Here is a 72,089-nt window from a genome sequence, read left to right as displayed (position 1 = left end):
GCTCATAGCTTTATTCCACATTGACTTATTATTTCTTTGGTTAAACGGGCCAGATGGGGGCGGGGTCACACCTTGATGCCTCCAAAAAGGACAGCGAGTCTGCTTCCCGAAAAAAAAAAAAGAAAAAAAAAGAAAAAGAGGAGCTGCCAGGGAGCAGCCTGTGGCTCAGCACAAGCCTCGGTGATAAAGTGGCATTTCCCGCATACAAAGGAGGCATCGGGCCTAATCCGCCAAGCAAGCCACACCCCCTTCTTTCTTCCCAGCAAGGGAGCACAATGAGCGTGGACCTTGTCTTAATCCAAAAAGGTGGGCTATCACACAATCATCTGCTAATACATGCTGATCAAAGCCCATTCAATGCTAATCAGGACAACAGATCAGCATTATGATCTAATTAGGGACACCCCGTGTGCCGCCGGGGTGGAATGCCGCGGCATTGTCCGCGCGACAGAGGATGACATTAAAATGGTGGAGCGCAACAAAGGGCTGGCTGTAATGCTGCGCTATAATCCCGTTCTGGCAAAATAGCAGACAGTAGACATTTAAATGAGAATGAAGGGAATCTGTACTATAGAATCGGAAAATTTGACATATTTCAATTCAATTTAAAAAAAAAACAACTATTAATCTAAACACAATATTCTGATTATTCTTGTGTTTGCGGAATATGAATTAAGCAGAGAAATCCACTCGTTTTTATTCATCTCAGGGGGCGGCCATTTTGTCTTGTACAGCCACACTTGCAGTCACCTGAAAATGACATCACAGTGCAAAAGGGCTCAGTTTGAAAATGTCACATGACCACACCCAGAACAAAGGTCAGCCGTGATTGGTTGTTACCCAGAGCAGCGATGATGTCATTCTCAGGTGACAAAAAGTTGACAAAATGGCTGCCCCCTGAGGTGGATAAATGCAAGTTCTGCTTAATCCATCTTCCACAAAGACAATATTAATCAGAATACTGTGCAGATCTGTCAAAATTTAATCGATTAATCGACAAGTAATCGATTATCAAATTAATCAACAACTATTGTAATAATTGAGTAATCGTTAGGGGCCTTTTTTTTTAAATTTAAAATTGTCCTAATTCTCTGATTTCAGCATATCAACAGTAATTGTTCAGCGATTTCAAAATTAAATCAATTAATCGACAAGTAATCGATTATAAAATTAATCAACAACTATTTTTATGATTGAGTAATCACTAGGGGCCTTTTTTTTATTTTATTTAAAATTGTCCTAATTCTCTGATTTCAGCATATCAACAGTAATTGTTCAGCGATTTCAAAATTAAATCGATTAATCGACAAGTAATCGATTATAAAATTAATCAACAACTATTTTTATGATTGAGTAATCACTAGGGGCCTTTTTTTTTTTTATTTAAAATTGTCCTAATTCTCTGATTTCAGCATATCAACAGTAATTGTTCAGCGATTTCAAAATTAAATCGATTAATCGACAAGTAATCGATTATCAAATTAATCAACAACTATTTTTATGATTGAGTAATCACTAGGGGCCTTTTTTTTAAATTGTCCTAATTCTCTGATTTCAGCATATCGACAGTAATTGTTCACCGATTTCTGTAGTCCTTCATGATTACGGATTACCTTCTGTGTTTAGTCAAAATAAGACATTTGAAAACATCTGTTTTTTACTTTGGAGAACAATGAGCGACTACATTACAACATCAATCCCCGCCCCCTTTTTTAATCGCTATAGAAGTACAAAATAAACACCGGTAATCAATAAATAAAACAGTCATTGGGGGGGGTGGGGGTATGCTTTTGTAATACACTTTAATCCATCCATCCATCCATCCATCCATCCATCCATCCATTTTCTTGCTAAATTAAAATGAATCAGATTAGTCAATTAATTGACTGAATAATCGATAGATTAATCAATTCTAAAAATATTTGATAGTGACAGCACAATACTGTGTTTAGACTACGAGTGGGGGCACATAGAACATACTGCATTATTATAAAGACAATTTTTGATTTGACATTGTTATTTGACGTTGCTTGCGAATTCCTTGCAAATGTTCCACGTTGGATTTCTTTCTCTTGTTTCGCAGCCCACTGGCAGAAAGATGCCTTTCCGGACACGAATAGATGATGAAGAGGTTGGAGGTGAGCCACAGTGGAGCACAGTCTCGCAGCACGACATTTGCTCCATCGGCTATGAAACCTTCAGCGACCCCGCGAGATACGTGCTGTAACTCCTTTGTGGCTTTGGCAGCGCACGCTCATGCCTAATTAGGCATGAGCTATTAAGCAATCTTTAAATCAATTACCCACTTGCCTTTTCGGAAGATGTCGTTCCCCTTTGGGAGGCGGCATCGGTCACGCCTTGTCTGCGCGGTTTTATCCCCTTTTGCAAGTCCAGAAAATGTGGGTGGCCGCGGCTCTTTGAAAGCAGCACAATACAGCTCCTACATTTGGCTAAATCAGTAGATAAAAAAAAAAAAAAAGGCTCCTGGGAGGGGCTAATCCCATCAAAATGGACTCCTTTTATGAAAACAATAATAGCCAGTATCCACTAATGACGGTGGTATTTTATACATGGAATGCAAGGTGAGCAAAACTCACAAGTGTGACATAAAAAAAAAAAAAAAAAAAAAAAAAAAAAAAAATCCTTTCCACCTGTAACTAAAAAAACATGTCATTTTTTTGGAGTGAGCACTGTTTAGATACTCCCTTTTGCAAGCAAAATAAAAGCCAGATGTGCAGGTAGGCGCCTCGTGCGGCTACATGCAGGAAACGTTGGACCGAAGGCGGCCGTGTCGACAGCTATCGCTTTGCAACTTGACTTTCCCTTTCAGGCAGCGTACAAAGAAAGGTTTAACCCTTTATACGGGACTAAACGTACCAGATTTGCACTGTGTTGAATTTGGCACAACATCAGTAAGGTGCTGCGAGTGTGTGGAAAAAAAACAAAAACAAAAAAAAACAGTCAGCCATCGTTGGAACTAAACGCAACAATTGGGGTTACCACTGTAAAGGCTTTACAAATTGTTCATAAATCAAATGTGAGCTCACTATTTGGCACGTTCAAACTACTGCCTCACTTTATAGTTATCTATTATCAATGAATAGTCTTTTGTGGGGCTGATTTATTTATTTATGTATTTATTTATTTTAATAATGTATATGCATTTATTTGAACAAAACCATCCCAAAGATTTTTTTTTTGGGGGGGGGGGGGGGGTGGGGGGGCCCTCAGAAATGCACAAAATAAAAAATAAAAATAAATAAAACGTTTTGTTTGGCAATATGTTTACCTCTGGATGATTTTGGTGCTTTGTAGCCCCTAAAATAATGATGATAATAATAATAATAATAATAATAATAATAATAATAATAATAATAATAATAATAATAATAATAATCAAATCAAATTTGCCAAAATGGAAAACCCAGATCATTTTCTCCCGATACCGATCAGCTGAAAACGACGTGATCGGGACTCTCCTACCAATAAGTAATACCAGTAACACTATTACTTTTGATACATAAAATTTTCCCCAAAAATCAAAAACAGATAATTTTAAAGAAATACCTATATATCCCAAAATAGCATTGTTTCATTAAATTGCATGAATTGTATTTTTTTTTTTAATTTTTTTTTTTTTTTTTTTATTGTTGTCATTTCCACTTTTTACTTTTTTTAACCGTAAAACTGCCACAAGGGGACGATGGGCTTCTGTCACGAGTACGATACCACTGAAATAAAGTATTTAATAAACGTTTCAGAATACTTGTCCATGTCAAAATATTAGGGTCATTTACTAATTGTTATTAAACATTTTTGGCGGTCAAAGAGTTAAAATAATCATTATCCATCCATCCATCCATTTTCTTGACCGCTTATTCCTCACAAGGGTCGCGGGGGCTGCTGGCGCCTATCTCAGCTGGCTCTGGGCAGTAGGCGGGGGACACCCTGGACTGGTTGCCAACCAATCGCAGGGCATAAAATAATCATTATGAAATATTTAATCAAAATAAACAAATTTTTACATATTAAAGAACAGTATGAACACTTTTCATAATAATACTCATTTAACAATTTAATGGCCATATTACATAATTGTCTGTTATTTATCAAAAGGATAGGATTGATCAAAAAGGCCTTTTTGAAATAAAGTAACTATTTCAAAAAGGCCTTTTTTTTAATTTATTGAATTTTGACACTTTTGGGCTTCCATACTTGTGAGGTATGCAAACATTTTATGTGTAGTTTTGTGCCACTTTTTTTTTTTTTTTTTTTTTTTTTTTTTTTTTTTTAAGGCAAAGGATGGTTTGATGTTTGTATCTGAAAACCTTCTTACAAGCCTAAATAAAGGTTCCATAATAACAAAATGCTCCTACGGTTTTAGGAGAATATATTAACAATGCAACAATGTGAGATTTGCTATTTTGAAATTGGCGCGCCCGCACAAGCGATTCGTCGGGATTAGTCATCGTGCCAATTTGATGACTTTAAAACTAGTCGAGAAAGAAGCAACCAAACCAAAAAAAAAAAAAAAAAAAAAGGAAGAGTTTGAGCGTCACCGCAAATCCGAAGTGTAACGCGCCGTCCCGTGTGGCTCAGCTCCAGGCTCAGTAAAATCCTAAGTCCAACTCCCACACACAGGCAGGGACAAAAAAGGCCCACCTCAGCGTGGCCCTATCAATGTCAGCGCTTTGTGCGGCAGTCTTTCAGGGTACATGAAGTGTCTTTAGCGACAATGAGATCAATAGCCCGGGGCCGACTGTGCAGCCGGCGAGGCCCCCGCTGAGCCGCAAGACGGAACGCATAAAAAGCTACTCCGAGTCCACACTGTTCTGATCTGTTTCTCCGTCTGCTTGCAACTTTTTTTTTTTTCTCGACACGCGTTGGAAAACGGACGCGTCGCCTCGTTTTTTTAGTTGGAAAGGTCCCCGAGGTCCTTTCAAAGTTTTCTGTGTACTCTGCTGAGCCAGACCTTTCCTGACAGTGACCTCAGTCAGCTTATCGGTACACTGCATTGGACGGGTCAGTGACATTGATTTCCCATTGCTTCTTGGCACAATCACGAGTGTCAATGCAACACCGAGATGTGTCCTTGGCCAAAGTGCAACACGTCAGTGAGCAAAGAAAAAAAAAAAAAAAAAAAAAAGAGGACATTTTGCTTCATATGGCAATTCTAGTGAATTCATAGACCACCTAGTTAGACCTTTTTTTTTTTTTTTTTTTTTTTTTTTCAAACGGGAGCTGGTCTTTGTGATATAATTAGAGCTGTCAAACGATTCAATTTTTTAATCAGATTAATCACATTGTAGAATTTTGATTAATCATGATTAATCACTGACTTAAAAAAGCCCCCCCCCCCCCCCCCCCAACATATTTTGAATGCTAAATTTGAAGCGCACCTGTTAGTTGCTCATTTTTTCGACATTTAATGTTATGAGGACGTCTTCAAAAATTTATATTCACTGCACACGATCATCCTGTCTTTTCTAATCAATTAATTATTTGCATAATTTAAAATGTGGGGAAAAAAAATGACCTATGGCACATGTAAACATTTAAACTCATTCACTCGCCGCCATTTTCACATTTCGCAATCCCGTTCGCTCCCGGCTGTTTTACTGGATTTTGACTGATTTTGCAAGGCCCACAGAATATTGTGTTCAATTGCTATAAAAGTATGGAACCTATCAAAAGAAAGATTAGAGTCTCTTCTTTCATCAGGAAAAAAAAGTATGTTTCTATCTGTTTCCGTTTTGCAGCAATTAGCATTAGAAGAGAGCTAAGTTTCATCACTTTTCACAAATCTATTTAAAATTGTAATTGAGCTTTTTTTCTACGTGGCCCTGGTTGATCTCCTTTGCTCTGCTGCCACCTGCTGGCCGTTTGTGTAATAACTACCATTTCTGCAACCGTTCTTTGCAGTTGAGAGGCTGCATCAAAGCCTTCTGTATACGCTAGCATAAAAACAAACAAACACAAAAACGTATAAATACGTCTTTGGGACACTCAAAACATTAATAAAAAAACTTATTTATACGTTATTGGGAGCAAATGAGTTAGATGCTTTACTTTAATGCATGTAGTTGTGTTTATTGCGCAAACTCGAACAGCTACCGTTAACGTAACCATCCGCTGTCGGCTAAAAAGGATCATCTGCGGTCAAAATTAATAGTGTGATTAATCTGTGGTAATACAAGGATTAATGCGATCATTTTTGGTGATTAATTAATTAGTTAACGCTTTAAATTTGACAGCACTCGATATAATCCGAGTTCTATAGATGAAATAGAGTCTCGACAGGCAGTGGCAGGATTATATGAAAGCCTTTTGCAGTTTTTTCTTTCTTTGTGAGATTTTGGTTGAGAAACGGCAGCTTAATGACAAAACAAAATGCAAGTAAGGTGAAGAAAATACATTCTCCACTAGTATGAATACAAAAGCACAACGGAATCATGTTTGAAGTCAGCCATTTTACGCAGCACACAAAAGGGAAACGCCTTCCTTTACTTTATATTCTGTCTAGTTATCCTCCCAAAATGCCAAGCATAATGTCATGCAATATCTGACCAAATGACCTTAATTTAAAGGGCTGCCATTGATGTCAACATGGAGTAAATAGCAAGTTGCAAATGGGCATTGATTGTTTAGATGCTCGGGGCGACAGCGTGCCAGCAGAGAGAACTTTTGTTTACACCTCAAATTTCACCGAATGGAGAGGTGAAGATATTGCACCTTACCTTGGAAAGAAATTGGAGCTAACAATCCAAATAAAATCGTCGACGTCAACTGATTTTCTGATGATTTGGCCGTTAACTAATTTACTCCCAATAACGTATAAATACGTTTTTTTAAATATTCTAAGTGTCCCAAAGACGTACTTATACGTTTTTTTTCTTTTTTTTATTTTCTTTTTTTTTATGCTAGAGCATACAGAAGGCTTTTGATGCAGCCTCTCAACTGCAAAGAACGGTTGCAGAAATGGTAGTTATTACACAAACGGCCAGCAGGTGGCAGCAGAGCAAAGGAGATCAACCAGGGCCATCTAGAAAAAAAAGCTAAACTACTTACAATTTTGAATAGATTTGTGAAAACTGATGAAACTTAGCTCTCTTCTAATGCTAATTGCTGCAAAACGGAAACAGATAGAAACATACTTTTTTTCCTGATGAAAGAAGAGACTTTAATCTTTCTTTTGATAGGTTCCATGTTTTATAGCAATAGAACACAATATTCTGTGGGCCTTGCAAAATCTGTCAAAATCCAGTAAAACAGCCGGGAGCGAACGGGACTGCTTCTGTGAAAATGGCGGCGAGTGAATGAGTACATGAATGTCGAATCAGAATTTCCGGATTCGAGTGCGATTGAATCGCAGCATATTATTTGTACTAGTGACACAGGAATAGCGATGCATGTGTAACGAATAGGGAGTTCATGACATCATGTGATGTGCACTTTTCGAGATACCACATTAAATATTGCGTGTGTATGGTAATGTTTAGCTAGCTAATGAGCATTATATTAAAGTGTTCAACAATCAGTCAATCTGGGCAGTGTATCAACGCTTTTCTTGTTACTTCACTGTTGCCCTCCGATGATATCCGAGCACAAAAGAAGATTGCAAATTTTGACGCTGTAACAAAGAGACGAACCCTCACAGGTGTTGGCGTCCCGTATCTCACTGAAGGGATCACGAACATTTGCGATGCTAGCCAATGTAGACTTCACGTCAGGGTTCACAAATGTTCTCTAAACAGACACAGGAAACACTTTTGTACAAGAAAAGCCATTAAAACTCCCGAGAGAACCATTGAGACCGTTTAGAAAATGTTGCGTAAACGCTTGGAACGAACCCTGACATGAAATCAACATTCATTACCATCGCAAATGTTCGCCTCTCAGCGTGATACAATGCGCTAGCATGCTAGCTGCTACGACACGGACGAATATAAAACTTTGCCAAAAGTGGGAAAAAAAAAACACTGCCAGCCTTTGGCCGGTGTACGACGAGCGATCTTGGAGGTTAAAGAAAGTTATTTTAAATAAAAAGAAGAACCTTTCCATAGGATTACCTGGCCGTGTTAGCAAGTTAGCTGCATATTTACTCTGTATACATTTTCAAAAAGTGAATATGAGGTTTGCTAAAGTGCGTTGAACATATGATGTAGATAAAGCGGTGTGTAAGTGTACTCCAGTTGATCAAATTGAATTTTTAATTATTATTTTTTTTGGACATGATTTTCATCAAAAGTATACTTCTTCTTTTTTTTTTTTTTTTTATGTGTTTGTGTGCGGGGGTGTGCGTGCGTGCGTGCAAATACGTGTAAATTTATACTCATTAATTCACCTAAAACCTAACAAAAATCCCATTCCCCTTCACCTTAACCAGATACTTCCGAGTCTCGCCAGAGTCGTGAGGTTCAAACGGTCAGGAGACCAGAGAAAAGGTCAGAAAAGATAAAAAGAAAAGAAAGATAAATCAAAGTAAAATCCAGCACCGACCAAACACTTCCTGCCTTCCCCATGGTTACAAAATCAAAGTCTTACGCCAACCCCAGAAGCCGACAAAATTCCAACAAATGAAAGAGATCTCAAGAGACCAGAGGAAAAACTAAAGAGAGGAAGGAGGGAAAGATAGATGAGGTATCAAAAATATCCTTACTAACCCATTTGAATGGATTTGGTGGTTAAATGGTAAACGAATAAGCAAATGTGCAACTGGTGTAATAGTCCACATACATTATGGGGCCTCTATATAGTCGCTACTAGTCTTTACTAACAACTTCAGCTGCCTCAGCAAAGCAGCCGGGGTTTGTGTGTGCGTGTGCGCGTGTGTATGCGTGTTTGCAGTTCAATAAGGAAATGAGATGCAAATGACTCCATATACGTCCACAGCATATTTTAAGGAGTTTATTCAGTGTTTTGATCTAGACGACCACTTTGTTACTTTAAACGTATTAACTATTCAAAAGATTCCTTTTGTTCTTCACCTTTGTAAGAAAGTGGAGAAAATATTTGGAATGCATTAAGTGCTGAAAACCGCCTGTCACCGCTAACAATAAAGGGTCGCCTAATAGATGTTGGTATGGACGGTAAAGAGGACAAAAAAGAAGGCGCTCTGTTGTCCACGAACCGCCCGGCGCAACTAAAAATGAATCCATTAACTTCGGGCTGTTTACTTTGTACTTTTGGCTGCGAAGGCAAGGGACATAAAATCAAAGTCGCAGAAGCCCAAGGCCTCGGCTTCTTTCACAGGCCACGTTTTTTCGCCTTTTTAAAAAGTCACATGCCAAGCGGCCTGGCAGCGGGCGCTGACAAGGCGCGAGGGACAGAATGGACGGAACCGGGACACAAAAAACCCGCACAAAAACGGGAACATCTGCAGCCGCTTCCAGACAGACAGTTGGATGTGAATAACTCAGCACTTTGTGCCCTGACCTTGCCGAACAAAGAGCCGGAGGGGGGGGCATGCAGAAAGGGACATCCATGGGAGGCGAGCATGTTATTTCGAAAATATGATCACACTAACTTGAAGGTTCTAATATACGTCGCGATTCATTTCACCTCAAGTCAGAAAAGGCAAATTCCTCATCGTCCGAATCAAAGGGCGACAGCAACAAAGCAACTGTGTACTTCACGACTTAAATCTTACAAGTTCCTAATCCTTCTGAAGTCCGCATGGGACCCTTGGTCTCCATGGCAACAGCGGGGCATTCAACCAAGTGATTGCCTCCAATGAATTTCAGATAAGACAAAATGGAAGCGAATTGATGTGATTTTAATGCAGAAGCGCGCGACGGAAACGGGGGAGGTCCGCTCGCTTCATATTTGAATAAAGCAAACAAGAGCAGACAAAAAAGGCTGACAGCCGTAAATGACATTGTCAGTACAAAAATTATCAGCCAGTTTACAATCTGTTTGCTCATGTAGAACAAACAGAATGTGTGTGGCATCCCCGGGCTTTGTGAGCGGCAGGGCCAGCAGCCGGCGGCGGGAGAAAAGCAGATATGGGCTCCCCCCTGCAGCCCTGCAACAATTAGATAGCAATTTGACAGGCACACTCCAAATGTCACTTTGTTGTCCTCTTCCAAGGGCATCCGAGCCTTGTCTTGCATGTTTGTTTTTTTTTGCATTGGATCTAAAAGGAAATACATACCGTATTTTCCGCACTATAAGGCGCACCTTCAATGTATGACATATTTTAAAAGTTTTTCCATATATAAGGCGCTACAGTAGAGGCTGGGGTTACATTATGCATCCATTAGATGGTGCTGCGCTAAAGCGAATGTCAACAAAACAGTCAGATAGGTCAGTCACACTTTATTAATCGATTACAAAGCAGCTTTCTGACAAGTCCATTCACTCCCAAAATGAATAAACAGCTGTTTTATTATTTTCTCTGAGCTAAAGTATTCGTATTAGCTAGCGATCCAAGATGGCGGGATCTTCTGCGCATGCGCGTCACCGATCGTGCAGGGTCACCGATAGCGTCTTGACCTGTTGCGGCTCAATATTGATCCATATATAAGGCGCACTGGATTATAAGCCGCATGGTCATCTTTTGAAAAAAATTGAAGGCTTTTAAGTGCGCCTTATAGTGCGGAAAATACGGTAATTAAGGCACCCCCCCCTCCAACAAAAAGACAAATTGTGGGAGGACGTCACAGACGCAGGGAGTCGCATTCCAAACATGAGAGCCTCAGTTTCCTAGCAAGGGCTCCAGTCGAGGTGGACCAAACAGGGAGATCGTCCTCGCCGGCTTGCTCACGCTGCCCTTTGTTGTATGCTGTCACTTGTTTTTGTTTTGGTCTTGTTCACCTCGCTGGGGCTGCTCGCACGCTCGCACGCTCGCTCGCACGCTCGCACGCACGCACGCAGCAGCTGCTCGGCAGGGCGTCAATTTTATCCTGGGACCAGCAACCAAAACAAAGCAGGTTTGCACCTTGAATCTCGCCACTGCAACCCACGAGATCCACGTACTGTATGTGGATAAAGAATATTTGATAACTTTGGCCCACCAGCAGCAGGTGCTCTTTATCTTCTGTCCAATACAGAGTAGTGATTCAATTGCAAATTGCACGTCAGCTCCACTGTACATAAAGTGTATCGCTCTCTCTAATGAATAAAGCATATTGCCCTTAAATTGTGGCATTTTTGCCCCAATATATTATGGCAAACTGGTGAATTTGCTGATTTTCTTTAAAACTACTGTTTTTGATTATTATTTTTTTGTTTCTGAGTAGCATGCTGGAAAACAGTTCGATGAATGTTTACATTGCAAGTAAATTTATAACGTGTGCCCCAAAATTGTTACGTCAGGGGGCTGTATCCCAAACATGCAGACACAAATAAGATTTTAACTCTTTGTTCGCATAACATCGAGAGGCGTAGAACAAACTTGACGAGGTGAGAAACAACGAGAATGCATCGAGAATCCAGAGACAATATATAGACAATGAATCGATCTGATTGGTTGTGGCTAGACATGTGGATAACAGGACTGACATGGAATTATCTGATTGGCTGTTGACCAGATAAAGAGATTAAAGACTCTTGACATCACATAGGTTGAGACCAGTTGAAACTAGATGCTGGTTACATCAGTTCAAAACAGACACTTGACCTCACGGTCATGACCCAAACATAACCCTTGCATGACCCAAACTTAACCCTGGCATGACCCAGTCATGACAAAAATCTCCCACTTGCGACCCTAAAATTTTACAAAATTTGCAGATTTCCTTTATAATTCATATTTTTGAATGTTTTTTGTTGTTGACAAACTTTTGCTCCACATTTCAGTCCATTTATCAATAACATAGTGAAAAAGAGTGGGATAAACATTTACTTTGGAAGTAAAATTATAATGCGTGCCGATATATCTTCCACTTGCGACGCAAAAATTTCAGGCTTGGGGCCACTGTGTTCCTCGGGTAAAAAAAAAAAAATAAAAAAAAAAAAAAAAAAAAAAAAAAATATATATATATATATATATATATATATATATATTTAGTGCCCTGATATATTTCCATGTTACATTCATAAAGTCTTGTTGGCATAAATTCAATTTTCCATTGTTTTCACGCCATTTATTAATGTTATGAACTTTACCTGGTGACAAGTGACCATAGACATGTAATAAAACCATGAAAAAAAAAACCCTGAATCATTCTGTTAATCCACATTGCTACATTTGCTAGCTAGCTAGACATCTAGAGTAGGCCTACATGAAATTTCATTGGTGAAGTTTCCTAATGAAAACAAATATTTTTCTTGTCATCTGTACGATTTGTAGCATCGTTATTTGAAGACAAGTTTGAATTTACAAAAGTGCATCAGACAGTTTTGGGTATGTGTATGACCTGTTTTTTTTTTTGTTTTGTTTTTTGTCACGCCGGCTTTGTGAGGTGGATTTAGGAGAACCCAAATGCGGGGAAGCAAGTGAGGCAAGCCAGGAGCGCAACCCGCCCACAAAAATAAAAACAAGACTCAAAGTAACAAACATACTCATAAAACAAATGACATGACTTGGGGATGACAAAAGTTAACAAAATGAACAACAAACCGGCGAGCTAAATACATAATACATAAATATATATATATAAAAAAGTGCAGATCAACAATCGAAGAGTTTTTCTGCTCTTTGCACTCCGAGCGCTCTTGTTGGATTTGTTTGCAATGCACTTGCCCCTGAAACCGTCTTGTCTGGTTTACATCAAATTGGAACGAAAAAAAAAAAATGTAAGCAACTATATTTGCTGTTTTATATGCAAAATGCAACACTGGGGGACAAAAAGCTGAAAAGTCAAGTGCTGTTAACGTTTGATCTTTCCTTGCCGACATTGGCGTCACGGAAGCTTCTTGATGTCCAGCTGAAGTCGTCACGGGAGAAAAGCAGCTTGTCACAACGCTCATTGATATTCATCCCGAGATGTTTCTCCAGCTCACCGCCGCCGCTCTGATGTGTGGCTGCTGAGATGCAGTTTAGTCTTATTAAAGAGTTGTTTGATTAGTCGGCCCGGGAATGAAGGCTGTGGAAAGGTCTGGCAGCGGCAGATAAAAGGGGAATGATAAATAGGCCGTCGCCAGTCAGCCACTAGAGCATCAAAACACATCCATTTCTTTGCAAACTTGATCCAATTATTGCCAGCCACTAACACCAACGCTACTATGCTTTGCTTTTTTTCCCCTTTTTTTTTATTCCAGGCTAAATTGCTCTTTCCCCTCCTTTTTTTTTCTTTTTCTTTTTGCAGATACGGCAATCGGTCATAAAGGGCCAGCCATCATTAGTGCTGTTTGAATTGGAGCCCTGTAGTGTTTGGTTAAGAGGGTTAATGCAAATTTGATGAAAGAATAAGGCTGCATTTACATATCGGCCTCAGCTCACATGGGCTGGGTAAACATTCTGTTTATCTCAAGTGTCATTTTATGATTTCAGTCAAATGTAAGAGCGACCTTGGCCCAGTCGGAAGCACGAGACCAAGGAAAATGTGCTCCCACTAAACTACATTTGGTTAAATTCCTATTAAAATATAGTTAGGTGTTTTCACCCATTAAAAAAAAATCCTTGTGCAATCCTTGTGAAAAATTCTTACAAAATTTTAGTCTTTTATTTACATTTTGGCAACAGGCAATTTGACACTAATATATTAAAAGCATTGGATTAAAAAAATATATTTTTTTAAAGTACAGTACAGTATTTTCAAAGACATGGCAAAAACAGTGCAAAATAAGTTTGCATTATAAAATCCAACCATCCATCATCTATATTGACATTATTAGGAAAAGAGCATAATTGAAAAGGGATGGAATAAAGTGTAAATTCCACAATTATAAGTTTGTACAATTCCTACGATTCGTCGGTTCTGTATAGTATTTTCTATTTGCTTCAATGGTTTCCAAAATTAAGTTAAAGCGAAATATATATTGTCAATAAAAAAGAAATGAGTTGAAAGCAGTGAAATGTGTCTTGACCACAGTGGGCTGATAAAAATAAGGCAAAACACTGCCATCTATGGCTTCTTCCTGAGGACTGCTCAGGTCTTATGCAGCCAGCACAAAGCCAATCAGCTACTCATTGAGAAAAAAAAAAAAAAAGATTGCGCAATATTTGCAAATAAGACTAATACAATACAGTTTGTAGTCATAACATGACAAAGTACATTCAGTCATTTTGGATTTTTTAGAAATAGACAAAAATCATTTGGAGCTGCCGTTCCAAGCAAAGTTTGGACGTCTCCCGAAGCTGACATGTTTTTGGCTTGCGAATTTGACAGATTAGACTGAAAGCTCGATTTTCATCCAAATGGGCATCTGGTGGCCATATCCTTTAAGCAACACAATTCTGCACAAATCAGGGGTTCTGTCGGAGCTTTTCCTACCACCTGCTGTGTATCTTCCCCTCGACGCGATTGAGCCTGCCTTCATTGTTTCATCATTTTATCTTTACACTTTGTAGGCCAAAATGCGACACAAATTGCACATTTTGTTCTTTAAATGGCCAATATAACGATACAGCAAGCGTTCTATATCCCATATGCACCTATAACATACTGTACGTGGCAGATATCCCATTCCCGACGCATTTTGGATTGGCAATAAAAAGACGTAAGAGGGCAAAATTTTGACAACGATTCAAGAGCGTATTAAGGCACAATAATGAAGTGCATATAGCTGCCAGACTGGGGTAGCAGGCTGGCGGTGAAACATAGAAGCGAGCCAGATGTCAGGGCTTCTATAGCTTAGGCCTTGACCAGGCCTTCGTCTGCGCCGGCCCTTTATGTCGCTCTCCGCGTGATGGTCCCCCGGTCCCCTATGGGAGCCCCGAGGCTTTACTGGTGATGAGACGGCGATCCGTCCCGTCTGTCACCTCGCTGCGACTTATTCATACGCCATCCATACAGTGGCTCCTCCAAAGGCCGCCCGCTAATCCCCGTCTCCCGAGGTGGAGCGCAGACACGGAAGCAGACAGGCGGGCAGGTTGCAAGCCTGGTCCCTAAGATGTTTCGACACGCGGAAGCACGAAGGCGCATTTTCACGTCGACGGCGTTTCGGGCCACGTTTATCAGCGTGAGCTCGCCGGCGCGACGTGCTAGCGCATGCGAGCTCGACGGAAGCTCGCGGAGTCGATTTCATCCGCCGGATTCGGGAAAAGGCGGCAGTTTTATGACTTTGCATCCTAATTTATCGCTCTTTTTGTTTTCTTTCTCAACCACCAAATTCCAAATAACATCCGCAAGCCGCAATATGCCGAAAGCCGTCTGTTGTAGGATGGAGACACCTCAGCGCCCGCCTAAGTCAATTTGATCATCCCTTCATGTTTACAAACAAATACAGAAGAGAAAATGTTTATGTAATGCATTTATTTGAACAAGAACTAAGAAACGTGCAAATAGATCATTCTTTGGGAATCTTTGCTTTGCAAACACACCTATTATAGATTCAAGTTTGACACCGCGCCAGCGCTATCCAGGTAAACGAGAACTGTGACTGACGACTGAAAGTGGTTTCTATTTGTGGTTGTGTGTGTAGCAAAAAAAACACACAAAGAGGTTGTGTGAGTCACACGACGCCGCCGCCGTGGCATTTTTCTCCCTCCATCAATTCATCTCGGACGACTTGACCACTCCCCTCGAGGATCAGCGCATAAAGGCTGACCTGGGGCACACACACCAGAGGGCATTAATCACGTTCCACCGGTGTGTGTGTGTGCGATCAGACTGTCGTGCCGCGTGTCGCAACTGCCGGGTCATGTTCGGGGCACTGGATCAACTCGAGATCGGCGATATTTTAATAATAGCGACGAGTCACCAACATTCAAGTGTAAATGTGTTGCGATTTCCTGTTGATTCTCTGATGTGTGATCAGGAATGTTTGCCAAACTCAAATAGTTTTGTTTTTTCTACACAGATTAACTTGTTTAATGCAGAGTGCAATCACACATTGAGGCGTGTTGGTGTGTGTGTGTGTGTGTGGGACAAAGACCACCTGTGCAGCAGAGGAAGCCGGTGAATTTGGAGCGTGCTTTGCCAATCGCCGTTTGATTTGTCACTCAACGGAGTCAGACTGAGTCAGTTTAGCAAGCCACACCTGCTCCCCCCCCCCCATCTCGGCCTTTCTTTCCCCTCCAAAAAGTGTATCTAAGGGTTCAGCTCCAGGGCAACAGTGTTGACACACATACCTGCCGGCGTGCGGGGTCACGCCCATTTCTTTCAGTGAGCGGCGGTGTCGAGCTACAGCGAGAAAATCATCAAAAGCTTTTGCCGTCAAATCTTGGTGACGGATATTAATTTGTGTCATTAATGTGTTGCCTTTGCTGTTGTATTGAGACTTAAAAGGGAAATCAAGTCTCATTTTTTTCCCCCCACCCCCACACAATGTTCTATAAAGCTTTCTGATTAATATTGCGTTTGTGGAATGTAATGGCTGCGATTGGCTGGCAACCAGTTCAAGGTGTACCCCGCCTACTGCCCATAGCTAGCTGGGATAGGCTCCAGTACCCCCCCCCCCCCACGACACTTGTGAGGAGCAAGCGGTTCAGAAAATGGATGGATGGATGGATGGATGGATGGGTGGATGGATGGATGGATGGATGGATGGATGGATGGATGGATGGATGGACGGACGGACGGACGGACGGACGGACGGACGGACGGACGGATGGATGGATGGATGGATGATGGATGGACGGACAGATAGATGGATGGATGGATGGATGGATGGATGGATGGATGGATGGATAGATAGATAGATGGATGGATGGATGGATGGATGGATGGATGGATGGATGGATGGATGGACAGACGGACGGATGGATGGACGGACGGATGGATGGATGATGGATGGACGGACGGATAGATGGATGTACGGACGGACGGATGGATGGATGATGGATGGATGGACGGACGGATGGATGATGGATGGACGGACGGATAGATGGACGATGGATGGATGGATGGATGGATTGACGGACGGACGGATGGATGATGGATGGATGGACGGATGATGGATGGATGGATGGATGACGGATGAATGGATAGATGGATGGATGGATGGATGGATGGACGGATGGATGGATGATGGATGGATGGATGGACGGACGGATGGATGATGGATGAATGGATGGATGGAATATGATATATGCTGATAAATCCACCTATCTCAGTGGGCGGCCATTTTGTCTTATGCTGCCATTTGCTGTCGAGTGAAAATGACATCACAGTGCTTAAGGGCTCATGTCACGACTGTCGTAGCTCACCTGTTTTTTCTAGGTTTGGTCATGTGACATTCGCAAGCTGAACCCTATTTGCACTTTGATTTTTCAGTCGACAGCAATTGGCAGTACAAGACAAAATGGCCAACCCTGAGATGGGTATTAATATTCTTCCATGCTTAAATTGTGAACCCTAACCCTAAAGTAAGATGTTTATTTTGTTTATTCCCATCAACAATTGATATGTAAACATCAATTAAGCTGCATATTGAATCGATACGAGAATTGTGCACTGTAACATCACGATATACCGCCGAATCGATTTTTTTTAAACACCCCTACAAAATATAAATTATTTTTTCATGATTTATTTTCTGGACAGCCAAACTAGTTCTCAGATTTGAGTGACACATTTAACCAAAGACAGACAAATCCCCCCCAAAAATTGCTATCATTAACACAAGATGCATAAAAGAGCACAATTTTCAAACTCTAAATCTAAAGGTAAAAGTATGTATTTGGTTTCCATTTGCCTTTTTTGAGAGCAGCCCCAGATAAGAATGAGTCAAGTTGTCCAATGCAGGGAGCGGCTAATTGATTAGCTGCTGCACACAATGGTGCCATCGAGTCACATTCCTCACATGCCAGTCAGTCTGTCAGTGACCCCGAAAGGGAGCCCACTTTCCCAATTAGGGTCATTAGTGTGAGCCAGTAAGTGGCCCGGTCACACACGGCTGCACAAGCAGGCCCACTCTGGCACGGTGGAAGGACCCCAAGCAGAACAACACAATCACAACGTTTTCACCAAGACGTCCATCAGGAAGGCGCGAGTGATATTCGGATGCCAAAACAAAGAGCTGAGGGAGTCGGAGAAAACTCAAATGGTATTTTTCTAACACTTTGTGCATTGAGCTCTTTTAAATAAAGTTGCCGAGTCCCATCACCAGACTGGCAGTTGTGACAGTTGATTCATTTTACGCTGCTCTTGACCGCAGAATTGGCATTCAGCACAGGAGGTTTTCAGCCAAGCACGCGCCAAAACCACCATTCATACTTTGTTTATCTGTACAAGCTCAAAAGCTTTTTTTCAGATGTTATATTATTGTCTTATATGAAAATAATTTAGGATTCTTGTCAAACATTTTCCTATTCAACAACAATTGCTGTCTAAACGAGCGATTCAGGCACAGCAAAGCATTTACATCTTTTTTTGACTGCGCATTGTCACCCAAAAATGAGTCGTTAATGTATTGTTGATTGTTATTGTTATAATCATTTGACTGCTTATTTGTTTTTTCAAATGGAGCTTCAGGTTATGGAATATATATATATATATATATATATATATATATATATATATATATATATATATATATATATATATATATATATATATATATATATATATATATATATATATATATATATATATATATACACTCATTTTTTACAGTACATCTTTTTAATTTTAAATCAATTTGATGAATTATTATGAAATTACTGTAGCAATGACGAAAAGATGCAGCCATATTTCTATTAGTTTAGCATTTTTTTCCCCACTTTTATGTTAACAACAGCATGAAAATCATATATTTTATTGTACATTTAGAACAGATATCAAATTTGTGAATAATCATGAGTTAACTGTTGAAGTCATGCGACTAATTACAACTAAACATTTTAATCACCTGACACCTTGAATATATATAAACGTCAAATACCCCTTTTAATTGTCTTTCTATATCCAAATTACTGATCTGAACAACTGTACGTTAAAAGTTATCTAAGAATTTTACATAAAGTACTAGTGAGTGGGCTGAATAATTTCATGTGTATGAATGCATATGTTTATTGTTGCGGTCATATGAGCAACAATTCTTGACCACCATCACAAACTAAAATCATAATAAACAGATTAGCTCTCAAACAATTACCAATTGCAACTGAGCGTTATTATTATTTTAATAAATGTTTTCACTGTTCTTGTACTGGATCTCATTCGAGCAGAACGTGTGTTGTCGAAATGGTTCCCACGACATCCGCTAAGAATTCCATATAATATGAAAGTTGTCATGTTGAATTTTCAGGGATATATGAAGAAGTATTGTATCTGTCGTTCATCTGGATGTGAGACGTCCTTACAGCATTTGTCTTTACAGCATCAAAACACGTTTTATGCTTCTATCTCAGTGTTTGTAAGGATTTACTATACAGCTCTAAGCACCACCTGCATTCTCTTGAATCATTACCAACCCAGCACTTTTTTTTTTCTTTTCTTTTCTTCCCCCACTCAACTCGAGAAGAAGGTGCGCAGAGAGATTTGGAAAGTGGAAGAACAGAACGATCAGTCAGCGACTTTCACATTCAAGAGACAATAAAGCGAAATGACTCGGAGAGAAATGAGTGGAGATTAGCGCCCAAGCTGTTGGCAGGTTGGGCTGCTGAAAAGAAGCCTCTGAGCTGTGCAGCTGCCATTTGCGTGTGTCGATTCATCAAGGTTAGACGACGGCGATGGCTGGATGAGGCTGCTGGAAACATGCTGACAGGTGATCTAAGCTGGAAGGAGATGGCACCTTCCTACTTGTGAAATGTTGAACAAACAGTAAATGCTTCTCAATGTTAGCGGTGCCAAAACTGGAATAAAGTTGTCAGTTATATACAGAGGTGGGTAGTAACGAGTTACATTTACTCCGTTACCTGTACTTGAGTAACTTAAAAAAAAAAAAAAAAAAGTACTTCTAAGAGTAGTTTTACCCCACAATACTTTTTATTTTTAATTCAGTAGATGTGTGAAGAAGGATCGCTACTCTTTTAGCTATATTTGGCTACACTAAAGTCGTTACTTTTTCTCCTTTTTTCATTCATTTTTTTTTTACCAGAGAGCCAACAGCTGTTCTGTCACATGACTGCGTTTCACCAATCAGACGTAGCAACAATAATCACATGACGACTCATTTCCTTAACATTCTACCAATCAGACGTAACAATACAGTCACATGACCAAAGGCGGCGGAAACGCTGGTCGCATTTGGAACATGACGTCAGCGGAAGAGGACGAAACCGAACACCCATGGCGTCATATAATTAGCATGTTTATTTAAGATTTGTTAATAATGCGGTGTCTTATGTGTCTGCCGAAACAAACGGACATTTTGGCATATAGAAATTCCACATCGAACCTGAGTTAACGTCGCGGTAAGTTTGACCTAAATTCCCTTTTTGCTGTATTTAGGCAGGTATTTATTTGTCTTGTTAAGTGTTGAAAAGGACCTTTTCACATAGACTCTTCTGCAAACACTTTCATTGTTGCCATAAACGAAACATCACGATACATGTTGGCATGAATTGTGGTTAAGTGTCACAAATTATTAACGGTAAAAATTGTTTAACACAGATTTAATACATTAATCATCAGAAATCCTACTCAAATATAATGAACTTAATTTAACTTTGCAAATTGAACTGAATGCGTGATATTAATGGCTTACTCGCCTGTAAACTCATAGCCTGATATTTTTTGTGTCACCAAAGGGTTCACCCCCAACAAAATGAATGTTTTTCACTGTCTGATTACATTGTTTTAAAAAAATTAATCAGACAATGTTCAAACAGTTACTAAGTACTTGAGTATTCTCTTTAGTGAATACTTTTTTACTTGAGTAAATTTTTAATGACTACTATTTACTTTTTACTTGAGTAATATTATTTTGAAGTAACGCTACTCTTACTTGAGTACAATTTTTGACTACTCTACCCCCCTATATACAGTACAATGGACATCTGTATCTGTTTTCAAATGTAGGGAAGATGTCTACAAAATAAATACTCAAGAAAAAGTAGAGTATAAACGTATATATCCATCCTTGCTTACCATCACTGCCGTACATATGTACATAAAATGCTGTATGCACACTGCAGCATGCTTGCATGATAGCATGCTGTAATATTGTACCAGCGTCAACAATGGCTCTAATAACACAGTTCGATAGTACACTGCGGGTGTACCCACTCAGTGCGTTTAGTGTTTGTTTGATGTGTTGTCTGCCTTGTAAAGTGTGAAGCCACTCACCTTGTTCTCTGTCATAAAGAGGGTGTTTGCAGAAAGCTCCTCAGACTTACTGCAAAGTGTGCTGAAAAGCACGACACTCAGACAGACCGGCTAGCTGCTGATCTCAGCGGCATGTTAGTAAATCATAGTGGGGAAAAGAAATAATCATCCCGCTTTGTTTGTATAACTGCTAAACCAACCCAGTCCCAGCAAGTGAGCCATGATTGTTTACCACTCCAGCTGTGACACCCTCCACTACCCAAATGGGCAAGAGCGAGCCGTATTTGCTCAAAGGAACCCGCCTTGTGTTTTCATACTTATTGCTGAGGTGTTTGGTGTTAATAATACCACTTAATGCTGAAGGAATACCAAATATATCTTGCAGCTCGGCACAGTTGGCCAACTTAAGAGGCTGTGTTGAAGTAAGCAAGACTGCCCCCCGGCGGAGAGGCAACGCCACAGCTCATGTGGAAAGAAATGTAAACACTCCTGTGTGAGGATTTTCTGATTGGCAGATTTTTATTAATTTATTTTTAATTATTTCTTAACATACATTTTAGAGATGCATTTCAACTTGACAAATAGCCTTTTGCAAAAAAAGTTGTATTTATTATTTTTATTAAAAAAAATATTTATTTATTTATTTATTTATGATTATTTAGTTGTTTTATTTTTCAAAAATGAGAATTTCTTTAGTTAGGGTTTTTATTTATTTATTTATTTTATTTTATTTTATTTCAGCATTCTTGTGTGCAAAACAGTTTTAGTCCAATTAGATACAGCTATGACCTGACTAAATGAAGCTCCTCTCACCAGTTCAACATTGTTATCAAGATGCCACAAGTCATAAAAAAAAAATCAAAAAATCCTGAGATTAAAAATGGTTACGGCACACAGTCAATAGGGATGTAACGGTAGCGGCAATGTTGTGATATTGCAATATTAAGACTGCCACAATATATTGTTGTCGTTATGTCACGATATTAAAAGCATCACATCTGTTAAAAAATGTCAGGTTGATATCCATTTGTGCAGTTCTAGCACCCTCTGGTGGCTAGTTTTTTTTAGTGCAATTTAATTTTCACAAGGCATGTTTTGGCCCTTGTATGTTTAAAATCCAAACTAATAGTCAGATGAAGGGGAACGTAATATGATTGTGAACCGAGTCAATATGCGGAGGAAATCAATGTGTGCTTGCATTAGCAAGTAAGTGCTTCAATATATATATATATATATATATATATATATATATATATATATATATATATATATATATATATATATATATATATATATATATATATATATATATATATATCTCATACATATCATTGCTGTATTGTATAAAAGCACAGTATTGTGTGTGTTTTTTTTAATTTTTTTATTTTTAGTATGAGCTCATTTTTTTATTTTTTTATTTTATTTATTTTTGTATTGCCAAACTCCCCACAATGTTGTGATAATTATCGTAGCTTGGCCTTCATATTGTGATAATATCGTATCTTGATGTTTGGATATTGTTACATCCCTAACAGCTAATAGGTGAGTTTTTAGCAAATCATGGATGATAGGTTATCTAAAAAAAAAAAGTTGTAAATCAGCAAATCTATGTATGCTGAATCATGAGTGTATGGGGGCTCAGTGTACTCCTAATAATCTTGTGCATAGTTCAAAGTCAACCAATCTAACATTTGAGTATGAGGTGCGATTATACCCAGGGATGATCATCTGTCAATTACATGCTTGAGTAAATAAAAAGTAAAATTGAGTTGAGCCAGGTGTTTGAAAGGTACTTCCTTCATTATCTTGACATCAGCAAAAAACATGTTTTCATATTGTGTTTCATGTTTTAAATGTATTCATTCTATTTATACAAATATCAAAACTTCAATGATCCTGTCACGTACCACCAGAGGGGGCCTATGTGACCGTTTGAGGACATAAAAATCACATTTTGTATGAGCTCCAGTTCCACCTTATTCGGATTTATTTCATTCAACAAAAAACATAAACAACAAGCTGCTATCACCTCGTCCCCGCCCTCCTATCATATTATGGTTGTTCCGACAGGTGGTGTTACCTGACTGTGGCTGGGAAGCAGGCAGATATGAAGGGGACGTGCAGGGGCAATAAAGCCATAACCGGCTTCATGTATGGTGGGGACGTTATACACAAGCACCACCTGCTCTTCGCGAGGGCTCTTTATCACCAGCTGGCCAGTGTTTTATATCTCTTCTTTTACAGTGGCTGCGATTAGATTGAAAAAGGTCAGGTGGAAAATGGAGAAGCTCGTGTCGTCATCAGGATGTCCTGCTCCTTTCCCAACGCTTCGGTGATGTCAGACACAAGACAGTTAATAAGATGCGTTCCAAGCGTTTTGCTCATATTATTCTGTGGCGCCACCTTGTGGTTTTTGGGGTGCATGGCAGAGGATTGTGACATTGCCTGGTTCACGCATGTTAATGTTGTGTTGTTAGCTGCTTGGCAGCAACCCTGACCAAATATCATCAATTTGAAGAGACGTCAATTCTTGGTAATATCACTTTTGTGATCTTGTTCCATGGTACAGTTGTGATCAAACGTTTACATACACTTGTAAAGAACATAAGATCATAGCTCTCCTGAGTGTCCACTTATTTCTATAATGCTGATTTTTCTCTGATTTGACACTGCTTAAGCTCATTTGACTGTTGTGTTTGTGGACATTTGTATCAATGAGCCATATTTCAATATTTGATGAAATGGTATGAAGCTCATTTCATTGACAAACTTTCCAAGTCACCAAAATTGCTAATTCATGCTGCGGTATGTATATTTTTTTTTACCCAACAGATTCGCTCACTTTTTCTGTTAACCAATAATAAAGTCATAAAAGAACCAAACTATCAGAGAAAAAATAGAGTTGTAGAAATAACTGGTAACTCGAGAGAGCCATGACATGCTCTCGACAAGTGTATGCAAATTGTATATTTAATGCCTTGTAAATTCTTTGGTATGCTTCTCCTGATACATTTGAAGAAAGAGATGCTGTGGTAGCTCTCTGCGGATTGTAATTTAAAGTGTGATTATGAAAAGGTAAGGAAAAGAATATCCTGAACTTGATTTGGGATTCAGTCACTTTAAATGGTGGCAGGTGTGTGTTGACTCCCATTTTGCATGCACTTCAATTCCATTGGTTAATTCGTAATACAGCCACATGCCCATTCATAACAGGGTGTGCAAAATTGTGCAATCACGTTATACCAGGTGTTAATTGAGTTGGACAGGTTACAGGTTACTATGGAAGCCCATTTCAGCCAGTGGGGGGGGGTGGGGTGGTCCGTTTTTTTCAAGACTTGGCAAACAGGGGTGTGTACACTTTTTTTTTTTTTTTTTTTGAATAGCCATTATGCATGCATAAATGCGTGATTAACGACCAGTTGAAGGTTTATTCGGCTCTCACAAAAACCCATATTCAGTCTCCAGTCTACTTGGCTGCAATTCTAAAGAAATACAGCAGTGTTCCCCAATTCTGGTCCTCGATGGCCACAGTGCTACAAGGTTTTCCATTTTTCCGCCTACCAACACACCTGAGTCATATCATGAACTCATCAGCGTGCCTGATAATGATCCTTATTTTTAGTATCAGATGCGTTGGTAGACGGAAAAATGGAAAACCGGCAGAAGAGGAATTGGGGAATCCTGCAATACAGTCTACAAACGGATGGATTTTAAGAATGGGGTTTTAGTGCCATCAAGTGGTGAGGCTACAGACTGCAACCAGTAGGAGGACTGCAACCGCCCATTGTGTGTGCCCACCTACTGAGAACAGGAAGGAAAATCCCGGGTGGCTTTTCCAGAATTTCATTTCATGGAGGCCGTCCGTCCGTCTGTCTGTCTGTCTGTCTCTCTCTCTCTGTCTCTCTGTCTCTCTGTCTCTGTCTCTCTCTCTCTCTCTCTCTCTCTCTCTCTCTCTCTCTCTCTCTCTCTCTCTCTCTCTCTCTCTCTCTCTCTCTCTCTCTCGCGCTCTCTCTCGCGCTCTCTCTCGCGCTCTCTCTCGCGCTCTCTCTCTCTCTCTCTCTCTCTCTCTCTCTCTCTCTCTCTCTCTAATATGATTGTAGAGTTCAATTTGACATCAACTAAAAACAACGTATGTTGACTAAAGGACATTCATCAATGTGGTATATGATGATGTTTAGTATGATTTTTACATCATTAAACTATGGCGATGAGATCATATTGTAAAAAGTTCTCCCTTTTGTCACCCTTCCCAATGAACATAAGTATGGATAATCACTCAAGCTAAACTAATTAAAGACAAGCTGGTTTGTATAATACACTAAATCCAAACGCCGCATGATCCAAATGCAAAATAAAAAATTGTGACTAAACACTTCCTGTCTGAGTGCCCAGAGGATTCTTACCCTGGATTCTAATTTAAAATATGTAGGGAGAGTGTAAGCATGTTCAAAGTCACATCTTTGAATTATAATCAGCGGGAAGCAATTAAAAAAAAAAAAAAAAAAAAACTCCCTGCTCCCCTTTTCCACAGCCATGTTCTGCTAATGGCTTTGGATCATGGTTAAGCCTTCCTGCAAATGGCTCTTAATCCAGTAGGCCTGCATTTGGTTACCTGAGGGAAATACTATCCACGCTCTCTGCTACCCCAGCGCAAGCCGACAGATTAGTCCAATATATATTAATCCCCCCCATTTATCTTTGTCAACTAAGGGCCAGAAATAATTTGTGAGAGAACAAATAAGAGTCAGTAGGCAGGTGCTTGCCACCTCATGAGAGTCACCACTTGGACTGCGTTACGATGAGCTGATATTACGCTGTTCATTTTGCACAGCATCAACATTTCATAGGATGAGTCTTGATTTTTCTTTGAAGCAAACACTAGATACTCTTTCAGTGAATCTAACATGCAAAATCTATCTATCTAGCTATCTATCTATCTATCTATCTAGCTATCCAGCTAGGTATCCTTCTAGCTATCCAGCTAGCTAGCTAGCTAGTTAGCTGCTAGCTATCTATGAAAGCAAACAACTGCATGTTGTACATGTACGTGTAATGGTAAACATGCCACATTGCTAGCAAGAGTTATTTCTTATGGAGTGTCAATTTTCATGGCTGGCACATATTGGCGTGGTGTGAGGCATAAGTCAAATCAGGTGTTTTCAGATGAATCTGCAACCGCCTCGGTCCGAGGTTGTTGTGTGTGGTCTGACGTGATACGTGTGACTTTTATGTGGACATGGCTGATGTAATTACTTTAGAAAGTCAAACTCACTGAATCGAAATTTATTTTCAGTGATGATAAACTGGGACGTACTGATGCAGTAAAACAACTAAACGTCTCAATGAAAACTTTTTTTTTTTTTTTTTTGGCTGTTGTTGCTTGCTTTATTTATAATGTATGATCTCATAAATCTCGAGCGAAAAACTCATGTCTGAGTGTCAGTCTGACTCTTGGCCATCTCTTGGCAGGCCCACCTCAGGGACGAGAAAAGCTGCACAGTGCTGTCGAGTGATGGAGGTTACAGCGAGGAGGCCAGTCGTCTCGATATCTTCTACATGTTTGAGGCCAATCCAAAAACACAATGAGGTAAATGTACCTAAAACTCCAGCTTGTAAGTTCAGAAAAAAAAAAGCAGCACGTTGGAATCAGCCTTTCAGTTGAAAGGGAAGACTTACTGAGTGATCCATTTTCCCCTCGCACGGATCCAACTTCACTTGTTGTATCCGTGTCGTCAAGCTGGGATTGCGATTTCCTTTCCTTTTTTGACCCGCGCGCGTCATAAGGCGAAGTCGCAGAAGAACAAACGTGAATGGTGGAAAGTTGAAGGACTGTGGAGCCTGCCTGAGGGTCCAGTCCTAAATCTGAGAGTTGTGGGACCGACTGACGTACTGTACTCTCTTCATTGCCAGCCTGTGAGGAAGGATTGGAAAAGTCATCAAGAGGATTTAGAACAAACCCGGAGAACATATGTGCTCGCAGATACAGTTCTCCAAACGTGAAGTGATTAATATCGAATACACGGAATTTAATTGGGAATTTCATCATGACAACAAACTGTTTAAGAGGCCTGAAGAATGGGCTCGCATTTTTCTGCATCAGTCTGCCTTCGCAAATTCACCCACGAAATTTTGTAGCGAGTCGGAAGAAGTGACTTTGCGGTTATCTTTATGTACGCAGACTCAACAGATCAAACACTGCGCAGGGAAGTGGCGCTAACTGCCATTTTGTCAGGAAACACACATCCGCTACGCATTATGTCACGTCGCCAGTTGGCGCGAGAAAAACAGAAGAATTAGCAGCCAGAACTGCGCAATTGGATCGTTTGTCATGCGGACTCCATGCCAGGAAAATACGGAGCAGCTTGAATATGACGGCAGTAAATGTCGTGGTTCAAACGAGCTCAGCTGCCTCGACTTTGACCCGTTCAATGAATCGCTGCAATTATCTGAGAAGTTGGCAATACATGAAATCATTTACATTGCTGATTTGTAGACGAGGATTAGTGAGTAGACTTCAATCACCGGACACAACATTAGGTACATCACCCATGCAATCTTTTGAGATTATAGAGCTCTGTTTTGATTGACACTGTCAGAGAATATTATTATAATTCCAATTTTAGTATTGTGCAGATTGAGCTTCCTTATTCAAGGTCACGTAATTATAAAACTTATAGTATATTCATAAATTTATCATTAGTGTCGTGCTAAAATGTTGACGGTACAATATAATCACTAGGTCACTTTATTCTTTTATGCACTATGAACCTCGTCATTCTAACGTTTCAATTCTAGGGATGAGCGAGTACCAATACCAGCCTTATTTCAAGGTATCGGTCCTCGTGACAATGAACGATACCGGTATCTGCCGCCCTCTTGTGGCCGTTTTAGGATAAATTAGAAGAATTCAAACTTAAGACTTAGACTTAGACTTTATTGATCCCTTTGGGATGGCTCCTTCTGGGAAATTTACATGTCCAGCAGCAATGAGAACAGATAATAAAATAAAAAATAATTCAATCAATCAATAAATAAGGTTATTACACCAGAGATTGAATTAATAATAATAATAATAAAATGAAAAATAAGAATTCAATCAATCAATAAATACGGTTATTACACCAGAGATTGAATTAATAATAATAATAAAAATTAAATCAATCAATAAATAAGGTTATTACACCAGAGATTGAATTAATAATAATAATAACATGAAAAATAAGAATTCAATCAATAAATAAGGTTATTACACCGGAGATTGAACTGGTTTCAGTCGGGGGAAAAAAAAAAGAAGCAGTGTCGAGCATCCCTAATTCTTTTTCTTGTATAATATTTCAACTCGTCCTCTATTATTATAACACCTCACACGATGATCCACTGCAGCTGAACAACATTCTTAAACTACAAACACAATAACAGGCATGATTTGAAATGAATACAATGAGCATCAATCAAAAAGTTAACACATTTTGAGTCAACTTTTAAATTGTATCCTAATGAAATGCACATTTCATTGGATTAAATGCGCAATATTTGAAGAATTACCAGAGGTAGCCGCTTCAATGAAGAAAAATCAAGTTCATCCAATCATTTTATACTGCTTGACTCATCAGAATCTAGAGAGTCGTGGGTGACAATGAAGGCTGGAGTATGTGGAAAATCCCCCACATGTGAGGACTCCACCCATCCAGCTGCCTAAAAATAATAAATAATAATAATTAGTATGTATATTTTTCAAAACACAATCAGAGCCGATATGACCATGTAAAGATATTGCCTCATGTTGCCAGCCGCCTCCCACCAGCTGGGGCCCTCCCGCTGCCTTTGAGGTTCACGTCCCCGACCAAGTGGTCTTTAGGTCAAAGAACTGGTCCCTCGGGAGCAAAGATCCTCACCTCTTTCATTTCAAAACATCAGCTTGTGGCGGGCTCATGTCGACTTCTGCAGACATTTCCTCAAGATGATGACCAGCAGGAACACCTGGATATGAATACTTCTTTAAGAATAATTAGGGGTGTCAAAATTAGTGTGTTAATTTTGAGTTCATTTAAAGTTCTTTTAATGCCATTATTATTATTATTATTAATTTTTTTTACTGAGGAAGCCTGTACTGGAGGAATTCCAGTTTCAACGCAGCAGACATGTCGATGTCAAGATTTAATAATAATAAATTTAATAATAATGCTTTTATTTGTGGAGGCGAGTTGCATTTTACATTTTTAAACGTGTAAAATTTCAAAAAGTTACTTCATGTTAAAGATGAGATAGCTCTTAATATGAAAAGTAAATGCACTGAGCTGTCACCAATGTCTTACACGTGCAATTATGCCACCTAGTGGCATAAAAATGACCACACCACAAATCAATCAGTACAGTACATCTTTTTAATTTTAACTCAGTTTTATGAATTATTGTGAAATTATAATATCAATAGCTAAAAGATGCATCCATATTTCTATTAGTTTAACATTTTTTTCCACTTATATGTTAACTAGAGTATGAACATTTTTTGTTGTACATTTTATTGTATATTTAGAACAGATGTGTGATTAACTGTGAGTTAATTATTGAAGTCATGCGATTAATTCAGATTAAAAAAAATAAGCGCCTTAATTAATTAATTATTATTAATGATTACAACTGTCAAAACAATTGAATTCTTTCATCAGATTAATCACATCTTGAATTTTGATGACTCACAATTAATCACTTAATTAAAAAGGCTTTTTATCAACATTTTTTTTTTTTTTGAAGATCAACTGTTATGTGTTAATTCTTTCGACATTTTATGTCATTAGGACGTCCTCCTCTTTTTCTAATCAGTTAATTACTTGCATAATTTAAAATGACAAAAAAAAAAATGACCCCGATAGTATAAACATTTATTAAATACTTTAATGCATGTAGTTATGTTTGTTGCTCGAACACAATCTGTGCTACCTTTATTTTATTTTATTGATTTATTTTTATTTTTTGAGCGAGATCAGAATTGTTCATTGCTCTCTCTCTTTTTTTTTTTTTTTTTGTGTGTGTGTGTGAATACGTGTAAATTTATACTCATTAATTCACCTAAAACCTAATAAAAATCCCATTACCCTTAACCTTAACCTCTGTGCTACCTTTAACGTTGCATAAACATCCACTGTCAGCTAAAGGATCATCTGATGTCAAAATGAATAATGTGATTAATCTGTGTTAATACATGATTGTGATATTTTTTTTTCGGGATTAATCAATTAGTTAGCGCTTTAACTTTTACAGCACTAACAATAATATACATTTATTTCTTAACTTGCTGCAGTACTTTCAAATGACATTTTTAAAGACGAGCTTAAGGGGGAGTAACACAACTTGATGTGTTCTATACGCTTACATGTTTTTTTTTTGTTGTTTTTTTTTTCCCTCTTCACACACATGAACACACGCGTTCACCCCGAATCGCTCTTATTTTTGGAGACGCAGGGAAGATCCTCTGCCAAAGGCCGCTTTATACTGCCGGGCCTCCAATCCAAACGGCCCGACAACGTTTAAGAAACCTCCAGGGCCCACGAAGACTTAAAAAGCAACAGAGGAAAAAGTGCAATAGACGAGCGACCACACATATTGACTGAGCTCATCCCACCAAGCTGCAGTAAATCACTTTGAAAGCGAAAGACGTGCTATCATCTAGGACCAATAAAGCCGCCATTTGTATGAACAGCCTCTTCGCATATAACTGTCACTAACCATCACGCCGGGCGACATTTCATAGCGCGCCTCTCGCTGAGATCGCGCTTTTGTGAAACCAGTGCAAGTTCTTGGCATGGAAAACATTCAAGAAATTAAAATAGGTCCATTTGAACACGGTGTATCTCAAAGATGGCGGACTACATTTGACTGTTGTCAGGGAGGTTTAAAAAATTTAAAATATACATAGAAGTACATCTAAGCATCAGATATAAGCATTAAGTGGGAGCAATATTGAATTTAAATCCAGCCTAAATGTAAAAGAACACAAGTTATATTCACTATTTTATTCGTAACTGAACATTTGGTTCAGTCTAAAGGTTCACAATTTGTGCAGACAAGTAGCATGTTCCAGATTGGAGTCCCAAAGGACAGTTGGGTCTATTACCTGCACAAATTCTCATTCATCCGGGTCATTGTAGTCTCTGGACATTGAATCCACAACAACCGGAGTGCACTGCTTGTTTTATAAAAATGTTTCGCCTCTCATCTGAACAGGCTTCATCAGCTCATGCACCAAGATTCAAATTACCGTATTTTCCGCACTATAAGGCGCACCTCATTATCTCATTCACTCGCCGCCATTTTCACATTTCGCAATCCCGTTTGCTCCCGGCTGTTTTACTGGATTTTGACTGATTTTGCAAGGCCCACAGAATATTGTGTTCTATTGCTATAAAAGCATAGAACCTAAAGAAAGATTAAAGTCTCTTCTTTCATCAGGAAAAAAAAGTATGTTTCTATCTGTTTCCGTTTTGCAGCAATTAGCTTTAGAAGAGAGTTAAGTTTAATCAGTTTTCAGAAATCTATTTAAAAGGGTTTTTTTTTTCTACATGGCCCTGGTTGATCTCCTTTGCTCTGCTTCCACCTGCTGGCCGTTTGTGTAATAACTACCATTTCTGCAACCGTTCTTTGCAGTTGAGAGGCTGCATCAAAGCCTTCTGTATGCTCTAGCATAAAAAACAAAACAAAACGTGTAAATACGTCTTTGGGACACTTAGAACATTTAAAAAAAACGTATTTATACGTTATTGGGAGTAAATGAGTTATAAGGCGCACCTTCAATTAATTACATATTTTAAAACTTTTTTCCATATATAAGGCGCTACAGTAGAGGCTGGGGTTACGTTATGCATCCATTAGATGGCGCTGCGCTAAAGGGAATGTCAACAAAACAGTCAGATAGGTCAGTCATACTTTATTAATAGATTACAAACCAGCTTTCTGACAACTCCATTCACTCCCAAAATTAATAAACAGCTGTTTTATTATTTTCTCTGAGCTAAAGTATTGGTATTAGCCAGCGATCCAAGATGGCGGGATCTTCTGCGCATGCGCGTCACCGATCGCGCAGGGTCACCGATAGCGTCTTGACAGCGAGACTTGTTGCGGCTCAATATTGATCCCTATATAAGGCGCATGTTCAGCTTTTGAAAAAATTGAAGCTAGTGCAGTCATGTATCGTGTTGAAAACTGCTGAGAGCAGAGGCGGCATTTCCAAGATAAACTTGTTTGGTCTTGCATGAACTGAACACATAATATTGACATGACACCGAAATACATGAATAAATAATATAATAATATATAATAAATGTCTGTCGAAATCGTGTTCAAAATTTGCTCTTGGATACAAGTAATTACTGAGCTCAGAAAATGAATTTTCCATTTCATAAATAACCACAACACAGTACAAGTTGTCAAAACGATTGATGCTTGGTCACAAATGAATAAAGCCACAACTAATTGGCGGCAGAAGATTTGCGCAATACAGTAGTCTGGATGTAATCACGCTTCCGTCAAGTAAAACATCCAAATGTGGTTTTCCTGCAAGACTTGTTTTGTTCACATGGGATATTATTCCCCCAAGAAAAGTTTGATAACTGCCTAACAAGTCAAATAAACAAACAGAGAGGACGTGATTTATGCGTACAGGACACAAGAGGTTTGTTTGTTGTTTTCTTCTGTTTTGGTTTGGGCTTTATAATTACAATGCTGCTCCTGCCAATTGTTTCATTAAGTGTAATTTGTCGTGCAGTACTGTTGTAGTCTGTTTGATGTCGTGTATTAAAGTGCACAAAAGCCACCTCGCTGACCTCAACTCCAGCCGGGTACTCGTCTTTTTCCTGAGAGACTCGGATAAGTTCAAAAACTTCTGCCGTGTTGGTCAGGTTGAGCTAGCAGGCCATTTTTTTTTTTTTTTTTTTTTTTGACCACAGTTTACTCGAAGAGCAAAGGGAAGCTGGCGACATGGAACATGCAACGGTATTTACTTCATCACTGGATTGATGTGGGTGGTCCCCCCCCCCGGCCCCTCCTTCTCATTGGAACACAATGGCTGCACCAGACGTTACACTCTCACATGCTGTCCTGCCTCATTGGGAAAAGCCATAAAACACGGTCGTCCCGGGCTCCAAGGCATGATATATTTGGAGCGTTTTCTTCCCTCACAGGTTACCCCACATTTGCTACTTGTCGCCACAAGAACGAAAGGAATTTTTATCAATATATTTACATGAACAGAAATATGATTTTAGACGTCGTCTTAGCTTTATCAAAACAGCGAATGGTACTTGAAGAAAAACATCCTTGAAGGTGATTTCTTGAGTTAAAAAAAAAAAAAAACAGCATTCAGATCCATTTAAGAAGCTTCATGGGTGTTATTATTCTTCACCGTACAAAATATTAAAGTTATTGTTGACGCTTGCATTAGAACACGAGATCATCTAGTGCGTAATGTGCGTATGACCTTGTCACATGACCTGAGGCAGTGGAAATGAAGCAGAGCCATAATTTTGCTGAATTTGACTTTTGACCAAAGAGGAAATCTGCTCCAGTATGGCTTAAATTATTTCACTTCAAATTTTCCATGGCTCATTAGAGAAGGGAAGCTGCCCTGTAAACCAAGGACAAATAATTCAAGCATTTTTTTTTTTACATGTTAAACATTCATACATAGCACACAAATACCTCCCAAGCTGAACAACGCAAAAATTCAACATTTTTTTACTGTAAAATTAAGGTATATTTCTTCAAAATGATGAACTTACAAATTAAAAAAATAATAATAATTTTGACAGAATAATGTCATTAATTTAACAGCAATTAGTCCTTTGTGAATTTACGGTATTTTTAATTAATTTTGGCTTTTTTTTTTTTTTTTTTTTCATTTGATGTGTTTTTGACATATTCTCACTGTAAGAATTACAGTTAGGTATAATTTCTCAATTTACGGTAATTTAATGTATTTATTTCGGTAATATACCATTTTGTATTTTACAGCTCTTGAGTTTTGCGTTTTAACACATTTTTACTGTAAAAATTAAGGTATATTTCTTCAAAATGATTAACAGTTTTATACTGTAAATTCAAACTTAAAAAAAAAATAGTAATTTTGACAGAATAATGTCGTTAATTTAACGGTAATTACTCTTTTGTGAATTTACGGTATTTTTAATTAATTTTGGCTTTTTTTCCCATTTGAACAGAAATAATGTGTTTTTGACATATTCTCACTATAAGAATTAGTTAGGTATAATTTCTCAATTTACGGTAATTTAATGTGTTTATTTCGGTAATATACCATTTTGTATTTTACAGCTCTTGACTGTTGCATTTTAACAGTTTTTTTACCGTAAAATCTACACTTTTATTTATTTATTTATTTATTTATTTTTTTACAGTGTAGCCAGGAAGTGGAGAATCCAACCGCTAACTAATACTGGCTAACTTACTAGCTCATAGCATGGAGCCATATTAGCCACTGTAATTGTTTGTAAAGTTGTTTTTCCATCAAAAATATGAGCGAAAATTTTACATGAAAAAGTTTTTAGATCAGAAATGTTCAACGTTATCTGCTGAAAAAAAAAAAAAATAGACGAATATTTTTTTTTTTCTTTAAAAACAAAAAACTAAAATAATGACTAAAATGCGAGATTTTAGGGCGGCACGCTGGAAGAATGGTTAGCACGTCCGCCTCCCAGTTCTGAGGACTCCGGTTCGAGTCCAGGCTCCGGCCTTCCTGGGTGGAGTTTGCCCTGGGTGGAGTTTGCATGTTCTCCCCGTGCCCGCGCGGGTCTTCTCAGGGTACTCCGGTCTCCTCCCACATTCCAAAGACATGCATGGCAGGTTAATTGGTCGCTCCGAATTGTCCCGAGGTGTGCTTGTGCGCGTGGATGGTTGTTTGTCTCTGTGTGCCCTGCGATTGGCTGGCGACCAGTTCAGGGTGTCCCCCGCCTAATGCCCAGAGCCAGCTGAGATAGGCTCCAGCACCCGCCGCCACCCTTGTGAGGAATAAGCTGTCAAGAAAGTGGATGCTAGATTTATTGTCGTCATCCACTGTATTCCACATTGTCACTCCATAAATAAACAAATTTATCTTAAAACTACTTATTATTCCCCAAATAACCTCACCTCTCAGGACGAACAAGACTGATTAATTATAGCAAAGGGTGAAAATGTCACATCGGTGACACGCTTGACTTTGGAGGTTCCACCGTGTTAATCCTAAAACAAGGCCGTGCGCATGTAACACGCGGTAGATTGTCGGACTTCCTTCATCAAAGCGACGTTTCATGGGCACGCACGCAAGCAAGCAGAGTAAAAGAGTGCACAGACACGGACCGTCATAACCGCACATGTGGCGAATGTAGATGTAAGTGGAAGACTTCTTGAGGCATATGGATGCCATTTGTAGGCCTGCGCCGAGAACGTATAGGTCAGTCTTACCCCTTTGGTATCTCTCTATCCATCTGTTTTCACATCACTTGCAAATTATAGCGTCCTCCAGACTCAAATGAACATAAATCAGGACGGCGAAAGTGCAGAAGTTTTCCCATCTGTCATAAAACAATGATTTAATGTACGGCTTGTCAAAATATGGCGCGACGACTTTGCCTTGCCTCCCCAGCAAGTAGGAACACAAAGCGCCATCTCATCGGTGTAATTTATGGCCTCTGAGGGAAGGCAGGGTGATTAGGGCTTAGGCCACCAACAGCCAGAAAAACAGCAGCCGCTCCAATGAGGACGGATGGAAAACCTCGACCAAACGTATCAAACAATTCAGCGAAATCTATTTCTGTTTTTGGAGATATATGGCCCTGTTTAGAATATGTGGTACATCTCTGGAACATTTGCTCATAGTGCAGTTGTGAGTTTTGGAGAATCCACGTTAAATAGTCAAAGTCCGTGACATGTGATGTGTCGGTCAGCTGAGGCCAAATCAAATATACAACAGGACCTTTCTGGATTTTAAACAACACTCGTAAATGATGTCACCGCGTCTCCGTGTAATCGTTTCCCTTCAAGGTGGGGCGAAAGTTAAACAGTGGCGGCCGCAAACGAGAAAGATAGCCGTGACCTCAAATAACCCCCGCGCCGCGACTTCCTGTCAACGGGCTGGCGATTAACTCCTGATTAATAAACGCAGGAACTCGTGAGGAGATTCTTGACTTGTTGACACGTTCATGTGTGTCTAAATAAACACGTATTTCCTGTAAACCCAAAAACGGGTGCAATAAAACGCGCCCAGGCTGTCATGCAATCGAGGCATCCACATTCATCCACCTATCATTATGGTGTTTTTCTTTTCCACATCAAGAAATGGGAGCTTCACAAGACGGGGCCTGAGCTGCTCGAACCCTTTTGAGCAGCTTTGAATTGAAAGCAAGCGCCCAATAATAAGATTAATACGTGTGCTCAAAGTGTACCACAGTTGATCGCCACCTGTGCGAGTGTGGGAAGCATTTTTGATGGTCATTCATGCCTTGTTTTTCTTCCGGATTTTACAGCTGCTCATCTGGGTCCCTGGCCGGTCATTGGCGCAGTGTGAAAAGGAGTCAAAGTGGGGGCCGCACACGGCGAACAAAGTTGCCCCGCAGGTGTTTTGCTCAAGTAAGTCTATGGAAAGGACCCCTCAGCAACATGATCAGCAAATTAGACTTGTTACCTGTACAGTGGTACCTCTACTTACGAAATTAATTGGTTCCGGAAGAAAGTTCTTAAGTAGAACATTTTGTAAGTAGAGACGCATTTTCCATGTAAATGCCCTAATCCGTTCCGAGCCTCCCAAAATTCAGACATAAATGTTTTATAAAGCATAAAAATGCATCAAAACATGTAACAAATACATGTTACAATTAGATTATTGCACAATAAATGAGAGTTCTGCGTAATGTAAAAAACAAAGAATAGAGTAAAGAATAAAAATGGTCATTTACCTTTTTAACTGCTGTCCTCATCATTTTTTGCCCTCTTTGGTTCATGTTCTCTCTCAGAAGTGTTTTTTCTGCCTGATGTTTTGCAAAGAACTGATCCAAGGATGTTTTTTTTTTTTGTTGTTAATTTTTTTGTTTTTAAACAATGCTTCGGAAATGTCCAAGGCAAACATCATCTTAGTGAGCAAACGCGCGACTGGTGAACAATTTTTCTTGCCGATTCTTTTAAACAAATTCTGAAACGTCATGGAAACTTCCGGTATGGAGAGGCATCTTTTTTCCCCCCCCCAAAAAAAACAGGCCCGTCTCGTCGTAATTAAAAACTTACTGTGCCTTCATCAATCACCAATTGAATCGATTCGAGAATTGCGTGCTGTAGTATCCCGATATATTGCCGAATCGATTTTTTTTTAACACCCCCAATATCAAGTAATATTTTGAATTTTTGTATCTAAATCATTTGGATTTAAGAAAATGGGGCTCTATATTCCAAACACATATCGAGAAAAAACTGAGATCAGCTTTGGATTCCACACCCAAAAATTTGTGGAAAAACAGCTGTCACAAAAATTGTGTTTCCAATGTAATAAAGGGTACACAAAACAACAGCCACAGGTTGGAACTTCTTCTTTTATTTTTTTATTTATTTTTTTACACTTACAATATGGCGCCACCCGATTAGCTGATTTCACACAGATCTCTTATGTGCAGATGTCGTCAGTATTGCACCACAGACTGTTTGCAGATAAAGCAAAATTCATTCCATTCGATTTCGTATGTCCAGTAAAAGGATTCTTTTGCTTTTATGAGTTGCCTATTGCAAATAAATAAATCAATGCTTGGTACACCCTTGAACCTGGTGTAGCCTACTTTTAATATTTTCATCACACATGTGTACCACTTGTATTAATATTGATATTGTGTGAATGCAAAATCATCGCAATCAATTTTGACAAACGCACATTCTGCACTGTTGATTTTTAATTAAATAGTTAACCACACGGCCATAAACAGCTGGGCACAAGTATTCCTTTGTGCTGCCATTACATTTTTTTTTAGTTTGTGCATTGCCCCCGGAGATCCACCCAGTTCTGGCCAAGTAGTTGCTTTATTCCTCAGGAGGACCCCCATGTTCTCACTGGGACAATTAAACACGTGAAGTTTTAACAGCAGGTAGGCCACCATCTTGCCTCTGTTTGTGTCTTCCTTCAACAGCTGGGGTAAAGGGTTGGGGTGGGGGGGCGGCGGGGGGGGGATTTCCCATATAGTCAGTGGTTCCGAAGGGGCCTTGAAATATTTCTTTCAGGATGAAGCGCCGTGGAAACAAAAACACAAATGTGTGCCAGAATATTGACCATTTCCTTTATAACTGGCTAACCCGACACACATTGGTAAAGCTGGCGGAATAAAAAACATTCTCATTGCGCTACACGTATGCGTATGTATGAGCATGACAAATAAAGAAATATAACCAGATCCATCGTTAAAGGAAGTAATAAAACAGGGAAAAAAAGAAAAAAAAAAAGGATACTTTGCAACACAGCCTGACAGGTTTCTCCGTTCAAGGTGGCCTCAGCTGTGTTTCTATAGCGTCTCATGTCAACACCACTGACAGCAAAAAGCACTTAGGGACCCACAGATCACTTTACCATCTTTCCAGCGGGAAGGTTATTGTGGAGGCAGGCGGTGGGGTTATTTGGAGGGGGCCAAAAGCCAAAAAATAAAAAAATAAAAAATCTGTGCCACTAGGTGGCAGTGTTGACACTAGATTGATTAAATCACATTGGCGTATTCAATCAACTATAACGTCACTTTTGCTGGTCATTGATAGTAATTGATAATAATAATAATAATAATAATAATAATAATAATAATAATTCTTTTTTTTCACATTACTGTGTATTCTACTAATTTTAGTCCCATCAGGTTAATGTTAAGATGATTATTTCTCTTTTGAAATGCTCCATTTAATGTTTTAAATAATAATAATAATAATTCTTTTTTTCACATTACTGTGTATTCTACTAATTTTAGTCCCATCGGGTTAATGTTGAGATGATTATGTCTCTTTTGAAATGCTCCATTTGATTTAAATAATAATAATAATAATAATAATAATAATAATTCTTTTTTTTTCACATGACTGTGTATTCTACTAATGTTAGTCCCATCAGGTTAATGTTGAGATGATTATGTCTCTTTTGAAATGCTCCATTTGTTTTAAATAATAATAATAATAATAACAATAATAATAATAATTCTTTTTTTTTTCACATGACTATGCATTCTACTAATTTTAGTCCCATCAGGTTCATGTTAAGATTATTATGTCTTTTTTGAAATGGTCCATTTAGTGTTTTAAATAATAATAATAATAATAATAATAATAATAATTCCAATTTAATGACTGTGCATTCTACTAATTTTTGTCCCATCAGGTTAATGTTAAGATGATTATCTCTTTTAAAATGCTCAATTTATTTATTTTTTTATTTATTTAAATCATCTTCCAAGACTTCCATGTTTCCCGCTTGGACAATATTCTCAATTGCTAAAAGTACTCAGACATTATGGGGCACAACTGGTACTCATTATTTAATTAAGTCGCCTCATTTAAATTTAGGTCAACACGGCATATCGGTCAAAATGTTTTAGAGCATACAATACATATTTGTATAAAACACACTAATTCTAGTTGGATTACACAGCTCATATTTATCATTTGACTTTATTTCTCTATCCGGTTATGAGACCGTTTAAAAATAAGTGGCATAAACAAACTAAAATTGTGAATTCCCTGCGGTGTTCACGTGACAGTTTCTACCCTTATGTCACCAGCCATGACACATGGAAAGCAGCTCTTGTTTTGTGAGTGCGCCTGTCCTCGGTCAAGCTGCTCCGCACTGAGCTGTTAACTTTTCCTCTGTGGGTTACCGAGGCTGAGCGCAGTCCCTGTGGTGCAAAAAAAACACCAACAGACAAGTAAACGATATGCGGATGTGCGAAACACTCCTGAAGGTGCGAACACATGTGGTGGTGAAAATAAAAGCCTTTCAATGAGTTGTTTGTATGTGTGAAGAAATGAGCATTTAGTAATAAGGGTGTGCTCATTCCAATACACGCATCGATACGCATGCGTCAGAATCGATATTGCTCGTTAACTTTAAATATTGCAGTTAACGTTTGCCTTTGCAGCTTGCATTGTACCTAAAAATAAAAAAACAGCAGCGTCTTTGAAGTTAATTGCCTTCAATTAATGCAAAAATAGCTCACCGGTGATTGGACACTGTGTCTTGCTAGGAAAAATTAAAACAGAGGAAGAATATCAACATTTATTTACTTATAAACTTAACATGGCACATGTCTTAATGTACCGATTTTCCTATATTTTTTAATACATTCATTGCCTGAAAGAAATGCATCATTTGCCGTCTTTTTTTCCGTCAGTTAAACATGGTAAAAATCAATGAAGCAATTATCAATTGTTGATATAATGTACAGCAGGGGTGTCCAAACTTTTTCCTCTGAGGGCCACATACAGAAAAATAGAAAGCTGCAAGGGCCACTTTTATTTTTTTATTTTTTTATTTTTTATTAACACATTCATTGCCAGACCAGCAAAAAAAAAAATGCATCATCTGACGTCTTTTTCCGTCAATGGCAGTGAATGAGTTAAAAAAACGAAATAGAATGTGTTACATGAAAAAAAAAATGCTGTTTTTATTTCCCATATTTTTCAAATAAGAGCTGTAATTTTAACACAAACCAGAAGAGCTGCTAACAAAAATATTTTTGTCAGTCAGCATAACAAATAGGGGTGTGAATTGCCTCGTACCTGACGATTCGATACGTATCACGATTCATAGGTCACCATTCGATTCGATACCGATTAATCCCGATATGACTTTACAAGTCGATTGTTGCGATTTTTTTTTTTTTTTTTTTACTCAATTTTAGAAAATACCATTCAGTCAACTTGTAGATGTACACTGTAAGATTTGTATCAAAATGCATTATGTATTGATCTGAAATTTCCGTTTTATAACTTTCAACAAACAGGTTGTAACCTTTTTCATGTTAAAACAGCATTGAAATAAAATATTAAGGCTTAATGTTCCATTAATATAACATTCTTCCATGCTTAAGGTATGAAAGTTAGACATTTTGTTGAATATTTTTCCATCAAAAATGGATATTAAAAAATCGATTCGGCTGCCTATTGAATCGATTCGAGAATTGTGTGCTGTAGTATCACGATATATTGCCGAATCGATTTTTTTTTAACACCCCTAATAACAAACATATCCTTTAGGTATACATAGGACTGTTATTATAAAATGCAAGAAAATTAATGTAATATATCGGGATACGTATCGCCTTGAAGATCGAGTATTGGGATACATATGTATCGCGATACGTATCGTATCGTGAGGTTGGCGGCAATACCCAGCCCTATTTAGTAATGTGACGGCAACATTTGACTAAACAAACACATTAAAACCCATTATCGGCGAGAACCATCTGAGTCGATAACAAATGGAAAATATGTTAAAGTTTGTGTGCGTGTACATACAGTTAGTAGGGATAGACCGATAATCGGCCGGGACGATTATCGGTGCCGATATTTGGCTTTTTGACGAATATCGGCATCGGCCATTTTTGGAATCTGAAGGCCGATAAAGCTCACTGAGCAGGGAATACTTGCGAACGTAGCGAATTTGGGGTTTTCGTCAGGATTTGTAAGATGTTCGCAGTCAGTTATTATTTGTCGTAAACACATTTGGAACATATTCACACCATTTTTCACCGCGGAAAATCTTTTTGAAACGTTTTTACGAACCCTAACAAAAACCCCAAATGAGCTACATTCGCATGAATTTGTTACTCAGTGAGAAATTATATATAGTTTGAAAAGAACCCCCCCCATGCTAATGCAAATGAATATCGGCTTGAAATATCGGTTATCGGCCTACTTGACGACAAATAATCTGTATCGGTATCGGCCTTGAAAAAACCCATATCGGTCTATCACTAACAGTTAGTGACACCAATGGAGTTATGCAGCCGGGCGAGTGCCGGCGCCAGTAAGCAGTGACACAGTCTCACCTATAAGCTCGTCTGTGTGGACGTCTTTTTTTTTTTTCGCGTGGGCAAACGCATCCATTCACGGCAAGTGGAGCGTTTCGAACGAGGCGCATTAAAGCTGTTGCGCCACTCGTTCTCCAAAGGCAGCTCCGAACTTGCTTTGTGCGCGTCTCCCTTCCTCCTCGTCTTATCTTGCATGCGTCTCGCGACCGCAGTGGAAGGTCAAGCAGGACAACGGATGTGGCCGCCGGAGCCGAGGCATTCGTAAGCTAGCTGACAATTAGGCCTCAATGTCAAATTGTGATGCAGTAGATTCGCGAGAGCGTTATAACACTGTCGCGTTTTAAAAAAAAAAAAAAAAAAAAAAAAGGAGGTCTACTCACGCCGAAGCTAGCATTTAGAGGCCAAATATGACTGTAAACTGGTGCTTAGAAGAAAAGCAGTATGTTATGACGGGTTGGCTTCAATTCATGCCTTGCTGAGGAAAATCGCTTTTCCACAAAAAGGGATGTCAGCCATCTCTCATGTTCGCCGTCACTCATTCACAACAAATCATTTGTAAGTCACACTTGGGCTTTGAAGAGGGTCGGGCACCCACCAGAGAGGAATTCCCTCTGCCGGTAAAAAAAAAAAAAACCCTCTGGAGGCCTATGATTATATCTATATTAATAGCTCTGTAAGTCGAGAAGGATGTTTGGTTTGTCCTGTCTCACAAATGGGGCTTCTTTTTTTTTTTTCCCCGCAATCATCTTAAACTGATTAGGGTGCGTAGAAAATATCAGGTTCCGACCCGCATGCCACATGTAATAAATTATTAGTCTAAATCGGAACAGAATGGCAGCTTTACATCAGCCGTGACAGGAAATAGAAATGGATTCGAAGCTGCGATAAACACGCATCATGACTGCATCCAAGGTTGTTATTTACTATTTCAGCGCATGGATTTGATCCATGGTGTTGTAAAATGACAACTTTTTGCAGACCAAACATTTTTCCGTATCAATCAGCTTAGACGTATACTGTATAATTCTCAAAAAGCAGTATGAGTCACACAATGTTGGTACATCCTTCCATTTACAAGTTCTTAAAATGGCTGCACAGCGTTGAAGAAAAACGACTAGACCGTTGACGGACAGTCACGTGAACGCCAACAGTCACTCAGCAGGAAATTGTCACACAGAGGGAGGGAACCATTCAAGCTAGGACCACCACTGTGTGCATCACTAGCAGTTAATAGAGTGATCAGGATACTAAGAATCAAGATGCAACACGATTCAATTCAATTCAATTCAATTCAATTCAATTCAATTCAATTCAATTCAATTCAATTCAATAATTTTAGTTCATTCTTAAAAAAAAAAAAAAAAAGAAAGAAAGAAAGAAATGAAGGGGACATAAATAAATAAAACTTGTGGTATCTGCCCCTGATCAGAAAATAAATAAATGAAAAAAAAAACAGAAAAATAATAATTATTATTAATAATAATCAACACAAAATAAATGACATTAAACAGTCAAGTTGCTGCTTTGGTAACAAACAAAATGATGCAACAGCATTACCATGTGCTATATATATTTTTTTTTTTCCAGTAATTGAGTTTTTATACATTTTTGAATGGACTGAAATGATTTAGTTATATGATCCAGATTGTTCCACAAATTGACACATTGAGTTGAAATACATCATTGTTTTTGTTTTTGTTCTGTATTTAGTTTTTTTTTTTTAAATTTGATTTGCATGTTAATTGGTCAAATTTGATTATGTGCCTTATACATTATTTTAAGGCGGTTGAACTCCATTAATTCATTAAATTTTAAAGTTTTTAGTTGTATAAATAATGGGTGACAGAACTGTCTAAGAAAATTCGAATATTGTGATGAAGTCCATTATTTTCTGCAATGCAATTAAATAGGCAAAAATGCCATACATTCTGGATTCATTACAAATCAACCGAAATATTGCAAGCCTTTTATTGTTTTAATATTGCTGATTGTGGAATTATTATTATTTTTTTTAACTTACTCTGAGGAAATATTCTAATATTTTGAGATAGGATATTTGAGTTTTCTTAAGCTGTAAGTCATAATTGCATTACAGAAAATAATGGACTTCATCAGAATATTCAAATTTTCTGAGACAGTCCTGTAGTGTGGTCTCTGTATCCACATCCAGACAAGAGGCAAATAGCACTATATAAGCCATCTCTGTTTTTTTTTCCTTTCTTTTCTTTTTTTTAGCATAACTGGTCCTCACAAGGGTGGAATAAAAGCTTGGACATGCTATTTTTTTTTTATTTATTATTTTTAGTAATTTCTCATTTACAAAAGAGATCTGCATGCCATTTAAAAATGTGTTCCTCTGCTCTGCAAGGGAGAAAAGTCATGTGACTGCATTATAGTTCATGTTTTGTTCCAAAAAAAAAAAAAAAAAAAAGATGTTATAGTTATAATTTTGCTACTGAAGCGTGATATGTAAGCAAGCATACTGTATTTAAAATTCACAAAAACGCACACAATAATTTTTTTTTAAGTTACATTAGTTGACCAATTGAATGATTTTATTTCAAAATATGTGTTTGCATGACAGAGTTTATGGAGTGTGTGTAAATAACTAAATAATGTCTTCAGCGCATTGCAGACTGCGTTCCTGCTGTTACTGGTGAAAACAGCACATTTCCGCCAAGTAATACGATATCGGTCTGCTGGGGGATCGACACGCCTTTTTTCACAGTGCAACGATTTTTGCGGCAAAGCAACTGGTCGCAGTACAAGGCAGAGACAAAAAGTTCCTCCCCCCCGCCACCCTGTGGGGCGACTTAATAGCAGGCCTGCGCAAACACTTCCCAGACTGCACCACAGCTCCAGCAAGTGTCATCTAACAATCGCGTCCACCACGTGGATGCGCCCGTGGGCCTCTTGGAAGCTGTCAGAGGTCAGCACGGACCAGGGAGGGAATAGAAGAACAAGACTCCCAATAAAACACGCAACTCTGACCAAGCTCGCGCGCCGCCGAAATGAGAACCAGGCGGCCCGCTCGTGTTCACGACGATCAAATCGACACCAGATATGATGCAGGGCCAAAACGTTTCTTCTTGTAATGTCAGATGCCGAACGGATGGGCTGGCATTTTACAAACGCTTAATCTCGTTAGCAGCTCAGGTGGACTTGTTAAAGTGGATGAGAAGCAAAACCGCCGTCGGTTTGTTTGGTCCAAGCCTCGGATCCCCTGAAAGCAAACCGCAGAAGTGAAAATGCTTTCAGTACGTTGGCCGCAGTCCGCTTGTATTTCCTCTGACGCCGTAGATCATGTTGAGCCTTTGGCGCTCCAGCTTTTTCAAAAAATGTGATTCAAATAAGGTGAGGTGAACTGTTTGAGTGATGTTTTATTTGCCATGAAATATGTCCCTGTTTGGAAGGGTAGATTAGATTACCTTTTTTTTTTTTTTTTTTTTTTTTTGGCCCAGCCGAGTTAAAAAGACGTCGTGTCCTTTTTCCTGCTTCGACTGAAATTAAATTTTCTACACTGAGAAACGCACATTCACATGTACGCCCTAAGACAGTGGTGTCCAAACTGCGGCCCACGGGCCATTTGCGGCACGCCGTCCATTTTTCAGTGGCCCGCGACATATGCTAAAATAGGCATTTGACTCAGTTCAAATAAATTAACAAAAACAAAAATGTTTGGAGATGGTCAAAGTAAGAAGGGAGGGTATCCAAAAAAACAGGTTCCATTAAAGGTTATTTTAGTTCACTAAAACTAATGAAAAAACTAAAACTAAAATAAAAAAAATAAGATTGTTACCAAAATAAAATAAAAATGAAAATGCTTTTTAAAAAACGAAAACTAACTGAAACTACATTTTATGTTTACAAAACTAACTAAAACTAACTATAATTATAGCAAAGGTCTTTTGTTTTAGTCTTTGGTAATTAGTTTAATGCATGAGCCTTTGTGGATGATTTTAAATGTGATTTTTAGTCGATTTATTTTGATATAAACCGGAATAATGACGTTTGAAAGTATGTCACACAGAAGTGACGTCATTTAGCGGCAGCCAATAGAAAAGCACCTTCAGATGACGTCGCTCCCAGGGTGTTTTTTTAAATATTGCGCACAAGTAATACACATTTAAAAAAAAAAAAACTCATACTAATACTGAAACTAAAAAACTAAACTAAAACTAAGCATTTTTTAAAGAACTAATAAAAACTAACAGAACCACGCTGAAAACTAATAAAAACTAACTAAAATAAAAAATTCCAAAACTATAATAACCCGACTGCCATATTACAAGTAAATTGGTTTATGTACTGTAGCATTTTTCTAAATACCGGTATGCAAAAGCGCAAATAAATTATTTGTACAATTTTTAGGACAAAACACAATTTCTCTTCATAACATTATGTGGCCCTTACATCCTTCTGATTCATATTTTCATCTCTAAATTACTTAGTCAATGCCAGTTTGGTTTTCTAAGTACAACGCACCGTAACTCAAGTTCTTTGCCGGAACACGTTTCTATTAAATTACATTTCTGGAAGGATGCAGCACAAAAGCGCCCTGGAGCAAGGTCCGGCAAAAAAAAAAAAAAAAAAAAAATGCGATTAGGATGCTGTGACATCATCACCCAAACAATGTTTCATGGCTATCACCATGCTGAGTGTTTGAAAGGGAGACATGAAAGAGCGCTTAACTGCATTTTCTCACTGGACGTAACTTAAGCTAAAAACTCGCACTTGTGCTATTGGTTCAGTAAAATACCTGTTTGGGAAAAAAAAAAAAGTCTGTTTGCAGTTACGCCAACCAACGGGAACCTCCAGGCAGTCTGATGTATTCGCGTCACACGTCTTTCCATGATCGTCATTTAGACAATAAATGCAATAAATTCTTCTTCTTTTGTTGACTTAGTTACGTTGTACACGTTGGAAGTTTTCAGCGAAATCTCAAGTTCATGTTTTTAACCTTTCTGAGATGGTATCATGAAAAATGAACAAAACATAAAAAAAAGCTCATGAGATATTCTGATGTCTTGTCGCCATGGTTGTTTGAATTACGAGTTATAGTAGTTTTAAATGTAGTTTTTGTTTTGATTTATTTTTAATACGGTTTGTTTTAATTAGTTTTTTAAAGTTTTTTTTTTTTTTAAGTTTTAGTGTTTTAAACGCATGGACTGTTTGTAGAGTGCAGCACATAAAAAAAGTTCACTCAGTAAATTACAATTCTCAAATGATTGTTTGACTTGCAGCAATACCAAATTAAATATATTAACAATGAATCCCAAAAGCTCATATATGATAATAACTGACAAGGGTAAAAATATTTTTCGATCACATTATGGATAGTTTTATAAATATAAAATATAGTTTGGTTAGTTATCATTTTTAAAGGGGCAATGTGGAGAATTTTTCAGGTTTTCAATGTTTATTCACTTAAAAACACAATTGATTTCAATCAGGAAAAAAAACATCTTCTGTCACATCAGCATACATTTCTTTTATATAACCATAAGTCTAATACTCGCTAATTATATTACATAGGTCATGCCATACCTTACAGGAAGCGGACATGTTTTGCCGCCATCTTTCTGCTGTGGATACCCAAAGGAAAAATAACTGTGAATGTAGTAATTGGTCGTAGACTTTAAAAGTCTGGTCTCCCTGAGGCATAGTAGTATGACACACGTTTCCAAATTAGGTCGTTGCATTCTATTAGTTCACCACTAGATGGTACTAAATTGTACACACTGTGACTTTAACAAAAACATATTTTTTTTTATTCTAAGATTTTTTATTGACATTAACGTCTTCTTATTCTATTAAAAAAATAAAAATGGGAATCTCAGTCAACCTCCATATTATATGACTTCTTCAAAGGCTACAGTGTACAATTCACGTGTTGAATATTACTATTCAGGCTTGCGTGTTGCGCGTAGATGCACTAGATTTAAGTAATTAAGTTACGTCAGTGATAGTCAAGTCTATTCATTGACTCGATTTCCTTTACTTTGGAAGTTTTCCTATGCAAATGTGTTTGTATTTTTTGGGCGACATATAGCTGTGGTTAGCACACGTGTCTCGCCGTCAGATGATTCTCGGTTCAAATCTCTGATCGTGACTTTCTGTATGGAGATCGATTCTACGTTCTTCCTGTGCTTAGGTGGGTTTTCTCTGGGTGCTCTGGCTTCTTCTAACATTCCAAAACATCCATGTTAGGTCCCGTGAAGAATGTTTTGTCAATATATGGCCTGTGGTGGCCTGCCCAGGTTGGACCCCGCCCAAGCCAGACCCCTCAAGGGAACCCATGATCCTAAACATGATAAGTCGTAGTGACGGTGGGTCCAGGAGCAAAAACTATATTCTTTTTATTTTGTTCACACCCAACTTCTTCAACTCATGCTGTGGTAAAATCAACCGTGTAAGAAACTTGCCTAAGATCTACTTTGCATGGCAACAGCAGCCTCCAAGTGCTCGCGATTAGACCGGCTTAGCCATCGGAATAATAAACTTGCAGCTTCTGGTCGACGTAATCGCACATTTAATCTCCGCTCTCAGGAGCAGAACCGGTTTAAAAAGTTCCTAACTGTCCTTTAATGTCCTTTAAGTGGCCTGGTCGAATAATCTCCAGCAGGAGAATTTGTCCGCTATTTCAAGTATATTTAAAGCAACATGTTCTTAACAGTCGGGCTGCTTGTTGATGATTCAGGCGATGTGGAGGTAATTTGTTTGGCTACCGAAGTCGTCGGTACACAAGTGGAATTGTCTGCAAGTGCATGCGAGGAAGCCGTTAAAAGATAAGACGCCTACTTTAAATAAGCCGAAAGGACGGACATGCGCAGTTTGTTTACATGCTTCCATTAATCAAGTCGCTAACGTCTACTTTTTTCCACATATCTCGATGAAGTCAAACATTGTGTACACTGGCCGCAAATCTTTGAGTAAACTATGTACAGTGTGACCATGTAATGCTTTAAAGACGTGACATTTATGTTTTATTTTGAAAAAAAAAGAAAGAAAGAAAGAAAAGAAAAAAGACCCACCTTGGTTTTTGTGCATGGTTTTTGAATCAGACAGTTCTTCTGCAATGTGTCAACATAATATTTGACACCGCTACCAAATCCTAATTATTTGATGTAGCGCATAAATCAAGAATTGATTGATGAGAGTGGTTTAAGTGTTGTAAGTGTCCCAAAGACGTATTTATATGTTTTTTTGGTTTTTTTTTTAATGCTAGAGCACACAGAAGGCTTTGATGCAGCCTTTCAGCTGCAAAGAACGGTTGCAGAAATGGTAGTTATTACACAAACGGCCAGCAGGTGGCAGCAGAGCAAAGGAGATCAACCAGGGCCATCTAGAAAAAAAGCTCAATTACTTTGATTTGTGAAAACTGATGAAACTTAGCTCTTTTCTAATGCTAATTGCTGCAAAACAGAAACAGATAGAAACATACTTTTTTTCTGATGAAAGAAGAGACTTTAATCTTTCTTTTGATAGGTTTAATGTTTTGATAGCAATAGAACACAATATTCTGTGGGCCTTGCAAAATCAGTCCAAATCCAGTAAAACAGCCGGGAGCAAACGGGATTGCGAAATGTGAAAATGGCGGCGAGTGAATGAGTTAGATGCAATGATCGATTCCACTTTCATGACGGAGTATAAACGAACGTGTACGGTCATTCTTGACGGAATAAAGTTTAACGAAGCAGATATTTCAGCTGTACAGTCTCGTGGACGGTTTTGAGTCATGTGATCCTCTTTTCGTCGGTTAACAGGCTACGTCCTGTTTCAAGATAAATGATGCAATACAGTACATTTATGAATTGGGGGATGCCAGTGCTAGTTGTAAATGATCCTAAACGCAATGTGTAGTTCTCATGACTCACGTTGGCACCTTTTTACACCTGCAGAGCTTTACCATATCTTACTTGTAGCGAGTTTTGTCTTGGCTCATGTGCCGCCTCTGCACAAAGTTTTAATGAAGCCATGGGGAGAAACTTTTGTGAGAGTCTGTTCACTGGAGCTGCTGGACTTATCCAAATCAGACGTTCCTTTACGGTTTTATTCTTGGTCGAGGTAATTCTCTTCTTTTTTGGAAAAAAAAATTAGCTGTATGTACAGTATTTGACTTGTGAACTTGCTGAAAATACTTCAAGCTTGACATTAACGCTAAAAATAAGTCGACTTCAAGCCTTTTGAATCCAAAGCAGAGCGTTAATCTTCTTGAGGTTTCCTTCCATTCATATCGTGTTTGTTTACTCGGTGATCAATCGGGTTGCAAAGCGCAGTAGTCGGCTGCAAATTATGTGCGAGCACGAGCGCTTACCACGCCGCGCTCGTCCTCAGCTGGTTTTGATGCGAAGATGGGATCAACTGGGACAACTCTTGGACGCCATTGTGGACCGTGGCGGTCGGCTTGCAATCCCTCCGTGGGTGGGAACACGCTCCGAGTGTCCTCGGCAAAACAAAAAAAGCTGCCCTTCCATTGCAGCGATAAGTCGGCCCAAGCGTCGCAGTGGGCCAACGGCGCCTGTCGGCCGTTTCTTCAACCAGATGTATTTGTAAGATTTTTGGTAGTGCAACAACTTCAAAGTCCCACTTGATTGTTTTTGATTGTACGATTATTCAATGCTGAGGTCTTTTTCTCGTATTTCTGGAGGGAAAAAGATATTATCGTTCAACCACACTTATTTAATTGCAGCAATTGGAGCCACTCTAATTGGGCCTGGCCTTTCATCTGCAATGGTAATGATTATGAGATTGTTGCTGCACAGTCTGGTCTGATGAGCAAGCGGGATGATATCACTGCTTTAGCTTCACTTTTCTTCATTTAGAATATGAAACATCTCAACACGCAGCGTAGTCACCTATGCATATATAATCTTTTATTTCCTGTATATAAAACCTTTTTTTTTTCCTCTGCATGTATTCAAGTCGTCCATCTTGATGTTTGCCACTGATCTGATCTTTGTAATGGAGGTCTTGAATAAGTAAACAGTGGATGCCTGCATACAATGTCAACAGGCTTTGTCAGACATTTAAAGAGCATCTAATCGTGTTGATTTAAGCAATTAAACATGAAGTTGCCCTCCGCAAACGCTGACCGACTGTATCGTCTTAACCTTTATCTGCAGGGCCTTATCCTCAAAGCATTTTCCATGGGCCGATAAAGGGGATTTTTCAGTCATTACGCGCTTAAATGTCTGGCTTTTTTGGGAGACAAAAACAAAAAAACGTTTGGGAGACTTTAGGTGCATTTGAACCGATGTTGGTTCCTTGCGGTCTATAAATGTTATCGGGGTGCTCTTAAATGTAAATTATCCTCAAATGGCACCTTGTCCCTGTTGGGTGTAAGGAATGCAAGTACAAGCTTGTGACCCACAAAATTGTTAGTGAGCGCTGAAAAAAAAAAGAGCAGTTACTATTTTTATAAGTTGTTCATTGTAAAACTGCTGACTACGTTTACGTGTATTCAATATTCGGGTAAAGGTCAAATTTCATTCCGAAACATTCGGGAAAACGCTTTCGCATGTGTGAGTGTGAACAGAGTTACACATATACATATCTGGTGTCAGTGTAAGATGTGATCGGGCTGCCAGATCGTATCGCGGTCGCCTGCTGATGACGTCACGCTACAGGATTGTCCGTTTACAAGTGTTCAAAATAACAAAATTTATGGACTAAAATTGTAAAAACGTAAATAAACCTAAAAATATAAACGCACTTTAAGAGGCGGCACGGTGGATGAATGGTTAGCACGTCCGCCTCCCAGTATTCAGGACTCGGGTTCGAGTCCAGGCTTCGGCCTTCCTGGGTGGAGTTTGCATGTTCTCCCCGTGCCTGCGTGGGTCTTCTCCGGGTACTCCTCCCACATTCCAAAGACATGCATGGCAGGTTAATTGGGCGTGCTTGTGAGTGTGGGTGGTTGTTCGTCTCTGTGTGCCCTGCGATTGGCTGGCAACCAGTTCAGGGTGTACCCTGCCTATTGCCCAAAGCCAGCTGAGATAGGCGCCAGCAACCCCCGTGACCCTTATGAGGAATAAGTGGTCAAGAAAATGGATGGATGGTTGGATACCTGAAGAGTGAGAGAAAAAAAAAAAAAAAGATTCGAGCTTGCCGGTGACGTCAGTACAGCAGCGCTAACGAAGTTAGCTTCAGTTTTGTTGCTTTTTTTAGCTGGTCACAAATCAACCACAATAACAAAAAACAGTCTAAACTGACAATAATTGTCACATCTGAGTCAATTATTTTGTGAACAGTCAAATCTCGGTTTTCAAACCTAATCCGTTCCAGAAGGCTGATCTAAAAGTGATTTGTTCGAAATCCGAAACAGTTTTTCCCATTATAATTAATGTAAATAATTTTAATCTGTTCCAAGTCTAAATATTTTTTTTTTTTTAACTATTTTACACCATAAACTGTACTGTATACTGTTTACCATAAATAGAAAAGGGTAGAACTAGACACTGTTTTATTTAGATATCCTATCTAAAATGATGAAAAAAAAAAAAATAGTTCAATAGTTCTGTGCACTACTTTCCACTTTTATTCACCAGCTTTACCACTTGCACTTGCTTTCTTTGGAACCATGATTAGGGGTTAGAAAATGGGTAATCCAGGTGAGCATAATCGGGTTTTTGCGCATTTAAGTGAATATTTCGATTTTGAAAGAGTTATTGACTGCATGTAAACATCTGATCATCTAGAATTTTCCATTTTATGTCAAGCTCAATGAAAATGGCGTCGTGTCGGGTCTGTTCAAACTACGGTTCTTCGCCCTGATCACGTCCAACGTGACGGCGATTCCCAGCACGAGATGCCATCCAACGATGCGGACTGTGCCCACTATAGGATGTGTTTTGACAAGGATGATCTCTTTCATCACACTGTAATTTATAACAACCCCCAGCCTCGGCAGACCTCATATCTCTCCTGAACAACTCTGCTTACAAATATGAGAGTAATGCTGGTAGTTTGGTTTCTCACCTTCTCCTGAGTAGGAGGAGGGGAAAAAAAAAAAAAAAAACCTCAAACATTAAAACAACTCGTTATCTGCGAGCCATATTGCAGGCTGACACTCGCACAGGAGGCCTGGCCATGAATGTCTCGCCTGCATCGTTATGCTGAGGAATGGGTCCTCGTAGATTATCTCTATATGAGAAAAGAATAAATATGTAAGCTAAGAAATATGAGGAAGGGTGTGATTTAATAATAAACTTAAATTTAATAATAAACTCAAACTCAAAATAAAAAACTTAAAAACACGTAGCACCTTCAACTACTTGTCTTTCTTTTTTTTCTTTTTTTAACCCTTACAACCTTAAAACTGCTGAGTCAAACCCCCATTATGATTAAAAATAAATAAATAAATAAATAAATAATTACAAAAAAAAAAAAAAAACTGTTTTGACTAGACTTTAGGTTGTTTTGATTTTAATAACCTTAAAACTGCTGGGTTAAAAATAACCCAATTTTGGCTAAAAAAAATAATAATTAAAAAAAAAATAAAAAATTGACCAAACAGCTAATTTTGGGTTGTTTTGATTTTTATAACCCTACAAACCTTAAAAATGACCGGTCAAAAAAACAAAAACAAAAAAACAAAAAAAAAACCAATATGCTATTGGTCAATAGATGGACCAAACAGCTACTTGGATCAATTTAACCCAACTTTGGGTTGATGTTATTTTTTTTTAATAAACATTTCAACCTTAAAATTGCTGGTTCAAAAGTAACCAATACTTGGTAAAAAAAAAAAATCACTGATCAGCCACATGGGTCAATTTTGGGTTGCTGTGTGCAAATAATTGGGTGAAAGTTGGTTGAAATTGATGCAAGTAGTGGGCCGGTCCAATTTAGACCCAAATTGGGTTATTTCTGAGCCAGCAGTTTTAAAAATGATTCTTCTGTCACTCACCCTGTAATTGCATCTGAGGTTGCAAAATTTTGTTTTCTTGCTCTGCTACACAGCTAGTCAAGATCACACCATGCCTTTAAGACCCAAAAAAAGGGAAAAGCCACAAAATGTGTTACTTTGCTATAAATATACACATTTTTTCCCCCTCATTTTTTTTTCTTAATGAATGTTAACATATTCATCCCAAAGATCTACCCATGAAGTTGTTATGCTGCCTGATTTACTGGAGTAGAAAAAAATAAGACAGGGATACAGAGCACAAGAAAAACTCGAGGTCAGACATCAACACAACATTTGCATAAAGAGCAAAAAATAAATAAAAAAAAGAAAACCAAGATTGCGGCTGAATAGCATTTTCCTCCGATTACTTTTGCGAATGCTTAAGTAGATCCAAAAAGCCACCCACATTTCACCACGTAGGGAGAAACCAGTCTTTAAAGTGGCACCTATTTATGGGTTTTGCGACTGCCAGCGAGACATTCCAGCAACGGTGAAAAAAAAAGCCATCGAGTGGAGCTCATCCATCATCCTAAACTAAAGCCATTGGCTTGAAAACAGAAGCAGTGAGGTTATGATTTTGGGAGCACGCTTTGCTCTGATTGGTCCCCCACTTTTGACTTCCTTCAAGTCAAGCCCTCCCCCTTTTACGATTCAGCTCATCGGTATCATCCATATTGTGAGTATGACCTTCATCCGTGCAGAATGTGCGCGCAGAGTGGAAGAAGTTAGTGATCTGACGTCATGAACTCGACCTCACCTGTACAGACAGATGCACGGCTGTGTGGCGCTTCCCACGCCTACTTTTATGCCAATTAGCTCATCTTCTCACTGCATCTGCCAAGAAACAGTTGTGCTATCGGTGTGAAAATCAAGGCCAAGAGTCAACATGGCCGCGTCCGTTCAACGCGGTCAAAAGCAAAACTTTGCGCGTTATCTGCTCGGCTTTTTTTTTTTTTTTTTTATTGGGGATGAAATCATGAATGAATGAAGTGCTGAATATGACGTGTTTTTACCCAAACCGAGAGTGGTGACAGTAAAGCAAGGGTGTCCAAACTACGGCCCGGGGGCCATTTGCGGCCCGCCGTCCATTTTTTTTTTTTAGTGGCCCGCGACGTATGCTAAAAATGGCATTTGACTCAGTTCAAATAAAATAAAAACAAAAATGTTTGGAGATGGTCAAAGTAAGAAGGGAAGGTGTCGAAAAAACACAGGTGCTATTAAAGGTTATTTTAGTTAACTAAAACTAACGAAAAAATTAAATAAAAAAAAACGAAGATGCTTTTTAAAAAAAGAAAATACATTTTATGTTTAAAAAACCCCCAACTAAAATACAACTAACTATAATTATAGCAAAAATGTCCTTCGTTTTAGTCTTTGGTAATTAATTTAATGCATGAGCCTTTGGGGATGATTTTAAACGTGATTTTTAGTAGATTTATTTGGATATAAACCGGAATAATGACGCACATGGTGTTTTTTTAAATATTGCGCACAAGTAATACACAAAAAAAAAAAAAAACTAACACTGAAATTAACTAACCTAAAACTAAGCATTTATTAAAGAACTAAAACTAACAGAACCACCCTGAAAACTAATTAAAACTAACTAATTTTAAAAAACAAAACTCAAAACAAAATAAAAACTAAAATGAAAAATTCCAAAACTATAATAACCTTACTTCCATCTTACAAATAAAATTAGTTTATATACTGCCGCATTTTTCTAAATATGCAAAAGCACAAATAAATTATTTGTACAATTTTTATGACAAAACAAAATTTCTCTTCATAACATGATGTGGCCCTTGTGCCCTTCTAATTTTTCGTATGTGGCCCTCAAATGAAAAAGTTTGGAACACCGCTGCAGTAAAGTAACACAGACTCTGGATCCCACTGTGAAAACCCCAAATGAAAAATTAGCACAAACAGTACATATTGGTGTCAAAATCTTTCGATTCCTCCGTTATTTATGAACAAAGTCACAACTATCTCGACGACGCTGCGACATGTTGAGAGAAACGCAGTCGTCAACGCTTAAGTAAATAAACCTGTCAACGTATCTGTATGTGGCTTCAGTCTGGCAACTCCTGCAGTCACTGCTCACGTCCGATACAAAACTAAGACCTCCACGCCGACCACGGAAGCGGCGCAGAGGCCATGAAATGTGCGGCCAACGACATGCACACACGCGGGAGCTTTGGCACGCGTCGAGCGCCAATTGCAACTTATTTGCCTCTGAACTTTCCGAGAGTTTAAAAAAAGGGACCACTGACCACCGACAACCACCGAGACAGCGGGACAAAGCAGACAGTTGTTATTCATGTCACAGTTGCACGGAGATAAAAGTGCTGCAGAAACGCATATGTTTGCTTACAGCGGCCATCATGTGCCATCATCATCATCACGAACGCTTGAAAGAACGACTCAATAAATACCTCCGATTAAAATACATTCTTCAATAACACAAATAAGGAACTGATAACATTTTCATTTGATTGAAATGTCAAAATGAGAGTATATTCCTGCTGCTGCAAAAAAAAAAAAAAAAAAAAGTTGCTTTTGGGTTCAGGGACATTGACATTAGACCAGTGGTGTCCAAACTTTTTTTTTTTTTTTAATGCTATCATTTATAGGAGAGGACTCACAAACCAATCAAGATTTAAGAATATACTTTTATTCTTGACTATCCTGGAGAAATGGGTGAATACCTAATTGGGACATGATTACGTAACTCTCATGCATTGTTTTGCATTTGACACATTACAACCCACCTAAATTCTTTTTTTATTTTAAAGGGGAAGTCAACCCCTCCAAAAACAAAACAAGACAACAATTAGGGAACAACGTCTTCTGCAAAGGCAAAAATATTAAGAATGCGCATCGGAGTGAGTTTAGTATGCTGGATATCAGCAGGGTCCCTTTCCAGCACTTCACAGCTTTAACAAGTGTGATTAGGAGTGACCTGGGGAAATGGTTTCATGACTGCTGCTTGACTGCGTTTCAGCAGCATGTGGGTGGGTGGTCTGACGTGACTGGGACTGGGACGGGAAAGTACTCTCATGTGCTGCCTCCTAAATGGATGTTTCAACAGAACAACAAACAACTTTTCTTTTCACCATCCCAGGGAGGCACCAGAATAGGTCAACTTGTATATTTTGACTAGGGCTGGCTGTTGCTGCCAACCGCACGATATGATACGTATCGCGATACAGGGGTCACCATACGATACGTATCGCGATACAGGGGTCACCATACGATACGTATCGCGATACAGGGGTCACCATACGATGCGTATTGCGATACAGGGGTCACCATACGATACGTATCGCGATACAGGGGTCACCATACGATACGTATCGCGATACAGGGGGCGCCATACGACACGTATCGCGATACAGGGGTCACGATATGATATGTATCGCGATACAGGGGTCACCATACGATACGTATCGCGATACAGGGGTCACCATACGATACGTATCGCGATACAGGGGTCGCCATATACGATACGTATCGCGATACAGGGGGCACCATACGATACGTATCGTGATACAGGGGGCACGATATGATACGTATCGCGATGCGGGGTCACGATACGATACGTGTCGCGATACAGGGATCACGATACGATACGTGTCGCGATACATATGTATCCCAATACATGATCTTCAAGGCGATATGTATCCCAATATTTGACATTCATTTAGTTGCATTTTACTGTATAATAACAGTCATATGTATACCTAAAGGATGTGTTTATTATGCTGGATGACAAAAATGTTTTTGTTAGTAGCGCTTCTGGTTTACCAACCAAGCGGCATGCCTGGTCTAAATGTGTACGAACTGCAGAGCAAAGAGAAGTTTTCACAGACACACCGGGAATATTTAGTAATAGGCATGAGGAAAAATATCAAAGTATTAAAATTACAGCTCTAAAATGTGCTTATTTGAAATATTTGGTAAAATAAAAACAGCATTTTTTTAACACATTCTATTTCATTTTTTAAACTAAATTTAGGAAAATTGGTACATTAAGACACATGCGCCATGTTACGTTTAAGTAAATAAATGTTGATATTCTTCTTCGGCTTTCTTTTTTTTTTTTTTTTTTTTCTTAGCAAGACACAGTGTCCAATCACTGGTGAGCTATTTTTGCATTAATTGGAGGCAATTAATTTCAAAGACGCTGCTGTTTTTTATTTTTTAGGTACAAACGTTAACTAAAAGTTAACGAGTAATATCGATTCTGACGCTTGTGTATCGATACGCGTATTGTAACGATATATTGCCGTATCGATATTTTGAGCACACCCCTAATTCATACACTGATCCTAAATCGCTGTTGGTGAGGTGAGTCCGGTGATTTACTACGGATAATATTTAGAATCTCAATACTGCATATATGTACAATATGTTAACTCTTTGTATCCCTAAATTTGGACGATACCGATTTACATTTCAGATTTATTGACTGCACGTGCGTTTTCCCCTTAGGGGGATTTGCACCACAGACCTCTGAAGATACTGCGGTACTGTTTCAGTGACACGCTCCTAATAACCATCGCAGACTTTTATAGCTGGCCCGGCGCCACGTCGCTCCGCTCAGCTGTGCTGCTCGAGAAGGCCGCCTCTGAAGCCGGTGTCCGAGCGTCACTTGTTTCATCTGCAATTAATCAACCGTCATGGGTTTGTTGGGTTTACCCCCCCCCCCCCCCCTCCTCTATCCCTCCCCATCGCTCCTGCCAGGTTTATAGTCAAACAAGGAGCCGACGCCAGGCTTTAAGAGACTTCTGCCACTCAATGGGCTTTTCAAGTTTGGACCCTCCCCTAACACTCTATAAATACAGTAGATGACTGAGCAAAGAAACATGGTATCGTTAAAACAAAATCGGAAGTGCATTCTTTTGAGGGTTTTGATGACACTCAACATCAACGGTGTGATTACATACTAGGGGTGTTTAAAAAAAATCGATTCGGCGATATATCGCGATACTACATCGCGCGATTCTCGAATCGATTCAAAAAGGGCAGAATCGATTTTTTTTTTTTTTTTTTTTTTTTTTTTTTTTAGGATTCACACCTTGAGCATGGAAGAATGTTATATGAACGGAACATTAAGCCTTAATATTTTATTTTAATGCTGTTCAAACATGAAACAGATTACAACCTCTATAAGACTGAAATTTCAGATAAATAAATAATACATTTTCATATAAATCTTACACTCTACAAGCTTACTGATTAGTATTTTCTAAATTTGAATGAAAAAAAATCGCAACAATCGACTTATAAATTCGTATCGGGATTAATCGGTATCGAATCGAATCGTGACCTGTGAATCGTGATACGAATCGAATCGTCAGGTACTAGGCAATTCACACCCCTATTACATACAGTATACGTAATCATTACATGACTTATCAGTCCAGTAGTACGGAAGCCCAAAAGTGTCAAAATTCAATACATTAAAAAAGGCCTTTTTGAAATAACTATCCTTTTGATAAAATACCAGACAATGTATTGTTATGTTATGTAATATGGCCATTACATTTTAAAATGAGGTGTTAGTATCATTGAGGGAATGCTGAAGCATTCCTACATATGTCATTTGTGATTTTTATTCTCCACAGTTTTTTGCCGACTAACAACTCTCACATAATACTTCCAATTTACATTGTTCAAATTTCAACTAGCTTGAAAAATGAACGCCTCCCAGGGTATTTATCATCTGATTCCACATTACTTGGAGTATTTGCACAATTTAACATTTAACGTCAACTTTTCCCCATTCATTTTCAATGGGACATTCATTGAACTTTTTCTAAGTATCACTTTCCACGCCCACTTCTATATATATAACTTTTCATCATTACCAGGTGTCTGATACTGCTCGGTGGCACAGTTGGTAAAGCGCATTGTACACTAACCAGGAGGTTATAATTTCATAATTTATCTCTCAATTTGCTTTCAGCATTCCCACGCAATTTCTCCGGAAATTGCACTTAGTCTAGTTATGAAAAGTGTTGTGCTATTCTTTAATATGTAACAAATATTTTATTTTGATGAAATATTTCAAAATGATTATTTTAACAACATCATACTTTTTAAAAAATAAATCAAACAGGTGGTCCCACCCACTGACTTTGATTGACAGGCCAAGTCATTCGGCTGTAAAAAAAAAAAAAAACGCCGTTATGTAAAAGAAGACCATCATGAAATAAATAAAAGCTGACTTTGTAAAACGTTTTCTTATCTTATAAAACCTTGACAATAAATTAAATGTCATTATTTAAAAAAAAAAAAGTATGACGTTAAAATAATCATGATGAAATATTTCATCAAAATAAAATATTTGTTACATATTAAAGAATAGCACAACACTTTTCATAATAATACTAACACCTCATTTAAAAATTGAATGACCATATTACATAATTGTCTGATCGGCCTGGGATTGATACGCATAAAGTTGAAAAATCATTTGTCTTCCACCACACAGTTTTTGTTTCTACATCTTGAAAAATGTTTTTTCAGAAAACATTTTTAGAACATTACAAGAAGGACGCTATATAAACTGAAAACAAGTCACAATCAAATTGATGTAAGTTTGTAAGAGTTTTACATACATTTTTTTTTAAACTTCCTTAAAAGGGATACTTCACTTATTTAGCCCATTATAGCAATAAAATGTTAATATTTTGTCTATAATTAATTTGATACTTTCATTATTTTTCACATACAATTAGTACATTTAAAAACGCATTTTGCAACTTCCTGTCGACTGAAAATGACATCACAGCTCACCTGTTTTCTAGGTTTGGTCATGTGACATTCACAAGCTGAGCTGTGATTGGTTACCTGAGCCCTTGTGATGTCATTTTCAGTCGACAGCACCTCGCAAAATGTGTTTTTTAAGATACTAATTGTACATGAAAATTAATGAAAATATCAAATGTACTGTATTATAGGCAAAATATTAATGTTTGACTGTCAAAAATGGCTAAATAAGTAAGCTGATTTTTATTGACAAACAAACACCCACAGTTCATGTTTTATCAAAGAAATACTTTTTTTTTTTTTTTTTTTTTTTTTTTTTTTTTTTTTTTTTTTTAGCAGTCAATGCCGTCTTTCTCCATCAGCTTCTCAACCAAAAATGTTCATTTGTTTTTACTTCCTTAATGGAAAAAATATTCCCCTAATTACAGTAAACACAAAGTTGCTATTTCATATGGAATCATTCAAATGTGATGTGATGCTCTGATAAGGACACTTTTGAAGTTTCTGTTGTATATGTTGTAAGCTTTTTCTTTGAGCCAGTTCAACAACCAAAATGTACGCCAGCTTCACCCTTGGGAACGGTGAGCACAGCGGGTAACACTGTAGCATTTGGATTCTGGAGCCAAAAAAAAGTCCAAACATCTTTTCCTGGTGCCTAAAATTAGCAACATAATGAGGTAGTGGCTTCCTTTTCTCTAAACTAATACCCCGTTCCTGTGGGAGAGCATGACGTGGACTCACACTGGAGGAACAGTCACTGAGAGTTTTTTGTTTTTTTTTAATTCAACATCTTAAATCACAAGAAAATTGAACATTTGTGTTTTATACATAGCCGCCCTAAAAAAAATAAAATAAATAAAAATAAAAATAGATGATTGATTCCACAAATTGCGCAACACATTTCATTGTATGTAAAGGTTGCCAAGGAAAGCTTTAATTTCCTGCTATGTTTCCTTTGCCAACCTTTTTTTTTTTTTTTTTTTTTTTTTTTTTTTTACGAGATGTCTTGAATTGCAGGGGAGAGTGAGAGACATGCTTAAGTAGACTTGGCTTCATTATTAAACCCACAGGTCACCTTTAATTGTATGAGCATTAATCGCTTTTATTTCAACTAATGAGTCCTGCCATAAATTTAACTGAAGGTTGAGGAATTTTTATGACCTTCAGCAAACTTTTGATCAGCTGCTGAGACGGTTGGGGGGGGGGGGGTAAAATGACTTGCAGAATCTTTACGGTGGACGTACAGTATAACGTTACACGATGGCTTGATTTTCGACTCTCATAAGGAATACTTTTCCATTTTAGAGGAATGCTTTCGACCGAACTGGGGACATATTTTCTTCCACATACACTTATCTTAACTGATCAAAGCATTCACTCGCCGCCATTTTCACATTTCGCTCACGGCTGTTTTACGGGATTTTGACTGATTTTGCAAAGCCCACAGAATTTTGTCTTCTATTTCGATAAAAACATGGAACCTACCAAAAATAAATATTAGGGTCTCTTCTTTCATCAAGTAAAATTCTGTTTCCGTTTTGCAGCAATTAGCATTAGAATTAGTGCTGTCAAAGTTAAAGCGTTAACTAATGAATTAATCACAAAAAAAATGATCGCATGAATCATTGTATTACCAAAGATTAATCACACTATTAATTTTGACCGCAGATGATCCTTTTTAGCCGACAGTGGATGGTTACATTCAAGGTAGCTGTTGGAGTTTGAGCAATAAACATAACTACATGCATTAAAGTAAAGCATTTAATAAATGTTTACATATGCCGTAGCTCATTTTTTCCCCATTTTAAATTATGCAAATAATTAATTGATTAGAAAAAGTAGGATGAGCGTGTGCAGCGGGCAAAAATGTTGGGGAAAAAAAAAAGCTTTTTTAGGACAGTGATTAATCATGATTAATCAAAATTCTACGATGTGATTAATCTGATTAAAAATTTAATCGTTTGACAGCTCTAATTAGAATATAGCTGAGTTTCATCATTATTCACAAATCCGTTTAAAACTAGGGGTGGGAGAAAAAAAATCGATATCACAATATATTGTTGCGCTCTCCGTTGTAATAAATTATCGATACACTGACGGTAGATATCGATGTAATGTGTCCAGTTGTGCAGTGTTATGTTCTCAATGTTTATGCACTTTAATTTGTCTCACTTGACAATGTTTACAGTTAAAAGACTACGAGGCACTGAGGCACTATGCAGAATTTTGTACATTGTACAAAGTTTTGGCATTGAATAAATGCATAATTAGACATTTTCCTTTTTCATGGGCATTTGTTGGCTTTTTCAGTCACATATCGTGATATATTGCTAATTTTTTTTTTACAACATATCAAAAATCGTAGATATCGTGTATCGTGACATTATCGATATCTTGAGCCAAATATCGTCACAGTATCGAATCGGGGTTTACCCGTATCGTCCCACCCCTATTTAATGACCAATCATGGCTCAGGTGAGCCGTCATCGTTACCCGAGTCCTGAGCTCCTGTGATGTCATTTTCGGTCGACAGCAAGTGGCAAAATGGCCGCCCCCCCAGAGATGGTTAAAAACGTGTGAATTTTGCTGCTTAAATCATTCCATGAACGCAATAATCTTCAGAATACTGTGTTTTAGACTAATGGGCCACATGGAACATATTATTCTCAAAGAAAATTTTGGGTTTGACTTCCTTTTTTTTTTTTAAGATGGTCTTGCTACTACACAAAAAGCAATACATAAATAAATCAATACAACATTCAATGCTAGTTGAAGAGCTACAAGGTGCACTGATTTCTATTTATAGTATCTATCTGCGTCTGTCCGTCCGTCCGTCCGTCCGTTTGTCCGCCAGTCTCCCACAAATGACGTCATTGGCGTTTGATGTTGCCCAAGCGATGTCATGAAAAATGTTGAAGCTGGGCCTTTTTTTTTTTTTATAAATGACTTTGTCATCCCACCACGGTCGGCCATAAGTGACCTCATCAGCCATGCTGTCATAAAATCAAGCAATGAGAATGTGCAGGAGAGAAAAGAGCTCCTGCAGAGAGCTACCGAGAAGCGCTGGGAAAAACAAAAAAAAACAGAATTAGTCCTGATAAATCACAATGGATGCCTGCCACTCTGCATGTGATGAAAGTGCTAGACTGGCGCGTGTGTGTGTGTGCTAACATGAAGACTCACACACACACGCAGTCTGCTGTGAAAAGAGACTTCCATATGTACTTGTACATTCTGCGGCCCTTTAAACCTACACCAGATGTCGTCAATAAATCCCGGTGACCCGTGGAGGCATTTCCAGCATGTGAGCAGACTTGCGTACGGCTTGTCTTGCTGCTCGACACCTGATGAAACTGCAAAGTCTTACGATACAGACACGCAACACGCAAGATGCACTATGAGCAGGGACGGTCCAAAAAGCGGAACAACAGCTGAGGTCACGCGCGGGAGCAGCGCGCGAGCCGCCACGAGCCGCCTCCTGATCACTCATTCACTCCCAGCCATGTTCATGTTCTATTGCTATCAAAACATGGAACCTACCAAAAGAAAAATGTTTTGTAGCAATTAGCATTAGAATTAGCTAAGTTTCATCATTATTCGCAAACCTGTTGAAAATACTGGGACAAAGCTTGTTGCAACATGGACCTGGTTGATCTCTTATACTTTGCTGCCACCTGCTGGCCGTTTTTTTTTGTACCATCGCTTTAAGCGACCACTTCAGGTCAGAAACTGCATCAAAGCCTTCATACAAAAACTCTAGCATACATAAAGCTAAAAAACATATAAATACGTTTTTGGGAGTGAATGAGTTAAAAGGTCTGCTACTGAAGTTATGACCTAGCGCCTCGCCGTTCTAATCTTTCCACAAACATCTGTAATGGGAGACTTACATGCCCCCCTCCTCATTTATTTTAACACGTCCTCAGTTTTTTCCATTGGCGTTCAAAGCAGGACTCATGAAATGTGGCATTTGCACGTTAGCAAGCGCTGGAGTCACTTGGCGCTGCTTTTGTCCACTCGTCAGTGATGCATTACTATCCCGATTCATCTTTTCTTGCCTTGTGGCTTTGCGGGCGAATGTCACACTCACTCGGGCCAATTTGAAATGTCTTTAAAGACACGACGGCTTTCGACTACAATGTACCTGTCAAGCTTATAAATTGTTTTTTTTTTTTTCCTCTAATCCAGCATTTTGGAAGTAATCGTAAGCAACAAAATGACTGATGAAGTCCCTTGAAGTTGTTGTCAATGTTTGCCTGATCCTTCACTCATCTGTATCTGATAACCATCACAGATGAGTGCTGCATTTCAAAGGACACAAACTCCACAGGAAGGGACTTCCACATTTTTTGAGTCTGGACAAAACATGGTACCACTTTACTATTATGGTGCCCTGATGGAGGGGTATACGAATCATGTATACGCGATTCATTAATTCATTTGGAACACTTTATCAAGGCTTACAAAGGAGACTCTTTAGATAAGATCAGTGAGAGTGACCTCCTGTTGGACGCATCACGATCTACTCTTACCATTTACCTTTTAGGTCATTCATGATCAGTGTTGCCACAGTTACCTTGAAAAAGTAACTTAGTTACTTTACTGATTACTTGGTTTTAAAAGTAACTAAATTGCGTTACTAATTACTTGATTTGAAAAGTAACTAAATTAGATTAAAAGTTACTTTTTTAGTTGCTTTCAGTAGCTGCCATAACATCAACATAAAAATAATGCGGTAAAAACGGAGTTCCAAATACTTTATTGAAAGTGCATTTTTAACATGACCTTTTAGGTCATTCATCAGTGTTGCCACAGTTACCTTGAAAAAGTAACTTAGTTACTTTACTGATTACTTGGTTTTAAAAGTAACTAAATTGCGTTACTAATTACTTGATTTTAAAAGTAACTAAATTAGATTAAAAGTTACTTTTTTAGTTACTTTCAGCAGCTGCCGATAACGCCATCTCAACATAAAAATAGTGCATTTTTAACATGAAAATAAAGTTTTTTTTATGAAAAACAAAATAGGCAGTCTCTCTTGACTTCTCGTAACATAAATACATTTTAGAAAACAAAAAATAAAAATCTATCCAGGTTGAAAGTGAAAATCCCCTTAATTCCTCTTTTACTTGCCTTCTTCATGAAAATGTGGAGTAACGCGTTGAATCTCTGGACAGTAACTTTAGTCAGACTACTTTGTAGAATAAAGTAACGCGTTAGACTACTAGTTACTTTGGAAAGTGAATTTTTATTTTGAGTAACGCGTTACCGGCAACACTTTTCATGATGTTTACACTTTTACAGTAAACCTCTGTCGGCCAATAAGGGCTACGTTTTAGAGGGGGTGTAATATCCCGTAAGAAATAACTCACAAATTTACGGGAAATAAACTTGCAGATCTGCGAGAAAAAAAAACCCTGAAAAACTTGCGAGACGTCCACGGCGGCTTTTGTCCACCAGGAGCTATATAACGTGAAGATTCGTTGGTGGTTAATAGTAAAATCTTTATAAAATGACTAGGCAGCGACAACACTTCCTGACACATTATCAGATGACTAACAATAACCAATAACAAGATAGCAGACGAGGTAATTTCATACACCGGCAGTCCATTGAAAAGAGATACAATGCTGCCATCTGCTGGACATAGTTAGCGAGTGTTTTTGTTTCCACAACCTATTGACCAGGCAGCGCTGCACTTAGATGTTTGCACTGCCCATTAATTAAAAAAAAAAAAAAAAACAAACGTAGTGGACGTCATTTAATGTTTATGGCGGCATATATCATGATTTTATGAATCGTTATTTTTGGCGGTCAAAGAGTTAAGATTCGCAATTTTGAAGTATTTCCAAACCGGTGAAGTTTTGGTGAAAAACTGCTGCAAGCTAGCTAGCGCCACTTACAGGCAAGGAGGACTCACTTCACGTCTTCCCCCTCTGCCATCGCTCGCTTGTACTCGTCTGCGTCACGAGTACTCGAGTACTTGAAAAAAGACCAGGTATCGGGCCGATACCGATACCTGCTATCGGTACTCGCACATCCCTACCAAATATATATGTGAGACTATGATTATTTACCTGGCATAATATGTACGAGTGTAAAAAGTGTGACATCAAGCCCGGGTCTCTTTACGTTTATATACTACAAGAACAAATCACACCATATTGTCACCTTTAATGGGAATAAGTCAAATAAATACATATTTAAGTAACTGTGTAATTGACAGGGGAGTCCAGAATGGATAATTAGTGGCAAAAAACGACGTGTTCGTCCTCATGCAGGTTCCCCGCTGTTATTGAACTTGTGACCTCATCCCTCAGGGACGTGTTCCGACAAAGATAGAGGGCAGCAGAGAGATTTAGACATGCTTATGGAACTTGTGTGGTCTCCAGATATGCACTGTGCAGTCCAGCGCGCGCACACACGCAGACACGCGCGCACGCGCTCGAGCCTCGGCTGAAACTTTGCCCTGATTCATAGCGAGTGTTCCAAGAGGAGAATACCCGGCATTGTTGCACCTCGTTGCACTCTTGCAGCCGGCTTGAGAGCGGGAAGCACAAAAGGAATAAAGCTGTCCAAATAGTCAAAGCCCAAAATGATGAGGATGACATATAAATGGCTTATTTTGAAAAGGAAGTCGGCGCTCAAATATGTGCATCGTTAACGCTATTAGAATGAAAAATCGGAGTCGGGCAGGCTACGTGTAAAGACTGGAACTTTTCATCACAAAAACATCACATATTTGTCCCCAATGTTTTTCACATTAATAAGTGAGAGTGATGTCAACACATACCTTGAATTAATTTCACGCTTTTTAAATAAATAAATAGAAAAAAAAGAAAAAAAAAATGTGGTGTGCTGAACAGTATATTCTATATGTATATACCATATTTTCCGCATTATAAGGTGCACCTTCAATGAATGACATATTTTCAAACTTTTTCCATATATAAGGCGCTACAGTCGAGGCTGGGGTTACGTTATGCATCCATTAGATGGTGCTGCGCTCAAGCGAATGTCAACAAAACAGTCAGATAGGTCAGTCAAACTTTATTAATAGATTATAAACCAGCTTTCTGACAACTCCATTCACTCCCAAAATGAATAAACAGCTGTTTTATTATTTTCTCTGAGGTCAAGCATTAGTATTAGCTAGCGATCCAAGATGGCGGCATCTTCCGCGCATGCGCGTCACCGATCGTGCAGGGTCGCCGATAGCGTCTTGACCTGTTGCGGCTCAATATTGATCCATATATAAGGCGCACTGGATTATAAAATGCATTGGTCAGCTTTTGAGAAAATTGAAGGCTCTTTGGTGCGCCTTATAGTGCGGAAAATACGGTATATATGTATATGTTTTCCTCAAAAATATTTGACATAGCTTACTGGAGGTACCAGAAATATGTGGTCTTCCAAAATCGCAACCTTCATTTTGATTTGTTAAAAATAACATAATAAATGATTTATGAAAGTGGAACAGATTGAATTGCTGTTTGTGGTTTTTTGTCTTTTTTTTTTTCTTTCTTTTTTTTTTCATGCTCTGGGACGTTTTCTGTTCTGGACGTGATGATGGCGTGTTATTCTCTTGGGCTCGATGCTGCTGCGCAACTGCCGTCGGAGAAGGTAATAAAAGCGGCCGCTTCTCACCGAGCACCACCAACCAGGAAATGTTCCTCCTCATTTTTGAAACGGGGAACACGCCCAGACTCTTAGCAGATATTTAACTCTTATGAAAAACAGCTTTGCAGTTTCACCAACAAAACTCAGAGCTGGGCATCTTTTACCCCGATGAATGAAGACAGCTGAAATGGATTAAGCTAAATGTCCTTGGGGGGAAAAAAACGGAGCTCACTACAGACTTGAGGAAAATATTACAACATAACACTGACCACTCTGCGTTCCTAACAGATGTGAAGATCATCTTTTGTTGTTGTGGTACAAATGTAGCAGAAAACGGACAAAACTTTATTGGGAAGTTCAATGAAGTGCGAGACGATCGTGAAAAATACGTCAGTGTTGTTTTGCCAACTTTAGCATTGAGACACAGACAAAGCATGAGGCACATCAACAATAGCGACATTCTCAAGATACATTGATTATGTGATACATAGTTGGGGGGGAAATCACACTACATCAGGGGTGTCCAAACTTTTGCATTTGAGGGCCACATACAGAAAATCAGAAGGATGCAAGGGCCACATCATGTTATGAAGAGAAATTGTGTTTAGTCCGAAAAATTGTACAAATAATTTATTTGTGCTTTTGCATATTTAGAAAAATGCTACAGTATATAAACCAATTTATTTGTAATATGACAGTAGGGTTATTATAGTTTTGGAATTTTTCATTTTAGTTTTTATTTTGTTTTGCGTTTTGTTTTTTAAAATTTAGTTAGTTTTAATTAGTTTTCAGCATGGTTCTGTTAGTTTTTTTTTTTAATTAGTTTTAGTTCTTTAATAAATGCTTAGTTTTAGTTTAGTTTGTTTCAGTATTAGTTTTAGTTTTTTTGTGTATTATAGTGCGCAATATTTAAAAAAAAAAAACACACCATGGGTGTGATGTCATTATTCCAGTTTATATCAAAATAAATCTACTAAAAATCACATTTAAAATCATCCCCAAAGGCTCGTGCATTAAATGAACAAAGACTAAAACAAAGGACATTTTTGCTATAATTATTGTTAGTTTTATTTTACTTAGTTTTGTAAACATAAAATGTAGTTTCAGTTGTTTTTCTTTTTTTTTTAAAAAAGCATCTTCGTTTTTATTTTATTTCCTTAACGAAATTGTTTTTTTTATTTTATTTTTTTTCGTTAGTTTTAGTTAACTAAAATACCCTTTAATAGCACCTGTGTTTTTCAACAACCTCCCTTCTTACTTTGACCATCCCCAAACATTTTTGTTTTGTTTATTTGATTTGAACTGAGTCAAATGCCATTTTTAGCATATGTGGCGGGCCACTAAAAAATGGACGGCGGGCCGCAAATGGCCCCGCGGGCCGTAGTTTGGACACGCCTGCACTACATGGGCCAAACCTGAATAGCGAAAAATAAATGAATAATCCGCTCATTTCCATTTATATCAAATAAATAGATTTGCGAATGAAGAAATGAATGAAAAGTGAGTACAGAAGCATAATTTCTCATAATCCCCCCCCCCCCCCCCCCATGATAAATAAAGAGAGTAAATTTCATACTTTCTATCTTTCCTGCTTTCGCCTTTTTTTGTGGCACGAGTGCGGAAAGCGTTCCAATATTCGTCTTATACCACCCAAGTGGATGTTTCCCACTTTGTCATTCCTCCCTCCACTGCTTATAGTCAATGTGCCCCCATGTAGGAAAACTTTTGCACAATCAGTTGGACCGCAGCCCAGTCAGATTAGATGAGATTGGGAAAAGCACATTTTGGCACTTTTGCAGCTCTTCAGAAAAAAAAAAAAAAAAAAAAAAAAAAAATGTTGATAGCAATTAGGATAAAATGCATGTTTTCGCTTGCAGGACTAAAAGAAGAGACATATGAGTTTTGTTTTTGTTTTTTACTGCAGATGTGACTTAATCTTTCAGGGGTGTGTACGGGACTTTTATAAAAACACCAGTGCACATTTTAGACACGTTCATCCCAACCAGTGGAAAATAAAAGTCATGATGATGTGCTGACAAATGGAGTTTAATTTTCTTTTTTTCTTTTCTTTTTTTTTTCAGTCAGTCTCAGTCTCACAGCACATCCAGAAAAGAATTTTACTTTAATTTGTAAACTCAAAACAACACTATCATGGCATATAGTTTTATGTACTGCATGTATGTATTGTAAAGCAATATGATATTTTTGAAGTTGAAGTTTTCTAATGATTGTTATGATTTTTTTGTATTATTATTTATTTTTTTTCTTTATTTTCTTTCTCTTAATTTTTACTTGCTATTTGTTTATGTTTACATGTTCAATAAACTTCAATATGATATTGCTTGTTATTGCATTCAATGAGCTCTTCATTTTGGTAAAGGTACTCGTGCTTGCTTGTCCCCAAAACACAAACCTTAAAATATTAAAAAAAAATATTTAATTCTTTTTTTAAATATTATCTTGCAAATTTTATTGGATAACAATGAATTCAACTACATTTGCGTTGAAATTAAAGTATATATTTAAAAATAGCAGCAGGTGACTGAACCCCCCCCCAACTGGCAGGAGTGTTGATCTTCTCATCCTTTGACTCTGAGCGTAAACAGACAGATTCCAAGATATAAAAGCGGGACACTCACAATATTTAGCTAAGTGATTCAGGCAAGAGGAAGGTTACCCACCTGAGCTTTGCGAATGGCTTTTGTGTCAGTAGACAGGTCAACAGCGTATCCATTTTCACTAGCGGGTGGGAATGTGTTTGCTTAGCCTATCTCTGGTCTCGGCGTTTCATTCCGAATTGACTGATACGCTCATTGACGTCTTCGCAGCCAACTTTTGAAACGTGCTGACCGCGTTTCAAATGCAGTATTTTAATGTCCGTGATAGGACAAAAGAGTTGTAGCCGAAATAAAAAAAAAAAAAAAAACGATCGACAAAAGTGTTGAGTGAAAAGAAGTTACCTGGTGAAGGCAGGTCAACACCTGTCACACCTGGTAAAGCTTTTCTCTCAGCAGCGTCTCATCACTGGCTTTGCCTCGTCTTTATTTGGATAAGCTCCTCTTAAATGGCCACATGAGACACTTCATATGACATGGGACAAACAAAAGCATTTGTCATTAGAATACTGAAACGGCTAAAACAAAAAAAAACTAAACTTTTTTATTCCAACAAATAGAAAACATTCCACACAATGTAACTAAAATGGAGTCATTGATGAAAATGAGATCAAACAGATTTCATGATTGGCTTGCAATATTTATTTATTTATTTATTTATTTATTTATTTATTTATTTTGAAGCAGGGTACACATACTGATTTTTAATGGAAGTGGATTTTCTTTCCCCCATTCCAATCCAATCCACATTTAATGTACAAAATGATATTCTGCCATGTTTTACATTCATTTAATTGCTAGCTATGACAGTTTTCCAAACAGAATTTCGAGGGGAAAAAAAAACTGTGAAACTGAAAAAAAAATATGAACACACCCCACACCAACG

The 72,089-nt window shown here is 38.3% G+C and overlaps 1 long non-coding RNA gene across 1 annotated transcript; it reads left to right on the top strand.

Moving 5' to 3' along the window:
* The first annotated feature begins 20,304 nt into the window (after positions 1-20,304).
* LOC144032265 (uncharacterized) lies at positions 20,305-58,764 on the top strand. The gene is made up of 4 exons (XR_013287739.1): positions 20,305-20,404; positions 26,727-26,844; positions 36,770-36,872; positions 58,686-58,764. It is a non-coding gene; the product is annotated as an uncharacterized LOC144032265 (long non-coding RNA).
* The last annotated feature ends 13,325 nt before the right edge of the window (positions 58,765-72,089 follow it).

Source organism: Festucalex cinctus, chromosome 12, assembly GCF_051991245.1.
Source record: "Festucalex cinctus isolate MCC-2025b chromosome 12, RoL_Fcin_1.0, whole genome shotgun sequence".
NCBI lineage: Eukaryota > Metazoa > Chordata > Actinopteri > Syngnathiformes > Syngnathidae > Festucalex > Festucalex cinctus.
The sequence above is the reverse complement of the archived record's forward strand: the minus strand, read 5'-3'. Positions and strand labels throughout refer to the sequence as shown.